The 72,089-nt window shown below is 40.5% G+C and overlaps 2 protein-coding genes and 1 long non-coding RNA gene across 4 annotated transcripts in view; 1 reads left to right on the forward strand and 2 right to left on the reverse strand.

The window, feature by feature from the left end:
- LOC125464868 (uncharacterized) overlaps positions 1 to 5,085 on the forward strand; it is a 33,193-nt gene extending 28,108 nt beyond the window's left edge. Inside the window, exon 4 of the long non-coding RNA XR_009447188.1 lies at positions 4,764 to 5,085. This is a non-coding gene — a long non-coding RNA (uncharacterized LOC125464868). The remainder of the gene's footprint in view (positions 1 to 4,763) is intronic.
- matn1 (matrilin 1) overlaps positions 1 to 13,011 on the reverse strand; it is a 31,584-nt gene extending 18,573 nt beyond the window's left edge. Inside the window, exons 1-2 of the mRNA XM_048557729.2 lie at positions 12,815 to 13,011; positions 9,239 to 9,582 (exon numbers count right to left, since the gene is read on the reverse strand). Coding sequence (XP_048413686.1) covers positions 9,239 to 9,582; positions 12,815 to 12,920 — 450 coding nt within the window. The 5' untranslated portion in view covers positions 12,921 to 13,011. The remainder of the gene's footprint in view (positions 1 to 9,238; positions 9,583 to 12,814) is intronic.
- Positions 13,012 to 18,733: 5,722 nt separating this feature from the next.
- On the reverse strand, positions 18,734 to 59,488 carry LOC125464860 (lysosomal-associated transmembrane protein 4A-like). 2 transcript variants are annotated; one of them, XM_048557716.2, is made up of 7 exons: positions 59,198 to 59,488; positions 45,577 to 45,685; positions 43,060 to 43,136; positions 39,809 to 39,940; positions 38,145 to 38,240; positions 27,464 to 27,562; positions 18,734 to 21,623 (listed from the first exon to the last, which is right to left on the reverse strand). In XM_048557716.2, the coding sequence occupies exons 1-7, from the start codon at positions 59,291 to 59,293 to the stop codon at positions 21,510 to 21,512; spliced, it is 723 nt and encodes a 240-aa protein (XP_048413673.1). In that variant the 5' UTR covers positions 59,294 to 59,488; the 3' UTR covers positions 18,734 to 21,509. The 2 variants fall into 2 exon arrangements, with proteins under 2 accessions (XP_048413673.1, XP_048413674.1); XM_048557717.2 differs by lacking the exon at positions 39,809 to 39,940.
- Positions 59,489 to 72,089: the final 12,601 nt, after the last annotated feature.

Below are 72,089 nucleotides of genomic sequence, written 5' to 3' on the forward strand. Positions count from 1 at the left end.
TGGACACAAAAATGGTCAGTTTCTTGCAATAATTATGAATGAGGGGATTGATTTTATTCTGTTGCTGTGTTTTGCTTATTGATAAAATGAATCCAGAAAGGCACATGTGTCTGTGACTGTAAATTATAATCAATACCCATTGAAAATGTACTGTTACTCAATGCTTCTCAAAATGGTTAACCTTAGAAATGATCCTGGCACCAGTAGTGGGCATCGCCCTTCAGCAGAGGTACACCAAGGACACAGTCCCAAAGTTCTGGGCAGAGTGTATCAGATCGGACTGTTATCCTGGCCATTGGGGAATTTAAGTAGAATTATGTTTTTGATGCACATTCATGAAGCTTGTCCTCCCGGTTAGGGTGGGTACAACACATTAGGAGACAGAGGTGCTGGTTCCAAGAAAGCTGTTAGGAATAAAAGATACATTTAACACACCATTTTGGCGACTAAGCATTTATACATATTGATTTTTATGGTTTGAGGACCTTTACCTGCAAAGCAATCATTAAAAGAGTTACTTTGTCTGATTCCTAATATTATAGTGAGCAGAGTACAGTTTTTGGCCGGTGTTTTATCTTTTGAAGAATATGGAATACTATCAGTTTGTTCTGTTGATGATGAAACTGTCCAATAGGAGGCATCAAAAGCATCACACTAACTCTCCTGGTGTGGAGTTTGGGGAGAGAGAAACTAACATCTTCACAAGCACACAACATGATTAATGAGGCAATATTTTGTAAGATGTGCAAAGTAATTGGGGCTTAATAGCTGAATGTAATGAGGTCCCAGTGTAACACTTCAAAGGCCTGATACTTATAATCCTTCCCAAAGTTTTTTTCTGGCTGCGCCACTGTTAGCCTGTTGTTTTTTCTCCTTAGAAATATTCCTTACATTCATTCTATCCCATTTATTCTTATATTTATTGCTTACATTCATTTTAGTCCTGCCAGTTCCACATTCCATGCATAAAGTTTTAAAAACATCCTTATACTTACTTCTCCTGCTACAGTGCCCTTATGTTACTATTTTCTAAAGTAATGAAAGCTGCTGCTAACTATATCCTCTTGAAAGGTGTGGCAGGTTTGGGGTAGCAATGTGACACCCTTATTCAAGAAAAGGTGCAAGGACATTGCAGCTACAGACTCCGTTAGTTTTGAATCAGTGGTGGATAAGGTTCTGATATCCTTAATCAAAGAAGGCATTTGAGAAGATTTCAGTTAATTAAGTAGAGCCAGCGGCATTTTGTGGAAAATGATCACGGTTCATGAACCTAATTGATTTTGTTTTGTTGAAGTACCAGAGAAGGTATATAAACAAAATGCAGTCACTGTTGCCTATGCGGATTTTAGCAAGGTATTTGATGTAGTACCATGTTATGAGGGCGGCATGGTGGCTCACTGGTTAGCACTGCTACCTCACAGTGCCAGGAGCCTGGGTTTGATTCCCCCTCCAGCAACTGTTTGTGTGCCATATACACATTCTCCCCGTGTCTGCATGGGTTTCCTCCCACAGTCCGAAGATGTGCAGGCTAGGTGGATTGGCCAGTCTAAACTGCCCATAGTGTCCGGGGATGTGTAGGTTAGGTGGGTTTGGGGAATGGGTCCGAGTGGGATGCTTCCATAGTGTAGGGATTCTATGGAAAAGGCTGGTTATTAAAGTCGAGGCCTTTAGAGTAAAAGGGCCAGTGTGCAAATTGGTTCCTTCATTGGGTCAAAATCCTGGAATTCCCCTGCTGACTGCATCGTGGGTCTAGCTACAGGGACTGCAGAAGTTCAGCAAGGCAGCTGAACACCACCTTCGCAAGGGCAACTAGGGAAGGGCAATAAATGCAGGTCCGGCCAGTAACACCATGTCCCACAGTGAATAAAACAAAATTGGATAAAACATTTGCTTAAGGAATAAAAGCAGCAAGTATTGATAATTGGTTGTTTGTCAAACTGGAGGGTGATGATGTTGCCTGTCAAGGGCCAGTGCATTTTTGTTTATGTTTATAAATGACTTGCATCTAGGAATAGAAAGTAAATATCAAAACTTGCCACTGGTATGAAACTTGAAGGAGTAGTAAGAAGAATATGAATTGATTGCAGCAGTTCAAGCAAAATGGGCAGACAAGTGGCAATGGAGTTTAATGCTGAGAAGTGTGAGGTAAGGCATTTTGGCAGAAATGATGGGGAGAAGCAATAAATATTTAATGGCTTAGAGCTGAAGTTTGAAGGGATAGAGAAACCTGGGAGTTAATGTGCATCAATCTTTGAAAGTGGCAGGACATATTGAGAGAGTGATTAGCGAAGGTCATGGGATCTTGGGCTTCATAACTAGAGGTATGAAGCACAAAATCAGGGATGTTGCACTGAAGCTAGATAAAACTCTTGTTATGGTTCCCACTAGAGAATTGCATACAGTTTTAGGCACCACACTGGAGGAGAAATGTGAAAGTCCTTGACAGGGTACAAGTATTATTTTTAACAAAGTTGTTCTAGCAATTGGAGGAGAATGGGGAGACCATTAGTTGCAAGATTATGTTGAACAGGCAGGGGTTGTTGTCTGTGGTGTGATGGATATTCAGAAGAGATTTGTAATGGTCAAGATTGTGATCGGCTTGGATAAGTTGGACAGGTAACATCTTATTCAGTTAGCTAATGGTACAAGGATTAGAGGACATAGATTGAAGACTTTGGGCAAGAAATGCAGAGTGAATGTGAAGAAGACATTTTTGATGCAATGAGTGGTAATAATAACCTGGAATTCACTGTCCATGAAGGTGTTGAAAATGATCAATGATTTCTAAAGGAAATCTGTTGGTCTCTTGAAGGAAATCAACTTACAGGCTGGGGACCAAGTGAGGAATTGGAATGTGTTGTTCAATGGAGGTTGGCATGGACTCACTGAGCTGAATGGTCTCATTCTGTGCAGTCCATGATTATGACCTCTGGACTCTAACTTTCTTTTTGCTACTCCTACGGTCAGAGCTCCTCTGTCCTTCCTCCATATTTCTGCAAGGATATAAAACTTAACATTATTTAACATTCCTTTCCTCAGGTACCAACTATGTGGAGATCAGCATTTATACTATCTTCAGTTCAAATTCATTTTTTTACCAGAATTTTAGCACAGTGTAATTGATATTCAATGGCATTCCCATCACCGAATCCCTGCTATCAGCATTCTGAGGGTTACAATTGACTAGAAATTCAGCTGGACACACCATATGCATATAGTAGCTACAACAGCCAGAATCCTAGTAACAAGTAACTCATTTCTTGATTCCTCAAAGCCTGACCACCATCTACAAGACAGAAGTCTGGAACGTAATGGAATACTCTCCACTTGTCTGGATGAGCACAGCTCCAACAACACTCAAGAAGCTTGACACCATCCAGGATAAAGCATCCTATTCGATTGGCACCACATACAAAAGCATCCACTCCCTCCACCACCAACGCTCAGTAGCAGCAGTGTGTACTATCAACAAGATGTACTACAGAAATTCACCAAAGCTCCTTAGACAGCATCTTGAAACCCATGACCACTTCCATCTACAGGGACAAGGGCAGCAAATACATAGGAACACCACAAATTCCCCTCCAAGTAACAGTCTATCTTCAAATGGAATTATATATTATTGCTTCTTCACTGTCATTGAGTCAGACTCCTGGAACTGCCTTCCTGACAGTATGGTTGCCATTGTGTGCCTACAGCACATGATGTAAAGCAGTTCAAAAAGGCAGCGTACCACCAGCTCCTCAAGGGCAATTATGGATGGGCAATATATGCCGGCCCAGCTAATGATGCTCGCATTGCTTGAATGAATAAAACAATCTTTGACACTCAGTGCCAGTGAGTTCTGAGGAAGTGTCACCGGACCTGAAATGTTGACTCTGTTTTTTCCTTCACAGCTGCTGCCAGACCTGCTGATCTTTTCCAGCAATTTTGTTTTTGTTCTTTGACACCCAGTGTTCCCTTTCTTAATCATTCTGGAGGCTTGGCTTCTCCCAGTGATCCTGAGTTAGCTCTTTTTTATATTCCTATGCAACACCAATTTTAATTGTTCCATCGTTAGTGGGTAAGCCTATCATTTACTATGTCTTAAAGTCTGGATGCCCTCCATCAGCCTCTCTGCCTCTCTTTCCACCTTTCAAACTTTCTTGACTGCCATCTTGTCAACTTGACACTCCTGCTGTTGGTGAGATTTTTTTGACTGTAGCTAGTAATACTTGGAGCTGGAGTTGAATCTGGATTAGATTTCAGACTCGGAGGTTGATATTAGTTCGTACACAGGCATTAGCTTGCAAGGATCCCAGGTTTTCTACACTGAATGGGTCCAGGTTTTATATTTACAATTCCTAAGGTCAGACAGCCACAGACAACAATTCATTTAGATTTTTCAAATTTAGAGTTTCAGGCAAGCCAGCAGATAATATTTTAACACAGAGTGGTTAGTGTGTGGAATGAACTTCCAGAGGAAGTGGTGAATGCTGGTACAGATACAATGTTTAAAAGATATTTAATAAGTACATGAATAAGAAAGGTTTGGAAGGATATGGGCCAAGCACAGGCAGGTAGGACTAGCTTAGTTCGGAATTATGGTTGGCATGGACTGGTTGGACCAAAGGGTCTGTTTCCATGCTGTATGACCCTATGATTTGATACATGTAAGGGAGATTTTGCCATTCAAGAGAGATGGGGAGAAAATAATCCATAGTCCAGAGCTGAACCAAACTACCAATGACATGTGGACCCCTGCTGTTTTTTATCCTCCGCAGGATCCACAGACTGAACATCCAGTTCCACTCAGCTTTACTGGACACCAGAAATCGTAAGTACAACAAACTCACGGGCCCCTGCCACCCACAAGAGGATTCCTGCGCCTCCCAAATCCTGACTCTGTCCCTGCCCCTCCCCCACCATGCACCCGCCGCCATTGACCATGAGGACACGGCCGGAGACCCCACCGATGTCGTCACATCCGCCTCCGCCGGCCACAGAATTTCCGGAACCGCTGCAGCAGTCACCACCTCCACGTCCAGGTTCAACACCCCACACGCTACCCTCACCGCAGCTGCTGCCGCCCACCCCGATCCTCCAACCGCCGATGGAACCTCGCCCACGGTCGACGCCGACGGAACCCCGCCCACGGCCGACGCCGGCGAAACCCCGCCCATGGCCGACGCCGACGGAACCCCGCCCACGGCCGACGACCTCATCGCTCCGCCCACAACCTCCACAGCCAGCAACCCCAGAGGAGACAGCCACACTGAGCCCTGCCGCATCTTCACCATCCCCCCAGACCTCCCACTGACTGAGGACGAACGGTCAGTCCTTAGTAAGGGGCTCACCTTTGTCCCCCTGCAACCACACATCAATGAATACCAGTCACGGTCGGACATAGAGCAGTTTTTCCGCCGTCTTCGCCTCCATGCCTACTTCTTCAACCGGGAACCTAACCCTCCCTCCACTGACCCTTTCACCCGCTTCCAACACAAGTCCTCCTCCTGGACACCACCCCCAGGCCTCCTACCCTCCCTCGACCTCTTCATCTCCAACTGCCGTCGAGACATTAACCGCCTCAACCTCTCCACCCCTCTCACCCACTCCAACCTCTCCCCCGCAGAACGGGCAGCCCTCCGCTCCCTCCGCTCCAACCCCAACCTCACCATCAAACCCGCAGACAAGGGTGGCGCAGTGGTAGTATGGCGCACTGACCTCTACATCGTTGAGGCCAGACGCCAACTCTCCGACACCACCTCCTACCGCCTCCTCGATCATGACCCCACACCCGAGCACCAGACCATCATCTCCAACAACATTCACGACCTCATCACCTCAGGGGACCTCCCACCCACAGCCTCCAACCTCATTGTTCCCCAATCCCGCACGGCCCGTTTCTATCTCCTTCCCAAAATCCACAAACCTGCCTGCCCTGGTCGACCCATCGTCTCAGCCTGCTCCTGCCCCACCGAACTCATCTCCACCTATCTGGACTCCATTTTCTCCCCTTTGGTCCAGGAACTCCCCACCTACGTCCGTGACACCATCCACGCCCTCCACCTCCTCCAGGACTTCCAATTCCCTGGCCCCCAACACCTCATATTCACCATGGACGTCCAGTCCCTGTACACCTGCATTCCGCATGGAGATGGCCTCAAGGCCGTCCGCTTCTTCCTGTCCCGCAGGCCCGACCAGTCCCCCTCCACCGACACTCTCATCCGCCTAGCTGAACTCGTCCTCACACTCAACAACTTCTCTTTTGACTCCTCCCACTTCCTACAGACTAAGGGGGTGGCCATGGGCACCCGCATGGGCCCCAGCTATGCCTGCCTCTTTGTAGGTTACGTGGAACAGTCCCTCTTCCGCACCTACACAGGCCCCAAACCCCACCTCTTCCTCCGGTATATTGATGACTGTATCGGCGCCGCCTCTTGCTCCCCAGAGGAGCTTGAACAGTTCATCCACTTCACCAACACCTTCCACCCCAACCTTCAGTTCACCTGGGCCATCTCCAGCACATCCCTCACCTTCCTGGACCTCTCAGTCTCCATCTCAGGCAACCAGCTTGTAACTGATGTCCATTTCAAGCCCACCGACTCCCACAGCTACCTAGAATACACCTCCTCCCACCCACCCTCCTGCAAAAATTCCATCCCCTATTCCCAATTCCTCCGCCTCCGCCGCATCTGCTCCCACGATAAGACATTCCACTCCCGCACATCCCAGATGTCCAAGTTCTTTAAGGACCGCAACTTTCCCCCCACAGTGATCGAGAACGCCCTTGACCGCGTCTCCCGTATTTCCCGCAACACATCCCTCACACCCCGCCCCCGCCACAACCGCCCAAAGAGGATCCCCCTCGTTCTCACACACCACCCTACCAACCTCCGGATACAACGCATCATCCTCCGATACTTCCGCCATTTACAATCCGACCCCACCACCCAAGACATTTTTCCATCCCCTCCCCTGTCAGCTTTCCGGAGAGACCACTCTCTCCGTGACTCCCTTGTTCGCTCCACACTGCCCTCCAACCCCACCACACCCGGCATCTTCCCCTGCAACCGCAGGAAATGCTACACTTGTCCCCACACCTCCTCCCTCACCCCTATCCCAGGCCCCAAGATGACATTCCACATTAAGCAGAGGTTCACCTGCACATCTGCCAATGTGGTATACTGCATCCACTGTACCCGGTGCGGCTTCCTCTACATTGGGGAAACCAAGCGGAGGCTTAGGGACCGCTTTGCAGAACACCTCCGCTCAGTTCGCAACAAACAACTGCACCTCCCAGTCGCAAACCATTTCCACTCCCCCTCCCATTCTCTAGATGACATGTCCATCATGGGCCTCCTGCACTGCCACAATGATGCCACCCGAAGGTTGCAGGAACAGCAACTCATATTCCGCCTGGGAACCCTGCAGCCATATGGTATCAATGTGGACTTCACCAGTTTCAAAATCTCCCCTTCCCCTACTGCATCCCTAAACCAGCCTAGTTCGTCCCCTCCCCCCACTGCACCACACAACCAGCCCAGCTCTTCCCCCCCACCCACTGCATCCCAAAACCAATCCAACCTGTCTCTGCCTCCCTAACCGGTTCTTCCTCTCACCCATCCCTTCCTCCCACCCCAAGCCGCACCCCCAGCTACCTACTAACCTCATCCCACCTCCTTGACCTGTCCGTCTTCCCTGGACTGACCTATCCCCTCCCTCCCTCCCCACCTATACTCTCTCCACCTATCTTCTTTACTCTCCATCTTCGGTCCGCCTCCCCCTCTCTCCCTATTTATTCCAGTTCCCTCTCCCCATCCCCCTCTCTGATGAAGGGTCTAGGCCCGAAACGTCAGCTTTTGTACTCCTGAGATGCTGCTTGGCCTGCTGTGTTCATCCAGCCTCACATTTTATTATCTACCAATGACATGTGATTGTAATGAAGAACCTTTTAAACTGGGGAAGATCCATACAGCAGGGACTGATTAAGATTCACTGTGTGAGACCTAACTTTGAGAAACCAAACCTGACCCTATTTGAAAGCACTTCTAGTGTCAATGACAAATGGCTTCTTGAATATTGAATTATCATTCGAAGTGTCCATCGATCCATATTAGTATTTGAAGCTGTGGAATTAACCTGAGCCTTGAACAGCCACAAATAAAACAATATTGACAGTGCTATCTGTTTAAAAGACATCTACTTTTTTCTTGAATCAAAATTCCTGAATGCACGCACTGTTCTCAAATTACAGACCTTTGTTGCAGCGCTGGGTTCTGCTGATCCTAAAGGTAATGATTCCTTTATAGCAAGAAGTTTAGAATATTAGGTATCTCTAAATTGTTGGAGGAGTGGACATGGGCCACAATGGACTTTTTACTGTCATTCCTACTAATCATCTACAATGCCACATTTTTGGGGAAGTTGGTGGCATTGTGGTAATGCCATTGGTCAATTAATCTAGAACCCCAGGCTAATGTACTGAGAATAAGAGTTTGAATCCCACCACGGTTGATGGTGAAATTTGAACCTTATACTAATTTGAAAGAATTAAAACATTAAAAGATTAAAATTAAAAGAACAGTTAGTCGAATAATGACTATGAGACCATCATTGATTGCCCATCTGGTTCATGAATGTTCTTAAGAGAAGGAAATCTGCCATCCTTATCTGGTCTGGCCTACATGTGACTCCAGATTCTCAGTGACGTGGTCGGCTCTTAATAGCGCTCTGGGAAGTACGGGATGGGCAATAACTGATAACATAGCCAGTAATGCCATATCCCATGTATGAATATATATTTTTTAAAAAATGCTTTTACTATTGATCTGTCAAACAATTCAAACACTTACACTTCGATTTATTGAGCAAAATGATCTTCAAACCTTCTTGCTAAGATAGCCATCTACATTGAGTCAATAGCAAATACAAAAAATCGAAATCTTTGCACTTTGCATTGTGACTGCCAAAACACCAGGAACAGTGGGCAAGATATCAGCTTTGTCACAGGCAATTTAATGAGAATAGATAATTGTCCTCAGAAGGGAGTTAAGAAATTATTGTAGTGATACAACACAACACTTTGAAAGCCCGTGAAACCTGGCCATTACTGAAACCATGAGGATAATTATGTTTACATATATATATAATCATACTGACTGAATTTAAATTAGTACTTTTTTTTAAACAGGAAAATTATAAAGATTTTTAAAAGCATTGTTCATTTCCAGTTTAAGAAAGAGGTTTCTATAGTTACCTTGCTGGCTGCGCCAGGCTTGACTCGTGCCCCATTAGACTCACTGAAAGCAATGTTGGTTGCAAATTGGATGGCGAGGCCAGTCATGGTACCAGAGGAGAGTGGCTGGATCTGGGAGACAGCTCGCAGGACGCTTGCCTTGTTACGATGTGCATTGAGAGGGAACTCATTTTTGACGGTACTGGCGTAGTTAACCACCCCGACGCGAGTGGCATTTGGACCAATGTCAAGAGATTCAATTACCTGAGATACAAACACTTTCACCTGTTCAAATTCAGATGGGCGTACACTCCTAGAACTGTCAATAATAAAGATTAAGTCAGTTGGTTTACTCCTGCACAGACCTGCAATAGAAAGAAGGAAAGAACGGAGTGAGGATTAGCAAAACAGAAATAGTTTAAAGAGGTTCAGTCTTAAAGTTTAATATAGCATGTTAAAGTTCATCTATAAAAGGAAAACAGTTGCTAGTATCATGGAAGTTACTGTTTTTTGAACAGAAAGTGCTGGAGAAACTCAACAGGTCAGGCAACATCTGTGGAGAGAGAAACAGAGTGAATGTACATGACTGTTCCTCACTTCTTAAGAAGTCACATTGGACCAGAAACATTAACTTTCTCCACAGATGCTCTGTGATCTGCTGAGTTTCACCAATGTTTCCTGATTTGAGATTTCCAGCATTTTGCTTTTATTTAATTGTTCCACTGAAAACGTTTATCTCCCTGATGACAAAGTGTGAAGCTGGATGAACACAGCAGGCCAAGCAGCATCTCAGGAGCACAAAAGCTGATGTTTCGGGCCTAGACCCTTCATCTGATGAAGGGTCTAGGCCCGAAACGTCAGCTTTTGTGCTCCTGAGATGCTGCTTGGCCTGCTGTGTTCATCCAGCTTCACACTTTGTTATCTTGGATTCTCCAGCATCTGCAGTTCCCATTATTTCTGACACACTTTTATCTCCCTGTTCTTTTTCTGAAATCGTTGCTTTATGTTACAAAATGGTGAGATCTCCTCTTCTAGCGTGTCACCTGATTGTCTGTCCTTGAATGTATTAAATTAGAGAATACATTTTAATAGTTCATTTGATTGTTAGAGGACCTGTGCCAGAGCCTATCCCCTCTCCCTAATAACTGTCTGTAGTTCACCCTTCCAGCAGGTGTCACTGGAATCACTGTAGCTTGGGCACTGAGGGCAAGTGAAGTTTCTCTGTTAAAGCATTGATGGAAAAGTCCACCACCTGCATACCAGGAATGAACCAGAATGAATCATTTTAAGTTTCTCACTGAACAGCACCTTTAATAAAGAACCACTATGGAGATAACGATACAGCATGTTTCTTTTTAAACAAAGGTGGGTTTATAAATTGGTAGCACACTCTCTGCACTCCATTGCAGAATGCTAGGGTCTTACAAAAGCATCTCCTCAGAGTTAATTGAAAGAAGTATTATAACCAATTCCTGCAAAAGCTGGGGATTTTCATTGGGCAAAATGACAAGATACATTACTTCCTGACTGTCTGTTCTGGTTATCAAACTCAGTCAATTTGAAATTGATTGAAAAATAGAAAATTCCTGGTGTAGAAGGAGGCTATTTAATCCATTGTGACTCATGCTGGCTGAAAGAGCTATCCCACGTTCCAGTTCTTAGTTCATAGCCCTTCCAGATTATGGCACTGCAAGTAGATGTAGGGATATTGTTAAATGCAATGAGGATTTCTTCCCCCTACTACCGTTTTAAGCAGTGTGATCCTAATTCTAACCACACTATGAGTGAAAAGCTCAGTTCCCCTCAAAACCTTTTGCTAAGTACATTACCCAATGCCCCCTGTTTATTGACCATTCTGTTGAGGGAAATTGGTTCTTCCTATGCATTATATCACAGCTCCTTCTAATTTAAGCATTTTATTTGATGTGACTTGACAGTGTGCTGCTTGCAAAGTAACTTGTCAGGAGAGTTTCATTGTGCTGTTTACTGTTTCTAATAGAAACAATGTATTGGAAAGCAACAACAAATCATAGTTGATCATTTGGAAACTTAATTAGGAACCAACATTATCATAAAAGTGAGAAATAGAATTAGGAGTGGGTCAACCAATTTCACAAATTTCTTCCACTATTCAGTAAGATTAAGGTAGTAATTGTCACCTCAGCTACACCTTTTGATTTGCACTTCTGCTCCCCACCGTAACCCTTGACTCCCTCATAGATCACATATCTGCATAACTCATCTCTGAATATCCTCAAAGACCTAGCCTCCACTATGCATTAGAGTAAGGATTCCAAAGATGAGTGGTTTACTGCCTACTGAGAAAAGAAAGCCCTCCTCATTTCCACATTGTTGAAACTGTGCACCCCATGTTCTACATTCCCTCATGAGGGAATTCCCTCTCAGTATCCCATCAGCCAAGCACCCCTCTTCCGCCACCGCCGTGTCATATGTTATAGTAAGAACATCTCTCATTCTTCTAAACTCCAATAAGAATAGGCTCAACCTTGTTATCCTTTCCTCACATGTCAATCTATGACAAAACAAATAGCTGATTATGTTGGCCAAGCCCCAACTCAACATTACATTGGAGTGCTAAAGATGTCAGCAGCAGGTACTTTATAGATAACACTATTATTCTTTTTCATTGACAATATTAACAGGGACTAGTGAAATGTCAGGAATATTTGCAACACCAGTTTTAGTCTAATTACCAACTGTGGTAATGTGTGTGCAAGAAATCCTTTGCATTGACTTCTTCCCTCCAACAATTACACAATTCATCACTATTCTAGCTCTGTTGAGAGGTTTTCTAATGATTGAGTGGATAAATGCTCCTGGATTGTGGGACAATACTATACAGACATGGAAGATGCAAGGTCTCTGGCTTCATTTGGTCTCTGCTGAGATAATCCAGCTCAACTTTGATATTGTTTGTATTGAATTGGTGCCCCAATTGACATAAATATCTTTGGGATATTTTGAACTGTCCTTTGTGTTGAAGAGACGCCTTGGCACAATGATTCGACATTTCCATAAAGTTGCAGGGAATTAACCAAAAACTTCAATTCCTCAGCATTTTGAGCAAGAGATTGCTACAATATTAGGATTAATTAATTCTAGGTGAGTGTGAATATTAGTCTGCACATTGAGCTTAAATGTCAATTGCAGTGCACCTTGAGAATTTTACTCAAGTCTTCAGTAAAATTCTACTCTTCAACCCACCAAAAGGAGTTTAGCCTTAATTACGACAAGGACAGACCATGTGATGCACAGAAAAAACAGCTTGGAAATTTTGAAGAGTCAAAATGCTGCCTTTACGTTAATTTCTGAATTTAAATTGCACTAGCCTCCCCAGTGCCACAATTTCCCTGACATTATATTCTTCCAAAGATATATCAAGTCAGTGAAAAGTCGTGACCTCGTTTAAGAAAACGAATCTTCCAAAATTGGGAAATAGATTTTTGAAAAAGACTGGCGATTTTCCTTTTACATTGTGGACGAGAAGGGAGCATCAGATGTAAAAATATCAGGTGAAGTTAATATTTAGAACTATTTGTCTCTTTTTAAAAACGATACACGAGTGTAGCCTCTTACCAGCTGAAACCTGTGGACCAGATCTGAGAGGTTTGACTTTGGGTACGCCATTCACCTGAACCAGGATTAGGGCTGAGAGGAGCAATCCACTGAGAAGTCCCGTCATCTTGACCAGAACCAGTTGCAGGAGTTCAGGCTGCAGACGGAGTGTGGCAGAGAGCGGGGCTTGCTCTAGGTATTAACAAGAGGCTGGAACACAGCCTGACACGTGTGGAATACCTGAAAGGGCTCCAGGAAAAACGTTGACATTTAACTCTTTGACAAAATTATCCTTCAGCCTTCGGCAGTTTATAAATAGGAAGCCAAAAAAAGTCATCAGACTGAGACTAGAATAAGCTAAGCAGGGGGAAAGGGAATGAAGTGTTGAAAAAACATTAGAGTGACTGAGTGGATGAAGATATTCAAACTGAAGCTTTAATGGTTTTGGTTAGTAGATAAATGTTCTTTTCGAGTTTTTAAAGTAGGGCTAGTTTAGATAGTGCGGAGTGCTGGGTTTGTGTTTTTTATTATAACAATATTTACATTTTAATAATGTCTCTTTTTAACACCCTCGCCCAGTACGTTTCAAACCCTACCACCTGGTGGGTGTCTGCATTTTGTAAAAACTATGAGTACAGTCGGGAGGAATAGGATCAAAACCTCACAAATAAAGTCGAATTCCTCAACTTTTCCCTGGTTTTTAATTGAAGCGAAAAGGATTGCCAGCAGCAGAGGCGAACGAAGGGCAGGTTACATTGGATCATGAATGTACTATCGGAACATGAGTGTACTGTTATGCATTAATTAGTGTAGTCTGAAGCATCCTTAACCATGTTACTGCACACAGACCCGAAGTTTACTCTCAAGTTCACTCCCATCCCTGTTTGACTTTCGCTAACATCGCGCGTTTGTAATTGTGCGTAACTTCCTCCGTCCCTTTTCCAGTATTTAGAATGACCTCGCCTCCCCACTGCCAGCCGCACACCAGTACTGGGCACAATGTGGGTCTAGGCCCGAAACGTCAGCTTTTGTGCTCCTGAGATGCTGCTTGGCCTGCTGTGTTCATCCAGCCTCACATTATCTGGGCACAATGTGGCTTATTCTCAAACTGATCATTAAAAAAAACATACTTTGTAAAGCCCTTCACATTCAGTACAACATCGATATAAACAGCGAGAAACACTCGGCAAGTCAAGCAGTGCTTTGTGAAGTCAGAGATGCCTCAATGCCAATGTGATTCTTCCCAATTCTATGCCATCACTTCAGGCTTGTTCCAAACTTCGCCCGACTTCAGAATCCATGAATGGAGCAGTCCTCAATGCGGTTCCATTCCAGATTACACATTCAGAGTATAACATCAGGTTTGCTGGAGTATAAGGAATAAAATAATTGTGTAGAATTATATTGAGATCTGAACACACTTAAATGGGTAATGAGGGCTGATAATGTTCATTTGGAGAAATGATTTTAAATTCTAACATTGTCCCATTCCCTGGCTTCATTGATTCAAGTTTTGCAGCGTTTTGGTTTTATTTCTTTTATTAGGAGGCAAACAGGAAGCAATTCAATTTCTCTCACTTATAACAAATCTGTTTTAAATAAGGTTTCAATGGCTTCAGTTGTATTTAACTCCCGCTATTGGCAACACGGAAACATTCTTCCACGCTCAACGCATTTTATGTTGGTGTTTATGTTCATCCAACGCCTTAAGTTTTTTTTAAAAGTCACTGGACTCGAAACGGTGACTGTTTCTCTCTCCACAGTTGCTGCTTGACCTGCTGAGTTTCTCCTGCAATTTGTGTTTTTGTTTCAGATTTCCAACGTGTAGTTCTTTGTTACATTCCGATAAATATATCCCCCCCACCTCCCCTAGATTCACGCTGAAGGAATTGTGCTACGCGCCTCAACTATTACACGTGCTATCCAGTTTACTGATGGCTTTTTATGAACTGAAGTGTGAAGAAACTCCACATGGAGAAACTTCAAACCGCTCTTTCTGGAGGAAACCCTCGGCCCCAGTTGTCTTTCCCGGTAGCAATAACATTTTAGCTCCTGGCCTCGTGTTTCTTTCTGTGCACCTTGCCCGGTGCCTCCAAATCCTTTTGCCAGCACGAAAACCAGAATTGCAAACAGTGCTCCAAGTGTCAGGCCGTTTAAATATTTGCCCTCCCCTTAGATTTGGAACACTTGCAAGAGCTATTTCAGCAAACATTCTGTGAAATCTTTCGTTGCTCCGAAGCAAACAAAAAGTTGCTTCTATTCAGCAATGGGGGGAAACCACTGCACCATTACTGATTAAATCAGGAACAAACTCCGGCTCAGTAAATATTGACTTATTCCGACGCTTTTCCAGGAATTCATTTTACAACAGATCTTCGTGTATGTGAAATGGACTGATGTACAATCGGCTTTTAAAAAGGTCTGGGAGTACGCGGCCTTTTACATTGCTGCTTTTTGGAGGTGGCGGTTTCCCAGTGTTGGCCCTTTATTTTGTCAGCGAGAGTTTGATGTGGTCGATGGGTATCATTTCAAGAAGTGGTGTATTCGCTCGGTCTGGTTCCCGAGGCCGCTTTGAGTTCTACAAGGGCCAGGGAGAAGTCGATCCCTCAGTTTATATGGAAAATCCGACAGAACAAGGTGTGGAGCTGGATGAAGGGTCGGTCTAGGCCCGAAACGTCGCTTCCTGCTCCTAAGATGCTGCTTGGCCTGCTGCATTCATCCAACTCTACACCTTGTTATCTCAGATTATATCTCTCGGCTACCTAATGCCATGTTTGAAAATGTCAATATGCTCCCTGGCTCCAATGTAGGCGCTCACCAACTGTAACAGGCCCTCTGTTTTTCTCAGGCTCTACGCCTCTCCAACAAAACAGGCAGAATAAAGGCAAGCCGGATGGCTGGACAATTAAGAATTTGAAAACTGAAAAACCCAATTTCCCAACCCCAGAAACCCTGATAAGTCACAGCAGTCTAGTGAGAGGAGAGTAAAAGCTGACATTGAAGAGGTACTTAACACCAGCCTAACCTGGCATTCCTAATAACTGAGTCACCTGTCTTGTTCCAAAAAAAGTTCACATTACTCCCCTTCATATACTTTAAGATCATGTTACAAAAACAGATATACCATAAGTCAGTATTGTTCCAGTTCACTAATTATAGCTGAGGACATTTGTCTTCTACATCTCATTGCTAGTGCATAACCCTGGGCTGGATTTTGTGGTCAGCAATAAATGGAAAGCTCTGTATGGTGGATTTCATTTTGGCATAAACTACAGGGAATCTCAGGAATGCAAAGGAGTGTTATTTAGCTTAGTTCAGGTAGTAGCACATTTTAATTTTTGCTTTTACATTTCATTTTAAACAGCTGAAACATAATTTTAAGAACACAGTTTCATGGAATGTTTTTTAGCATGAATTGGAAAGATTGTTTTTCAGGCCCACAGGGGTTGTTCAGCTCTTATGATTTATAACTTTTTAAAAACAATATGCTATTATAATGTAATGATTGAATTGATTCAGTATCTATAGCAAACTTCCAGTTAATACCCAAATAGATTACATCGCAAGATTTTTCATTTAAAACTGTTTATTACAACGATTGTCTTAAAGCACTATTAACTAATCACTATTTTGTAGGCAACTTATACTTCAAACTACAGAACAGAACTTTAACAATATATAAACACACCAACAAGTATGTGTTACACACCCATTACATTCTCCCAGAATCAGTCTAATGATACTTCACTCCCACATTTTACTTCTATTATCTTCCTTTCTCAGCCTGGCAACTCCAGAATGTCTTTTCAAGTGCCCACTTTTCTCCCTCCAGCTAAAGCTAGATAAATCTTCCAACCACCTTTTAACTCTTTTCCAATTTGTTCCTTGTAATCGGAGTACAAGCTCCCACCCTCATTTCCAGAGGCTTTTGCTGTATCTGCCAGACTGTGGGAAATTGTCACAAGACAACATCTTAAATAATTTTGGTGTATTGTCTTAAACATTTTCAAACTGCTGAAACTCCTGCAAATGGAATTGAAACTGGGTAAAGTGCTTAGAAACTACAAAGCCATCTCAAGACGGAGATAAGAGAACAAAACTATCACCCAGGGGAAGGGGCTTGGTTAAAACAAGACTCCCTCCAATCCAGAAAACGACTGAAACCAATTACATTTTTAGGAAAATGTTAACAAATGCGAAGTACTGGACATTGAGCTATTGTTGTCAGACAGACCCATCCAAAAAAAAAACTTTTGGAAATGTGCACTGAAATCAGAAATTGAAGACCACTTTTGAGAGCTTCAAGGTTGCAGAAAAGGAAGATGATGGCTTTACTTGTCTCTCTCTCTCTCTCACCCTCAAAGAAACTGAACCAGTTTCCAAGAAATGATGAGAAAGAAATAGCAGAGTGGACAACTGCTGCTGACTGCACCAGGAAAACCAGCAAATTCACAGCCTTCAGTTGAAACATTAGACCCAAAGACAAATAAAGGACCCTGAACTATATATTCTTTTGTGTTCCTTGTACTGGACTATCCCCTTTCAGCTTTGTACTTCTGTGTTGATGTGTCGGGGTTCTTGTGACTGTATGAAAGCCTGCAACCATATAGTTACTGTTTTTCTCAGGGTTAGCAGATAATAAAATGCTTCCACTTAAACTCGTGAATTGGCTTGACATTGCTTAAGGTAAGAACAATTAACATTTTAGTTTGAAAGAAGATTAAATAAACCTTAACCTTTTGTGGTGACTAACCAACCAACCAGGCTGAAAAGAGGGAGTCAGTTCATACTTTATGCCTGGTAACAACACAAATTAAACTTGTCTGTGATATCAGCGATATTTCATGAAACCCTGCAACCTGATATCACAAATCACTTCCTCTATAGCCTTCCCATGTCAAAATCCATCACCATACCTTGTATGCAGGTAGAAATGCTGATTTTGTTTTAGATCCCAACTCTATTTTAACATGGAATTAAATGGACAGTTCAATGCATAACTGTTTACCATTGGACTTTTTGAACAGCTTCTTTAGACTTGAGCTCAGGAGTCCAACTACTGTTAGAAAACAGGTTGCTGACATTGCGTCCAGGCATAAAATCCTTAAATCTTTTCACAGGAAAACAATCCAAGTCTAATAATCTAAAACTACCTAGGTTTGCTGTCAGGCATACATCCACAGCATAGTCACACAAACATTCAATTTTACTTTCAATTGAAAATCATCACAAAACATGCTTATAAGATTCAATTTTAAACTCTAATTTATTCAAGGTGATTCTACAGTAAAATTAATTTCTCAAAATATGCAAGTTCACATCGAATTGGTGACTTTTTAAATTGAGTTCCAACGGGTGTGGACTTCAAAATGATATCATTTGGAGGAACAGGAAAAAAAAACACTGACAGCAATGCTTGAATTTCCACATTTGTGTATATAATTGTAGACATCAGAAGTTGCAGTCACTTTCACAGCTTTACAATGGTGAATACTGACAGTCTCACCAATACAATTGCAAATCTGGGCCATTATTTACACACTAAAATTTTCTGCCTATGAAGACTGGAATCTTATAAGTTAAAACTCTGAACTGGGGAGGGTTTTCTGCTAGGTTGCACTATTTTGTTCACCGTTATTTACTCCAATTCAGCCAGCACAGTGCAAAAGGTCCCAATTTTAAAATTATTGCAAAGAGGAGTTTTTGTTCAAGTTTTGAGCCAGAAGACAGCTCTGGCCACAAAACTGAGCATGCCCATGATCAGATTAATTACTGATTCAAGTTTACACTTATTGTACTAACTTGCAGGCCTTCAAAAGAAGGCTCTTTAGTATTAATGTTTTAGCACAAAGACACACAAGGCAAGTTTTAAAAGCTTTTGTTCATAGTATTTTAATTTAGTAAGAGAAAATACTCCTGCAAAAATTACATATGGTTCTATATATTTTACAAAAGTCACTTTCAATTATTTAAAATCAGGTCAAAATGGTGAACTAGACACTAGTTTAAATGTGCATACTTTGCTTAATAGATCACAAGTGATATTTACCATTCAAGTATATTCAGCTATGTTTTCACACAAGTTTTAAAAAAATGTTGAAGTTGACGGTTGGTTCGCCTGATTCTGGGAGGTATCACAACTCCAGCTGCAACCCGAGCTACAGATCTTTGTTAAAACATGAAAACAAGTATAAAGTTTTGATTCTTGGCATGTTTAATGTTCATCAATATGCAAATAATTAAGCAGAAATTTAGGGGAAGTAAACAGTTGTCAAAACTGGAAGAGTTTTGAACTGAATTTACACCCAGATTGATGACACTTATAGCAGAAACTCCAGGATACTGTGCCTGAAAAGTAATGATTTAAACAGATATCGGTGGAAGTGCTGTCAGGATGCTAAGAATACTTTATGCATTTTCTTCGGTTTACAGACTTGCTCCAGAGACCAAAATGTTTGTTCAGATAAAAGGTAAGATGGTATTGATAACAGCTCCATACCCTATAAATTAACATGCATCATTGTACAGGGGTCTCACACTGCATATGAGCTTAAAGTTTCCAACAATTTAGATTTTTGAAAAACTCAACAAAATGCTATTGTTTGTGCAATTTATTTTTGAAAAATCTCCATTTACAGAAGCAGAACCATTTTTAAAAATGTTATTGATTGCAAAGAAATTTGATGGTTGTTGCATTTGCCACAGTTTAGCCAAAATATACCACAGATTTCAAAATGTTATGTGAATTTTCAAAAATACAAAGATTACATTATAATTGTTGCACTTTTACTTTGCAAATTTGAAAAGTACACTTAAATAATCCTCTGAGGTCTCAACAATTTTAATGCTTTTTATCTTGTTCTCACAAGCTGTAGATTTTAAGTAACACAAGCAGCTAGTATTGAAATCACCTTTTAAATGGTTTATAGATCACAGATAAATGGAAAATTTTATAATGGACTCAGCTGCAAGTACTGTAGAATGCAGTATTATGGAAAAATAAAATGCTGCATCAGCATTAAATAGCAAACAGGAAAGACAATACCAAAACCTCATAGCTATCACGTCTCAAAATGCAACAGTAAACACACAATGGTCAAAAACTGACACTCATTAAACATGTTTGTAAAGTCTTCATATATTGTCTTTTCAAATGGACAAGAACAAAGCCAACTGGTTATTTTTTGAAAGAAAACACTTAATATGGATTTGACTAACTCGACCTTGGGAGCAGTATTTCTTACTTTTTTAAAAGAACATTTTAAGAACTCGTTTATGATTCCACTGAAAATTCTGTAAAGAAAGTATTTTTGTCCTTGTCCACACTCCATCCATCTGACCTGCACCAACATTTAGATTAAAATAAATCACTCTGGAGCAACATTTATACCAGTCATTAGAAGATAGTACAATTTTAATTAGTTGATCTTTAGCTTACAGAGTAAATGTTTTTCATCCAATCTTAGTTTCAGTCTCATTCAAACATACGAGCTTTTCCACTGCCAGTAGGATATTACAATACTTTTAAGAGTGGTTTACCTTCAGTTAAGTAATTAGAATATGTTTAAATAGGAACTATTCATCATAAGGTACTCATTTAGCAACCTGATAAATAGGTTTTATCCTGACATATCTCAGTTGGAATACTAATAGCTCATTTCGTGCTTGACACAAATCCACTGAAGCTTGAATCTTCTACAGTCAAACCCCACTGAATCACCTTCTGTTGATATACGCAAGCATTCTGCAAAGTAGTTTAATCAATCTATACATTCGTTGGCTGAAGGGTGACTGTACTAGAGACATAGGAATGCAGTGTGCCATAATATTAGAGAGGTTATGACTTGTGTGTTTATCCAGTATTTATAGCTTCCATAAAATGATGGTTAATTGTGGAAAAAAAAAGTTAAAACCTTAAGGATTCCTAAACCAGCCTGGAATGACAATGTTTATGTGCAGCATCCAAACCATTAGGAAGTAGTTTCAGAGTTGAACCTCATCTGATGACTGTTTAAAGTATACTTTAATGTCAGTAAAGCTCTTAAAATACATCTATCAGGTAAATAAAACATGATGGGAAATTTTTTTTAAGCTGGTAAAGAGACTTTTGAGGCACTGTAACTTTGTGAAGCAAAATGTTTACTATTTTCTATTTTTAAAAAAAATCTAACTGAAAGTGTGTAGCTATCATCTATCTAAAATTCACTCCAAATGACCTATTGATGGATTTTGAAAGGAGATACATTTATCAATTTAGAAATGTTGGGATGGATTCCACAGGCGAGTACAAAATCTAGCCGTGCTCTGAGCATTTCCAGTATTTTGTTTCTTTTACAGAAAATCTAGTCTATTACCTAATAGTTCAATGCAATCTGTATCAACACTACTGGAACATACTTTCAACGTGTCAATTCCAACAAGTATCGTCACCAATAGCTATCAGAGCCAGTATTAGAAATTTAACATCTACTACAGACGATACTCATCTGAACCCGAAATCCTCTCTTTAGCAGGTTTTGATTTTATGATTTCCATTTTACTCAAGCAAAACAAATAAGCTCCTCAAAAATCACAAGCATAACAATTATAAAATTCACTGAACTGCCAACAAATGCAAATAGGACAGTTATAAAGCTCAGCATTTTCTTAATACTATATTGTATGCTAACATCTAAATAGGTACTGAACGGACACGTTCATATTTAGTCACTGTATATTACTTTGGTGTATATGACGGTGGAGACTTCTTGTGTGGCAATTCTTCTGGTGCCTTTACAACCTCCTCATATAATGGCAACTTCATAATGTCTTCATATGCTGGTGGCTGAGTCTAGTTGCAAAATTAAGTTCAAATCAGAAAATATTTTAATTCACCGAAATACATAAGAGAATTGAATTTGAAAATGGTTTTTAAAATATATCTCTAGTTCAAAGATGAATCAGAAGGAGTAACAATTTCATTACACTAGCAGTAGGTTCTAGTCTTAAAAGAAGCATGACACATACAGATCGCGAGTAGCACAAAAGGTAAGGGATGTACAAAAAGTAGTATTTCATCAACAATTACATATCTGCCTACGGTTCATTCTTATCAGCTTTTTCTTCTCTATAGTTGATTAAGATAATTTATAACTCTCTATACTGAACTATACTCACTATTGAGTTTTCGGTTTATCTTCCTGCGGAGATTTTTCCTATTTAGAAAACCCAAAGACAAGAAAAACAACTTAAATATTCAAGGCAGAAGTCAATGCCTTAGGGAATTCTACTCTCGTGCCTAACATGCGTAAGTTAAACCTAGCCCAAGTACATATTTTGATATTGAACAAATTGAAACCAAAATTTCTTAGGCATCACCTCAGATCTCCCTTCAGTTAACTAAACCAACGTTACAGAGCAGACATGTCAGTACTTCAATATTATTACGATTTTACAGGCTGGAATGGGTGGTGGTGGAAGGGTGGGGGGGGTGGGGGAGAATTGGGAGGTGAAGAGAACAATGATTTTTCCTACAGCAAGAATGAGACCTAGGATTCAGGCACACAGTTCTTTGAAATTTGCCTCAGATTGACAGGGTAGTTAAGGCAGTGTTTAGCATGCTTGCCTTCATTGCTCAGAATACCCAGTATAGGAATTGGGATATCACGTTGAGGTTGTGCAGGATATTGGAGAGGTCACTTTTGGAGTAGTGTACAGTTATGGTTGCCCTGCTATAGGAACGATATTATTAAATTGAAAACCTTGAAAAATTAGTTGACTTTCCCTCCAATTTCCACCCAACTATAGTTTTCCCATAGCTCATCTCCAATCCCTCCCTTCCTTTACTTTGCTTAACCTCTCCGTCTCCATTTCAGGGACGATGCTGTCCACTGCTATCCACTACAAAGCCACCTACTCAGAGAGCTACCTTCACTACAGCTCTTCACAACTCGTGTCCTAGTTCTTTCGCCCATGTTGTATCTGTTCAGATGATGCACCTTCCAAAACAGCACTGCTGACATGGCTTCCTTCTTCCATAACTGTGGTATCCTGTCACTGTAGTTAACAGGGCCCTCAACCACATCCGAATTATCATCCGTGCTTCCGCCCTTGCTCCTTCCCATCACTCACAACAGGTGATTGGGTCTCCCTTGTCCTCACTTTTATCCCATCAATCTTAACATTCAAGGGACCATCCTCCACCATTTCAGTCAACTGTAGCAGAATGCCACCACCAAACGTCTCACTCCCCCATCTGCATTTAATAGGGACCTTTCCCGTGGGACACTAGTCTATTCCTTGATGACCACCAACAAAACCTCTTCACATGGTATCTTCCCATGTAACTGCAGAAGGTGCAACACCTGCCTACTTCACCTCTTCCCTGCTCACCATCCAAGGCCATAAACAGTCTTTCCAGATGAAACATTATTTCATCTGTATCTTCTCCAATCTGGTCTGTTGCATTCGCAGCACTCAACGTGGCCTATCTACACAGGAGAAACCAAATGCACACTGCACTGGATAACCACTTTGCAGAACACTTCCAGTCTGTGCGCAAGCATGACCCCAATCTTCACGTTGCCAGTCATTTTAACACAGCATCCTGCTTGCATGGCCACTCGTCTATCCTTGGCATGCCGCCAAGCTCCAACAAATCATAGCGCAAACTGGAAGAACAACATCTCATCTTAAGTCAACGCATTTTACAACCTTCTGGATTTAATAGAGTTCAACACCTTCTGTGAATTCATTTCAGTTTCTTCCCCTTTATTTGTTGAATTGTCTGTCACCACGTCCTCTTCCCCCTCCCTCCCCTACCCCCCCCCCCCCCCCACTCCAGTGGGATCATCTGTTCTTTCCAGTTTGACAGTTAGACACACCACTGTCCTGCCATTCTTACATTTCAATCACTTAATCTACACAATCAGCACTCCTTCTCCCCCAGCATTCCCACCCTCCACTATAGCAGAAATGTGGTCCCCTCCACACTTCACGTCAGCTCTGATGAAGAGTCATCTAGACTCAAAACGTTAGCTTGCTCTCTCTCCATAGATGCTGCCTGACCCGCCGTTATTTTTAGCATTACTGTTTTCAGTACAGCAGTAATTTGCTCTTATGTATTATTAAATTGGAGAGGGTTCAGAAAAGATTTATCAGGATGTTGCTGGGACTGTAGGTTTTTGAGTAAAAAGGAGAAGCTGGATAGACTGGGAGCTTGGGAAGTTGAGGGTGACCTTATATAGCCTATATGTACCCTTTAAAGTCATGAAGGGCACAGATAAAAGCAAAGGTCATTTCCCAAGCGTTGGGGCATTCAAAACTAGAGAGCATATTTTTAACATGAGAGGGGGAAGACTTAGAAGGGACCAGAGGGATGACTTTTCACATAGAGGATGGTTCGTATATGGAATGAAGTGCCAGAGGACATGATAGATGCAGATACAGTTACAACATTTAAAATACATTTAGTCAAGTAAATGAATAGGAAAGGTTTAAAAGGGATATGGATAAATGTAGGTAAACGGGACTAGTTTTTGTTTGGGAAACTTGGTCAGCATGGACAAGTTGGGCCAAAGGGTCTGTTCCTGCACGGTATGACTCTAGAAAGGAGGTTGATTAAGAGGGGAGAAACAGAATACAGGAGAAAACTTGCAAGGAACACAAAAGCTGACTGTAAAAGTTTCATAGTACAAAAAAGGTTCTAGCAGACAACTGTAGACTCCTTGTGGAGAACTGATAAATGGAGAACAAGGAAATGGCTGAGTAATTAAATAACTTCTCCAGTGTTATAATTTCATAGATGACTTAACTCAATTCCTCAGAAATTTTAGGAAAGCAAGGGTCTACTAGGAAACAGAAATTAAAGAAGATCACTATTATTTTTAAAACAAAATGCTGGATTTATCAAAGGAACTGAAAAATGATAAATCCTCTGGGCCTAATAATCTACAGCTCTGGGTACTAAAGGAGATGGTCTAGTACAGCCAATGGAGGGTGGCAAATGCAACCTCAAATTAAAAAGGGATAAAACTGGGAATTACAGACTGGTTAGCCTAACATCAATAATAGGGAAATGCTGGAGTTTATTACAAAAAGGTGAGAAAATAGGATACAGAAAACACCAATGGGACTACACAAACTCAAATGTGGCTTACAAAAGGAAAATTATGTTTTTTTTTGAGGTTGGAAACAGTAGAATAGGTGAGGGAGAACCAGTGAATATGGTAATTTGGATTTGCAGAAAGCTTTTGATAAAGCCCCACATAAGAAGTTAATGTACAACATAAAAGCATGTGGGAATTGTGGAATAAACTGGCATGGATTGAAAATTGGTTAGCAGACAGGCAGAGAGAGGAATAAGTCATTTTCACAGTGGAAGGCGGTGACAAGTGAGGAACTGCAGGGATCAGTGTTTGGCCCCAGTTATACAAAATAGACACCAATTTGGGTGAGGAAATCCAAAGTGAAGTAATGTTTTCAAGCTTGTGGATGAAATAAAACTAAATAGGATTGAGGGTGACGAGAATAAGGCTTCAAAGTAATTTAGACAAGTTTAATGGTCTAAAATGTATTGCAATTTCAATATAATATGGATAAGTATGACGTCGTTCACTTTAGTAGAATAAACAAAATAGCAGAGTATTATTTAAATTTCAACAGTTTGGAAATATTGATGTATAAAGGGTCTGGGAGCATCTGGGGAGAGAAAGCAGAATTAACATTTCAGGTCCAGTGACCCTTCTTCAGAACTGGGGTTGCAAGCATGAACGCAAAAGGTTCTGAAGAAGGATCAAGAGAGCCAAAATGTCAACTCTCCTTTCTCTCCAAAGATGCAGCCACACCTACTGAGTTTCTCCAGCTATTTCTGTTTTTGTTTCACATTTCCAGCATATGCAGTTCTTTGTACGTTTTTTTCGTATTAAGGGACCTGGGTATCCTTGTACACCAATCATTGAAAGCAAGGGTGCAAGAACAGGAAACAGTTCGGAAAGCACTTGGTATGTTGGTCTTCATTGCAAGAAGGTTTGAACACAGGAACAAGGACGTCTTATTGTCGCTTTACAGGGCCTTGGTGAGACTATACCCAGGAGTATTGTGTGTATTATATTGCTCTCCTTACAGAGGAAAAGATATACTTGCCATAAAAGGAATGCAGTAAAGCCTCCTCAGACCGATTGGTGGGATGGCAGGTTGGTCATACAAGTAGAGATTGAGTTGACTGGGCCTGTATTCACTGGAGTTGAGAAGAATGAAAGGGGAATTTCACTGAAACATACAACACTTTGACAGGGCTTGATAGATAGATCTATGGACGATGCCTTTCTTGACTGGGGTGCGGAACAAGGAGTCATGGCCTCCGGATACATTGTAAGTCATTTTGGACTGAAGGTCAACCATAATCATTCTGAATGGCAGAGCAGGCTCATAGGCCAATTTTCTTTGTTTCTACATACCAAATAAAGTGAAGGATGCAGTTTTGATTAGACAAGCTTCACTAGTTTCATTACATTTAACAGCTCACCCTTCTCTGCTTATAGTTGGCCTTCTGCACATGAAATCCTGACATTTTTAATATATAAGCCATACTGCTGAGACAGAGGAAGATTTCAAGCAGAATCAGCATTGTTGAAGAGATTGGGGGCACCATAAATATATATTAATTACTAATGTTTCTTAACAAGCACAAGCATACAATGAGTTTTAATTTTAAAATATTTACAGACGATCATGAAGTTGGAAAGCTGTAGGAAATATGTGAAACTTGAAAGGGTTCAGAAAAACTTTACAAGGATGTTGCCAGGGTTGGAGGGTTTGAGCTATAGGGAGAGGCTCAACAGGCTGGGGCTATTTTCCCTGGAGCATCAGAAGCTGAGGGTTGACCATATAGAAGTTTATAACATCATGAGAGGCATGAATAGGATGAATAGTCAGGGTCTTTTCCCCACGGTAGATGAGTCCAAAACTAGACAGCATAGGGTTAAGACGAGAGGTGAAAGATTTAAAAGGGACCTAAGGGTTTCATGAAGTGGGTAGTGCATGTATGGAATAAGCTGCCAGAGGTGGTGACGGAGCCTGGTACAACTGCAACATTTAAAAGGCACCTGGATGAGTGTGTGAATAGTGAGGGTTTAAGAGGCATATGGGCCAAATGCTGGTAAATGGGACTAGATTAGTGTAGAATATCTGGTCAGCATGGATGAGTTGGACTGAAAGGTCTGTTTCTGTGCTGTAAATCTGAGTCTAAATATCAATGTTATCATGGTTAGTGTATTGCAATGTCCTAAAATAAATTAGTAATACAAGTAATTTAATAACAAGAGATATTTGGAACAGCAGATGCTGGAGAATTCGAGATAACGAAGTATGGGGCTAGATGAACACAGCAGGCCAAGCAGCATCTTAGGAGCACAGAAAAAAATTAATAACAATACTAGATGCAAACTGATTCATGTGTTTGTAAAGCTATCAGAGAAATTCAAAATAATTTAATTAAATTGCTGTGCCATTGACATGGCTTCACACCCAATCCCATACCTTGAGTTGCAGGAACTCCAGTGGGCATTTTAGGATACACATCTACTGATCGTACACAAAAGATGGAGGACAACATATCTGATATATTCATCTCTTTACTCCCCCCCCCCCCCGAGAAAATCATTCAGCCATGATAACCTTAACGATTCTTACCCGAGAACGAAGATTAAGAAGAGTGTCAACTAAGCTGCTCTCCTGTTCCAATTCCTTAATAAACTTGAAACAATTCCAAGTAGAGTAGATGAAGAAAGACTACAGACAAAAATAAAAGAAAAAATTGTGTCAAGGTGCAACTATCATTTAAATATTTTTCATGTTAGTTCCTAGGTATCAGATTAGGAGTCTGACTAAAAACTTAAATGATTTTAAGTAGCACAAATGCCAAGTTGCAAATTAAATGATGTACTTAATTGTTAAAGGTAATATATTACTAACAACTTTAATGAGCTGTAGTCAGTTGACCCTGATTTGTTCAGATTGAAATGCCAAGAGTAAAACCTGTTGTGGTCTATGGCTGTTGTATTTATTTCCAATTTTAAACTCCCTTTCACTTGTTCTATTCCTTCACAGACATACTGCAGATAAATTGCATTGAACAGTTTGAAGGAGGTGATAAAATTGGAAAAAATATAAAGGGAAAAACAAATCCTGTCATTTCAAAAAACCATTCAAAGTGTGCTCAATTGTTTCTCGTAATTCTTTTGATTTTCTTTTAACTGATGGTAATACAATCTTGTTTACACAATAATGGATGATTTTTTGACTCAACAACTGATAGTGTTCCTGAGTTTTTCCTTGTATTAGAACCAATTATTTTCAATCTCTTTCACTCAAAAAGCGTGAGGCATACTAATTATTTGCAAGCTTCTGGACATCTGACTGCACTGCACTTGTGGTTTTGCAGTAAATTACACCTGGACCAATCCCAAGGCTGTTGTTAGGCAGTTTTAACTAAAAACAACTCCTGGTGCTACTCTATCTCATATAGGTTAACACCTCACTGCTCCAATAAGTAACAGTCTTGTGCAGGTATAAGTAAAACCACAAATTTCACTTAATCTTCAAGTTACAAAACTCTCCTGCAACTTTTAGCTATATCACAGACCAACTTCCATATTTCAGCTTATAGTGCGAAAGGAAAAAAAAATTCCCATACATGCCACCACCCTTGGAAAAAATAAATGAAAAGCCACTTGTTAACTCATTTCACGACAAGGTGAATATGGTATGTACATATTAAGACACAAGAGAATTACATTCAATTATCGTCCCATGTTGTTTATGCAACACTTTTACAATTTATCTTTCCTCATATATTCAAACTGTCCCAGCAAAATTTCACTGGATAGTGTATATGTCAACCACACCATCTTTGTCTATTTTCACAAGAAATCTATTACAGAACATACGAACATAAGAAATAAGAGCAAGAAGATGCCACTCAGTCCCTCAGACCTGCCCCACCAATCATGGTTGAACTCTCCCAGGCTTCAACTCCTCTTTTGTGTCAGCCTGTCATAAGCCTCAACTCTTAATTTAAAAAAAATCTACCACCTCTTTAAATACTTGCAATGATCTTGTCTCCACAAATCTCTGGGATAGAGAATTTCAGACATTCACCATCTTCTGAGAGAAAAAAAATCCTTTGCATCTCAATTTTTAGGGACACTTATTCTGAAACTACATTCCCTAATTCGAGACTCCCCCATGAACGGACACACCTTCTCAGCATTTACCCTTTCAAGCCCCCTCAGAATCTTGTTATGATTCAATAAGACCAGCACTCATTCTTTTAAACAAATGAATAAAGCACTAACTTGTTTAGCCATTCTTGACAAGTCAATTCCTTTATCCGAGCAATCAGCCTACAGAATCTCTTTTGAAGTGCCACCAATGCCAATATATCATTTTTTAAATACGGGATCAAAACGAGATGGAGTATTCCAAGTGCAGCTTCACTAACACCTTGTACAATTGTAACAGAGCTTACCTGTTTTTAAAAACTTGAACCCCTTGCAACAAAAACAAAAAGAATGCTAATTTTGAGATTCATGCACAAGAACATACAGATCCCTCTGCGCTGCACATTTTTGGAGTCTTTCTCCACATAAATAATTGATTCTTCCATCCAAATGACCACGGATGTTCCTAACATAAACTTCACCTGCCAAAATTTAGTTATTCACTCAACCTATCGCCATCCCCTTGCAGATTCCTAATGTCCTCATCACAACATATACTCTCATCCATTTTTACAAATAGTCAGCAAATTTAGATACATTACACTCTGCCCCATCCTCAAAGTCAAAATCACACAGCACAGAAACATGCCCTTCAGCCTGCCATGTCCAGGCTGGCCACTGAACACCAACCTACACTAATTCCACCTCCTGCACTTGGTCCATGGCCTACGACACACTGGCATTTTATGTGCTCATCCAGATACCTATTAAATGTTGCAAAAGTACCTGCCTCCACCAATCTCTCAGGCAATATGTTCCATATTTCTAACATCCTCTGGGTGAAAATCTTTTTCTCAGATCTCCTCTAAACCGTTTACTCCACACGTTAAACTTATGCCCTCTGGTCTTAAGACACATCTGATTGTGGAAAAGATTTAAAATAATCTAGTCTGTCTGTACTTCTCAATTTTGTGCATCTCAATCAGATCCACACTCAGCCTCCAATGCTCCAAGGAAAACAAAACCAATCTATCCAGTTTCTCCTCAGAATTGAGACATTTCATCCCAGGTAACAACCTGATGAATCTCTCTGCACACTCTCCAGTGCAACCATGTCCCTCAGATAGTTTGGCAACAAGAACTGCACCCAATATTCTGTCGGTGACCTAACTAATGTTTTGTCAAACTGTAACAAAACTTCCTCGCTGCCAAATTCTACGCCCCTGCTAACAACGGCAAACAGCCCATATACCTTCTTCACTACCTGTCACCTGTGGTAACACTTTCAGAGATCTATGGACTTGTACACCAAAGGTCCCTTTGTTCCTCAGTACTTCCTAGGGACCTACCGTTCATCGTGTATGTTCTTTACAGTTTAGACTTCCATGAATGCGTCACCTCGCACTTATCAGGATTAAATTCCATCTGCCTTCACTCTGCCCAACTTGCCTTCTGTTCAATGTCAGACTGTAGCCCGAGTCCATCCTCCTATGAACAATATCTCTAATTTTTGTGTCATCTGAAAATTTACTAATTACACACTCTACATTCATATCAAGTCAATAACGTACATTAAAAAAAAAGCAAGGGTCCCAGCACCAATTTCAATGGTACACTGCTGATCAGACTTACTATCACAAAGACATTCCTCCTCCAAATGATGCCTCCTATTTGCAAGTCAATTTTGCATCCAGTCTGCCAACTTGTCTTGGCTCCCATGGGCTCTTACCTTTTGGACCAGCCTTCCATGTGGGACCTTGAATGAATGAATGAGCTTTATTGTCACATGTACTCAAATGAGTATAGTGAAAAGTTGATAAGTCGCCATTTATAGCACCATCTCAGGTACAAAGGTACCAAGGTGCAACTTCTTCAGTTACCAATTAGTTACACTGTAACAATGTCACCAACACACGGCGCCACCTTAGGTACCTATGTACAATCCTTTGTCACAGAAATGAAAAATGAAGTTAAAAAAAGTTACATAACAGCAATACTCAGTATAACCATAGGTCAGAAAAATAAACAAGTTAAAAAGAAAAATATCACGGTCTCTCTCCAACGGCTCTCCACAGCAGACCAGTGAAGGGGGCCCCCAAGTATTCTGGCTGCAGGCTGCCACCATGTTCTGCACCTGGCCACTACCACCGCACTTTGCTCTGGGCCGTTGCCATTTAGCACCAGGTCGCTGGTCACAACGTGCCTGCTTCGAGCCACTGTCTCTGCTTCAGAGGCCAGGTGTCCAAGGCCAAGTGTCCAAGAAGACAAAAGAGAAGAAATCCATGGAAGGGAGGACAAGATGAAGAAATCAAAGAAAATGAATAGGCGGAACAAGTGGGTTCCAGCTGGAGCATCCTCTGCCTTGACATACACCTTACTGAAGTACAAGTCAACATCACCTGCACCATCGCCATTTATACATTTGGTTAACTTTTCAAAAACACAAATTTGTCACACAGGATATCCCTCCATTAAATCTGTGTTGACTATTCCTGACCAGCCCTTGCATTTCCAAGTGTTGTTTAATCCTGTCCCTCCAAGGATTTTTCCAATAATTTCCCTACCACTGACATCAGACGAACTGGTCTGTAATTACCTCACCAATCCCTGCTGCCCTTCTTGAACAAAGAAACCACATTAACAGGCGTCCAGTCATCTGGCACTTCAGTGGTGGCTAGCAAGTCATTAAATATCTCTGTCAGGGCACCAGCAATCCCCTTCCTTGCATCCCATAGCAGCTTGGAATATACCTTATTGGGCCCTGGGGATTTATGCACTTTTACACCTGCTAAATATTAATACCTCCTCCTTATTAATCTTAACATATTCTAGAACCTCATCATTCCAAGTGAGATTCCCTGGCTGCAATGTGAATACAGATGAGAAATACTCATTTAACACCTCATGCACATCTTCTGACTCCATATACGGATTGCCCTTTTGCCTCTAATAGGCCCCACTCTTTCCTTGATAATCCTTTTACTCTTAATATACTTATAAAACACCTTTGGATTTTCCTTGATCATAGCTACCAAAAGCTATTTTGTGGCCCCTCTTTGCCCTCCCAATTTCTTTTTTAAGCAACATTCTACACACTTTACTTTTGAAGGGCCTCCCCTATTTTTAATGTGCTGTACTTTTCTTTTTCTTTATCAAACTCTTAACATTCCTGGACATCCTGGATTCCCTAGATTGGCTATCCTTGCTCTTCACTCTTAGAGGAAGATACTGAACATAAATTCTCATTAAACTACTTTTAAAAAGACTGCCGATTTCCAAATGTAGACTTCCCTTCAAGTAGCTGCTTCCAGTCTCTGCTTGCCAGATCTTATCTAATGATATTGAAATTGCGATTCCCCCAATTTAGACACTTAACTTCTGCACTATTCTTTCCATAATGACTTTGAATCTGAGAAGGGTTATGGTTACTGTATCCAAAAGGCTTGCCTATTGAAACTTCAATTACTTGACAGACTTCATTCACAAGAGTCAGGTCTGGCTCTGCCCCATTTCTAGTAAGCCTGTTTACTGGCACAAAAACTCTCCTGGATGCACTTACACTCCACCCCATCTAATCGTTTCATATTAAGGTGATCCCAGTTAATGTTAGAAAAGTTAATATCCTCTATAAGTATAACCCTGTTTCTCTCACAACCCGACGATTTTCCTATATATCTGCTCCTGAACACGGAGTCATTAATATGGTTAGTAAATTATTCAGACCCTGAGACTGATTCTTGTGGTCTCCAATAGTTATTTCTTTCCAACCCGAAGCAGACCGGTCGATCCAGACTCCATATTATGCGTGGCATTTCGGGCCTAGACCCTTCTTCAGAAATGGAATTTCTGAAGAGGGGTCTTGGCCCAAAAATGTCAGCCTTCCTCCTCCTCTGATGCTGCTTGGCCTGTGTTCTAGCTCTGCACCTTGTTATCTCGGATTCTCCAGCATCTGCAGTTCCTACTATCTCTTTATTATGCATGATTACCATCGTCAATATATGCTAATATTACCCTCATACTGTGAGCACCTATCTTTTGCAATAACCTTTCATGTGGCACCTTATCAAATGCCTCTAGAAATCTAAATACCCTATACCAGGTCTCCTTTACCAACTCTGCTTGTTATATCCTCAAAGAATACCAAATTTATCAAACAAGGTTTCCCTTTCATGGCATTAAGCATTTCTTAAATGTTCTGCTATTTCTTCCTTAATAATGGACACTAGCATGCTCCCCACCAACAGATACTAAGCTAACTTGTCTATAGTTTCCCAATTTCTGTCTCCGTACCTTCTTGAACAGGGGTATCATGTTAACAGTATTTCAATCTCTTGGGAACCTCCTGGAATCCAGTGAGTTCTGTAATATTTTGCCTAATGCCTCCATTATCTCTCTAGCCACTTTCTTTAAAACTCTTGAATGCAGCTCCAGGTAACTTGTTTGCCTGTAGTCCCATATGATTGTCATACATTTTTCCTTTCACGATACAGATTGTTACAAGATCTGAGATAACAAGGTGTAGAGCTGGATGAACATATTAGGCCAAACAGCATCAGAGGTGCAGGAAGGCTGACGTTTCGGGCCTAGACTCTTATTCAGACGTCTAGGCCCGAAACATCAGCCTTCCTGCACCTCTGATGCTGCTTGGCCTGCTGTGTTCATCCAGCCCTACACCTTGTTATCTCTCCTCCTGGTCAGTTGTGCAATATACTGCTTAAAATCAAACAAACAAAGAAACAATCTCGGATCATAAATTCCCTAGTGTGGAAACAGGCCCTTCAGCCCAACAAGTCCACATCGACCCTGGGCGCATCCCACCCAAAGCCATCTCCCTGTAACCCACCTAATCTACACATTTCTGAACATTATGGGAAATTTAGCATGGCCAGTCCACTTAGGCTGCACATCTTTGAACTGTGGAAGAAAACCAGAACACCCGGAGGAAACCCACACAGACAGAGGGAGAACATACAAACTCCACACACATACAGTTGCCCGAGGGTGGAATTGAACCCAGGTCCCTGGCGCTGTGAGGCTGCAGTGCTAACCACTGAGCCGCCCCTGCACTCTACAAACGTATACTCTATGTTACCCTTGCTCATCTGATTTTTCCAGTCAATATGCAGATTAAGATTATCCATTATGACTGCAGTGCCTTTCTTACACACTTTCATTATTACTTGATTTATACATTTCTCTTATAGGTATCAAGTCAGATTCATTTATTTCTAGTTGTGCCAATAATTCATCTATCTTGTTACAAATCTTGCATGTAATCAGATAAAGAGCCCAAGCGTTGGCTTTTTATTATTGTTACTTACTCTAGTTCTAACTTATGCTGCACTTTTTCTATCCCTATCCATCATACTTTAATGATCATTTGCCTTCTCATTTCCCCGCATCTTTGCTTGTTTCTTCTTAAACATTTTTTAAAAACTTCTCTTCAATTGAATCATCCTCCCACCATTTGTGGTTTAAAACCCTAACTACAGCCGAAGTTACATGATTTACCAGGACTCTAGCCCTGGTATGGACCAAATGAAGCCTTTTCCAATTGAACAGGTCTCTTTCTCCCCAAAATACTGTTGCCAGTGCCCCACAATTCAGAATCCATTTCTCTTTATACCCATCTTTGAGCCAAACATTTACCTCTTTACAGTGATTTAACTTACACAAATTTGCACGTGGCTCAAGTAGCATTGCACAGATCATCATCTTTGAGGTTCTGCTTTTAATGCAGCCTGATGCTGCTCATGATCTCTTGGCAGAACCTCTTTCCTTTGCCTACCCATACTGTTAATATCTGTAGGCTACAACAAGATCCTTTCTCATCCACCCAAGATCCTCTCCTACCAGAAGAAACACCCTGAAACCTGACACCAGTTAGGCAACACAGAATTTGGAACAAAGTGTAGAGCTGGATGAACACAGCAGGCCAAGCAGCATCTTAGGAGCACTGCTTAGGAGGCTGCTTGGCTTGTTGTGTTCATCCAGCTCTGCACTTTGTTATCTCGGATTCTCCAGCGTCTGCAGTTCCCATTATCTCTGATACAGCATTTGGAACTCTGTCTTTGTTGCAGACAACAGTATCCATTCCCCTAACAATACTATTCATTTTATTTATTCACTTGTGGGATTGGGGCATTGCTGGCTGACTAATATTAATTGCCCCTCCCTAGTTGCCCTTGAGAAGATGCTGGTGAGTTGCCGTAGACCACTGCAGTCCATGTGCTGTAAATGGATCCACAATTCCCTTAGGGAGGGAATTCCAGGAATTTGACCCAGTGACAGTGAAGGAACAGCATATTATTTCCAAGTCATGATGGTGAGTGACTTGGAGGGGCTTTGGTGGTCGAGGGTTTGAAAGATGCTATCTTAGTACTTTTGGCAAAACTTTTCAGTGCATCTTGTAGATAGCACTGCTGTAATTGACTGTTGATGGTGGATGTTTGTGGATGTGGTGCCAATAAAGTAGGCTACTTTACTCTGGATGGTGTCAAGCTTCTGGAGTGTTGTTGGAACTGCACTCATCAAGGCAAGTCAGGAGTATTCCATCTTGTGGACAGTGGACAAACTCTGGGGAGTCAGGTGGTGAGATACTCGCCACAGAATAGTTATCCTCTGACCTGCTCTTCTACACGCGATGTTCATATGCTGAGTCTAGTTGAGTTTCTGTTCAGTGATAACCCCCAGAATGCTGATTTGAGTGGGGGTTGGGGAGGGGCGTTCAATGATAGTGTCACACTAATAAATATTAAACGGTCGTGTTTAGATTGTCTTTTACTTTCCCTGTTTTACTTTACCTTCCCTATTACGTCCACATTACTGTTATACCCCGACCTCTTGTGTCGGGGTCTGGATCATGGTACTGGTGATCAGTTTGTTCATACTCTCTGCATCACACACTCTCATTCCTGACTCCAGACCATATTTGATGCAAGCGGTATGACTACCTCCTGAATACTGTGTCCAGATATTTGTCTCCACTCCTTGATGGGTCACATTGTCTGCAGTCCAGACTCCAGATCATAAACTGAGCCGAAATCCTTTGCACAGCCAACACTTGGTGTAGATGTGGTCAACATGAATTGTACTGTAATCCACCAGCCCCCAGATACTACAGCAGCAAGAGACTGCCTTCTAAGCCATCTCCATTCTCTCAAATGAATACTAAATATTTTAAAATAAATTTCTTAACTGTACTCCTTAGCCGCAGCAATTTCTCATAAATTAAAGCGCTTAACCTGTCAAGACAGACACAGAAGTTAACAGTCACTAATCATCAACCTGTTTTCCTGTGACATTGCACTTCAGCTTTGACAGGTAGAAACAGATCTGCTCTTCTCTTTCTGAAGCCACCATCTCAGCATTTTTTTTCCAAGCTGCTGCCCCTGCTCTCCACCACACTGTTTCAGAAGTGCAGCATTCTGCTATCTCACTCTAAGGTGTTGGTGACTATTTCTGGATCCTCCTCTCTCCTGTTCTCTTCATTAATAGCATAGGTACACCTTTTGTGCCTAAGTCAGACACGAACTTCCAATAAAACCCACACATGCCCATAAATACCATAATTTCCTGCTTAGTTTTAGGAATGGAGAATTCAATCAAACTCTTTACTGTTGCCATTCTTGGCAACACTTGTCCTAGTCCTATAATGTGTATTGGCAAGTTACATTTGCTTCTGTGAATTCATTTACAGCAAGGTTTATTGTTAGTCATTTAACTGTAATTGCTTACGCTGGTCTGCTAATTGTTTTACATGCTCTTCCTGAGTGTTACTATAAAATATCACATTGCTTAAATAAAATTACACAATTAGGTACTTCAGCTACATCATGATTTATAAATCCTTGGAAATGTAGCAGGGGCCACTTTAAACTGGAATGGCATGATTTGACATGAATGGAACCCATTTAACATAACAAAAGCTGATATCTCTTTTGCTCAACACTGAAGGGATAGTGGCAAGTATCCCTTCAACTGATCAAGCCTTGAAGGGAATGAGGTACCACAAATCCCAGTAAAACAATCTTCTTACTAAATAAAGTGGATAGGAATCTGTTTTTGTTACTGTATTTATTTTGCTGTAATCATGCAGAATCTAGTCGAACACTCCAGTTCAGGTACTGACACCAGTGATGAACACAGCCAACTGAATCTCTATTTCCATGTGAATATGTTGTTCTAGTCCTACCCTATAAAAATGTTCTTTTGTCACTACAGATCCCTCTATGTTCTCATTCCTGATTAACATAGGATTTCCTAAGGTTTCCAAAGTTAACATTTATAGATTCGCCCATTGTTCTAACTCTAAATACAAGTGTACATTGTTGAATTGCCTCTGGATTTCTGTATTAGCTGATGAGATTGTAGGAGCTTTGCATTGTGCACTACCTAACTCTCACTCTTATCTTTCACTGCTCTTACCACCTGACATACTTGCTCTTCTATCTCTACCTTCCTCTTTATTACTATATCACTTTGATATTTTTTGTGAAAGATATTCTTTTTCCTGCAATTTGGAATATTTACTAGACAAAGCAGGTTACTAACCCTCCTAAATTGTAAGATGTTGTCTACCATTCTATGAAATTTTCATAGGCAAACTTTCCTGGAGTACTTTGCATGCTCCTGTAAATCTGTCTAGAAAAATGGATACATAATTCAACATTAAAGATTCATTAAAAACCAAAAGAACTGTGGGTGCTGTAAATCAGAAACAAAAACAAAGTTGCTGGAAAAACTCAGCAGGTCTGGCAGCATCTGTGAAGGAGAAAACAGAGCTAACATTTCAGGTCCAGGTTCTGAGGAAGGGTCACCGGACTTGAAACGTTAACTGTGTTTTCTCCTTCACAGATGCTACCAGACCTGCTAAGCTTTTCTAGCAACTTTGTTTTTGTTGCTGATTAAGAACTCAATTTTATTTTACTTAAATACTTCACTAATCAATTTTAATGGATCTCTTATTTCATGACCATAGATCAATTTGAAATGGACAAAACACTGTAGATTTATTTGGGGAGTCTCAAGTAGGAAGTATACCAGCTCTGATGCTCAAATCATATCAGTTTCAGCCAAACAGGTTATACTTCATGCCAGTTATTTTAATTAGCAAACTAAATTTGTCATTCAACAACATCTGTTTTTCTTACCTTCAAACCCATAACACATAGAAACAGAAACGTGAATGCAATCATGGCTTTAGTGGAGCCTGGTTCAATCAGACTGTCTCGTTCTGGGAAATAAAACTTGGCAGGAAAATTATAACTTATTTAGAAACACAAACCAAGCAACATCAATCATTTTAAAAAAAGCATTGCAAAACTACTGATTTCACATCACTAAAACCATATAAGACACTTGTCAGGCTACAACAGAAATACTGTGAATAATTTTAGTCTCCATACCTAACTGAAGATATATTGGCATTGGAGGCAGTCCAGAGATAGTTTACCAGGTTAAGTCCAAGCATGGGATTTTCTTATGAGGGCAGGTTGAGTAATTTGGGCTTGTACTCATTGGAGTTTAGAAGAATGAAAGTTGATCTTATTGAAACATACAAAATTCTTAGGGAGCTAGATTGGGTAGGTGCAGAATGGTTATTTCCCCATATGGGAGAGTTTTAAGAACAGAGGGGAAGTCACTCATTTAAAGATAGAGATGAAGAGGATATCCTACTGTCAGAGGGTAGTGAACCTATGGCATTGTTTGCCACAGACTGGTGGCAAGACTAAGTCATTATGTAGTTTCAAGCCTGAGACAGTAGGATTTTTCAACCTGTAGACGAACCAGGAGTTGGGAAAAGGTAAGAAAGTGGAGTTGAAGGTTATCAGATCAGCCATCATGAATGGTAGAGCAGACCTAATGCAAATAGCCTGTTTCTACTCTTACATCTTATAGTCTTATGGGTTTCAACAGGGTAGTTGCTGTAGGGATGGAGATGTAATTAGCTAGTCTTTGTGATGGACAGGTTATGGGGTGAGAGGCTCAGCTCAGGGTCAAACAGGATATTGAGGTTTCAAACACTCTGGTTAACCCACAACAGTGACCAGGGAGGGGGAGACCAGAATCAGTAGTAAGGAATTGGTATTTGCAGCACATCCAGTCAATAGCTTCAGTCTTTCAGCGTTTAGTTGGTGGAAACTGCTGCTCATATAATCTTGAATATTAGGCAAGAATGCTGCCAATATAGAGGTAGATCAAAAGCTGTATAGGGAAGCAGGTGAAACTGTTCTTGCATGATGTTGCAAAGCCGGTAGCAAGTAAATGAGAAGTAGAATGTGGCCAAGGAGACCACCTCAGGCACTCTAATATTAATGGCATTGTGTGGGAATAGGAGTTATTTCAAGATATTCCAATTAGATATTTAAAAGAGGAAACCGACAAAGGCATTCCCATTGAGCATAAAGGTGTTATTAGGGGTTTACATGGTCAACCACACCAAATATTACACTGACAGGTGGCGTAACCTGAGTCCTTTACCAGGGTCAGTTCATTACTATAGTGACAGCATAAATAGAATTGGAAACGTTCAAACAAATTGTAGGAAAGATGGACGTGTAATTAGCAGGCAATAACACATAGGGATGGGATAATAGTTTGAGAGGATAATGAGATGCTGGTAGATTTTCTTTTGAGGAAGGGTTAATAAAAACAGACTTCCAAAGAAATTAAGGACAATACCCAAGGTAAGAGAATCACAATTGTCAATCTCATCTTCAGCCAACACACATACAAAAAAAAATCAAGAGGCAAAAAGACAAAAACTGTTCCCTTTAAAACGGAAAATCTAAGAACCTTAGAAATGGGTACTTACCACATTTTGAATATAATGCTTTGCATGCATGTAATCTGGAAGATCAACATAGATGCCAACTACTTCTATGCAATAGATGAGGAAGTCAACTACCAGGTAGCATATAAATGGAATCAGAAAATCTGGAAAGTACTACATCAGAGAGAGAGAGAGAGAAAAAGGAAACAAAATGGATCAATAGGAGTGCTGATTCCTCATGTATATTTGTTGGATGATTGAGAAATTCAAAAAGTGAAATAACTAATTGAAAATCTCTTTATTTCATGGAGTACATTTCTCCTAGGTTGTACTGGTACATCTCTCCTCCCCACCCTGCAACTGCAGGCGAAGTTTCATTTCCTTACTGACTACCATTGATTATATTCCCAGGTGGTTTAGTGCAGCCACCTGTCACCAGATTCCCAACCTCACCTATTAGGCAGTTAGTCAATCTTTTCAGGGGTCAGGCAGGACTCTGTAAACGTTTAATCAATTGGGATCCTGTCAATCTCATCCTTGGATGCCCTGCATCTTTATGCCCCTTCCTGTAAAAATCAAAGCGAGAGCAATGCACTGTAAATATATTAATACTTCCTCCAAAATTTTGCAAAGTTAGTTTGTGGGCAACATGCCTGAGATATCGCATGTGAATTTAACAGCTGTTTGTTAGAAGATAGAAGTATTAATCAGTTCAAAACATTTAAATCCCTAGGGACAGGCTGTATTTATTCAAAATTGCTGAAAGAGGCCCCAGTAGAGAACTGTGATTCACTTGACTATCACTGAGAGATTTGTGGACACAGGGATAACAAAAGACTGGAAGCAGACAAATATGGTGTTCACGCTTTTAAATAAAATGTTATAACAAACATAAGCTTACTACTCAGAGTAGTAAGGGAATGGAACGCTTTGCCTGCAACGGTTGTAGATTTGCCAACTTTAGGTACATTTGAGTCGTCATTGGATGAGCATATAGATGTACATGGAATAGTGTAGGTTAGATGGGCTTCAGATCGGTATGACAGGTTGGCACAACATCGAGGGCCGAAGGGCCTGTACTGTGCTGTAATGTTCTATAAGCAACAAACAGAGACTGAGTTAAACTACCACATACATTTTTTTCGTTCTTTGTTTTCTGACTATTCTGTCACTGGAAACAGGTTTTCCTAACCAACTATAATAATTCATTCATTCATGATCAATTCTATGAAATTTCTTTACTCTGTGGGTCACCTTGCAGCAATCTCTTCCCGTCTCAAGAACTGATCTAGTAAATCTTTTCAGCCTCCTTTCTAGGAACTTGACATCCTTCTGAAAATGTGGCATCCAGAAATGAAGTCAATATTCCATTAAGCCCTAACCGATTTCCTATTTTTTCCCCCATAATTAGCTTACTTCTGTAATCTATTTGATTATTAATAAAGCCACAGAGCTCATACATCTAGCAGCCCTCTCAACTTGCACTACCACCGTGAAAGATTTGTGTACATATTTCGACATGCCTATGTTCCTCCATTCTTTTTGAAATGTGGAACTTGATTCAAATTACTTTTCTTCACTCATCCTTCCAAAACATATTTCACATTTTGTGTTAAAATTTAATATGCCATGTTTGCCCATTTCACAAGTCTATGTCCACCTCATTGTTCACTACATTAGAGATTTTGTTTTAAAATCAGCAATAAACATTGAAATTACTACTTGGATGCTCGAGTGTATTCCATAAATATATATCAAAACAATAGATCTAATGTCAACTTTTGGATAACATCGGTATGTACTTTCTTTTAATCTGAAAAATAACATTCACAATTGTTTTCTGATTTCTGTCCCTTAGTCAATTTTGTAATCATTATGCCTTTGTCTTTGTAATCCCACAAGTTTTTATTCTGTTCAGTTGAAGACCGTTCATATAATAAAAACCTAATAGCCGGCTTTCATTTTAATTCAGAAGGGAAACAGATCAACAGCTATTTGTATTTATTTCGTATTCTTTGTCAGAGTAAAGCAATCCAGACACTTCATAGCAATGTTATCAAACAAAATATGAACTGAGGAAATACACAGTAAATAGTCAATGTTTGATCAAAGAATTAGGTTTTGAGGAGTGTTGTAAAGAAGGAAAGAGAAGGAGAAAAGGTGAAAACAACTTAGGGCTTTAGCACTATGGCCAATGGTGCAGAACTTAAATAATTTCAATTAAAGTACAATTAGAAGGCAGTGCCAATGTCAGGGGTTCAAATCCCACCACAGCAGCTGGTGAGGTTTAAATATAATAATTTAGAAACTCTGGATGTGAGTTTGCTCGCTGAGCTGGAAGGTTCGTTTTCAGACATTTCATCACCATTCTAGGTAACATCAGTGAGCCTCCGACAAAGCGCTGGTGTTATGTCCCGCTTTCTATTTATCTGGTTAGGTTTCCTTGGGTTGGTGATGTCATTTCCTGCGTTGGTGATGTTTAGGAACCGCAATTGAGAGCTAGCATCGGCAAACGATGACAACAAAATTCTCATCAAGAATTGTAAAAAAGCCATCTGGTTCATTAATAGGACTCTTGCTCTTTTCCTATAAATCTAATTCTTTTTAGTTACGTAAATTTATTCCATTAAACATTATAATAACACTGGCTTTTCACAGGCTACACAGAGGAAATACTGAGATAGGTGACATTTGGCATGGTGCTGTGCTCACAGGCAAGAAGATAGAATTTCACAGGGCACTTTTGTGGACCAATTCTGAATGAAAATTGCAGTTAAGTGTAATGCAGGACTTCTGCAGCTGTATTAATAATAATTTAATGCAGCCTTCACACAGAGGTAGTGCTCCAAACTTGGTCTGTACTTAGTAAAATGAAGGTCTGTGCACACATAGGTAAACAAACTTCTAAAAGGTCAACTTCATGCAGTTGGAACAACAGTGGCATTTTTTTCCACGTGTTCAAAGAAGCCTACAAATCCCACCTTAAAAAAAGACCCTGCTGTGAGCTTTCTTTGAAAACGAAAGTCTGGACGAGAATGCTAGAAAATAGACATTTAGAAAATTGATCTTGTTCCAGATTCCATTACATGACAAATTCTGTGAAGTTCAGTCTCTTCAACGTGGTGTCAAGTTGGATGACAAAACAGAGCATGAACTCAGATTGGCAATCTCACAAAAGATGCACAAATTTGAACCAAGGTAACGTAAAAAGTTTGATAACCTAATATAATTTAGATGAATGTTTTTATGCAGATAGATGCTTGCTAACTTTAGTATAAAATGAGAGACCTTACCTTAATAATTCCATAAACTCCTAAGCCACTTAAAACAGTCATGAAAACGTCAAAGATAAATGGTGTAAAAGTGTCCGCTGAAAGACATAGTATATTTTCATACATTAATGGAATGGAAAATAGGTGCAAATAGCAGAATTAAGATGTGACAATTAATCAAATGAATTAGGAGACTGGTCAGGAATGACAAGTGACAGACATACTATATTTCTGCTCAAAAATCAAACCTCTTTCCGGTAAGATACAGTTAACCTGTACGTTGATAATAATTGGGTTGAGAACTAATGTTTTATTTGAATAAATTTTCAAACATTTTTCCTACTTAGTTAACAACCAGAATATTTTTGACTTTCTGCTTCTTAGAGGTCAACGGAATAGTTTATAGCTACGATGCTGAACAAAATTTAATCTAGATATGAGCATCAAAACTAATATTCCGGATCAAAAGAGATACCAATTTTCATTTAACTGAAAAGCCACTACCAAAAACAAGTAAGTTATTTTGCAAGAGTTGCCTTTTCCCTTTTGCAAAACATACATTTTACCTCTTCACCTCCAAAACAACCAAACCTAGACTTAGAGATAATGGGAACTGCAGATGCTGGAGATTCCAAGATAATAAAATGTGAGGCTGGATGAACACAGCAGGCCAAGCAGCATCTCAGGAGCACAAAAGCTGACGTTTCGGGCCTAGACCCTTCATCAGAGAGGGGGATGGGGGGAGGGAACTGGAATAAATAGGGAGAGAGGGGGAGGCGGACCGAAGATGGAGAGTAAAGAAGATAGGTGGAGAGGGTGTAGGTGGGGAGGTAGGGAGGGGATAGGTCAGTCCAGGGAAGACGGACAGGTCAAGGAGGTGGGATGAGGTTAGTAGGTAGCTGGGGGTGCGGCTTGGGGTGGGAGGAAGGGATGGGTGAGAGGAAGAACCGGTTAGGGAGGCAGAGACAGGTTGGACTGGTTTTGGGATGCAGTGGGTGGGGGGGAAGAACTGGGCTGGTTGTGTGGTGCAGTGGGGGGAGGGGATGAACTGGGCTGGTTTAGGGATGCAGTGGGGGAAGGGGAGATTTTGAAACTGGTGAAGTCCACATTGATACCATATGGCTGCAGGGTTCCCAGGCGGAATATGAGTTGCTGTTCCTGCAACCTTCGGGTGGCATCATTGTGGCAGTGCAGGAGGCCCATGATGGACATGTCATCAAGAGAATGGGAGGGGGAGTGGAAATGGTTTGCGACTGGGAGGTGCAGTTTTTTTTGTTACGAACTGAGCGGAGGTGTTCTGCAAAGCGGTCCCCAAGCCTCCGCTTGGTTTCCCCAATGTAGAGGAAGCCGCACCGGGTACAGTGGATGCAGTATACCACATTGGCAGATGTGCAGGTGAACCTCTGCTTAATGTGGAATGTCATCTTGGGGCCTGGGATGGGGGTGAGGGAGGAGGTGTGGGGACAAGTGTAGCATTTCCTGCAACCGCAGGAAATGCTACACTTGTCCCCACACCTCCTCCCTCACCCCCATCCCAGGCCCCAAGATGACATTCCACATTAAGCAGAGGTTCACCTGCACATCTGCCAATGTGGTATACTGCATCCACTGTACCCGGTGCGGCTTCCTCTACATTGGGGAAACCAAGCGGAGGCTTGGGGACCGCTTTGCAGAACACCTCCGCTCAGTTCGTAACAAAAAACTGCACCTCCCAGTCGCAAACCATTTCCACTCCCCCTCCCATTCTCTAGATGACATGTCCATCATGGGCCTCCTGCACTGCCACAATGATGCCACCCGAAGGTTGCAGGAACAGCAACTCATATTCCGCCTGGGAACCCTGCAGCCATATGGTATCAATGTGGACTTCACCAGTTTCAAAATCTCCCCTTCCCCCACTGCATCCCTAAACCAGCCCAGTTCATCCCCTCCCCCCACTGCACCACACAACCAGCCCAGCTCTTCCCCCCCACCCACTGCATCCCAAAACCAGTCCAACCTGTCTCTGCCTCCCTAACCGGTTCTTCCTCTCACCCATCCCTTCCTCCCACCCCAAGCCGCACCCCCAGCTACCTACTAACCTCATCCCACCTCCTTGACCTGTCCGTCTTCCCTGGACTGACCTATCCCCTCCCTACCTACACCCTCTCCACCTATCTTCTTTACTCTCCATCTTCGGTCCGCCTCCCCCTCTCTCCCTATTTATTCCAGTTCCCTCCCCCCATCCCCCTCTCTGATGAAGGGTCTAGGCCCGAAACGTCAGCTTTTATAAACCTAGACTTAATTTTGTTTTATCAAAACCAAAATAAGTCATGTATTGCCAGACCACATTAAATTTATATTTTTAAAAAGTAATATTGTAAAATCAGAAGGTGATATACTAAAGCCTTTGAATCTATGACTTTAAAATGCAAGGTTGCTCACCATGTTCTACAGCACTAAAATACATTGACTGTGTCCGCACCATTTTGGTGTGCTGCAGATTTTCTGATCTAAAATCATTAAAATGTTAAAAGAACATCTAAAATATTTACTTACCTCCATGAAAGATGCCTTCAAGACGAATACCAACCATAGAGACATCTACCCTCGAGTCCGGCCTGAACAACCGTACCAGTTCAAATCCAGCCATTACAGTCCAAACAACCTACCAAACAAAAATAAAATCTTGCTATTAAATACATTAGCAACAGTGTGAAGGAGTTTGATAATACTAATTTTCCCATATTGTTTTCAAAAATTGTTTCAGGTTTACACTTGAATAGTCCAGTTTAAATTATGTCTGCTAGGTAAGATTAAAATTTTAAAAGCAAACTGTTGTTAACTGTCACAGTGGCTGTCTTGGTGTTATTTTGTCTGGTTGGAAAACAGCTATCACATTTGTTTGAATTACACTATAAAACCCGAGGCTTCTTTATCAGATTAAAGTAAAACTTTGAAATAATTAGCATGATGTTATTTTTAAACAAGAATTGTCATGTCAATGAATTAGAATTTGGTTCTGCTACATGCTAACTGTATCTGTAGTTCAGAACAAATTTTCATGAAAATATCTTGGTAGGAATTACTACTCATGTTTTTTCTTCATTGCCTTAGTCCAGAGGAATAGAAACATGCTAACCTATGTGCTTTTCATTCACTTGTGGGATGTTGGCATCACTAGTTGGCTAGCATTTTTTATTACCCTTGAGAAAATGGTGGTGAGCTGCCTTCTTGAATTTTTTGCATCTGTGTGCTGTGGGTTGGCCCACAATATCCTTAGGAACAGAATTTTAGGATCCTGACCCAGTGGCAATAAAGGAGTGGTAGATTATTTCCAAGTCAGGATGGTGAGTGGCTTTGAAGTGAACTTACAGGTAGTAGTGTTCCTATGTATCTGCTGCCCTTGCCCTTCAAGATGGAAGCATTTGTGGGTTTGGAAGGTGCTGTCTAAGGATCTTTGGTGAATTTCTGCTGTGCACCTTGTAGATAGTAAGCACTGCTGCTACTGAGCATCAGTGGAGGAAGGATTGGATGTTTGTGAACGAGGTGCCAATTAAGTAGGCTACTTTATCCTGGATAGTGTAAACCTTATGCGCTGTTGGAGCTGCAACTATCCAGACAAGTGGGAGTATTCCTTCACTGTTCAGACTTGTGCCTTGTAGACAGTGGGCAGGTTTTGGGGAGTTGCTCACCGCAATATTCCTGGCCTTTTACCTGCTCTTGTGGCCCTTGTTTTTTTTTGTGGTGAGTCCAGCTGACTTTCTCGTCAGTGGTAACCCAAGGTCTTGTTAGTTGGAGATTCAGTGTTGGTAACACAACTGAATATCAAGGGCTGGTGGTTAAGATTGCCTCTTTTGGAGATGGTCATTGCCTGGCATTTGTGTGGTGCGAATGTTACTTGCTACTTCAATCATCAGAAAATATCCCCAGTTCTGATATTATGTTGGAGAAGGGTTATAGATGAAGCATCTGAAGATGGTTGGGCCAAGGACACTACTCTGAGAAATTCCTGCAGAGATGTGCTGGAGTGGAGATGACTGACCTCCAGAAACCACAATGGTCTCCCTGTGTGTCAGATATGACTCCACCACTGAAGAATTTTCCCCCAATAGTCATCGAGTCCAGTTTTGCTTGGGATCCTTGATACCACATTTGGTTGAATATAGTTTTAATGTCAAAGTTCGTCACTCTCACCTCTAGAATTCAGCTCTTTAGTCCATATTTAAAGCAAGGCTGAACTTAGGTCAGGAGTTGAGTGGCTCTGGTGAAACCCAAACTGAGCACCACTGAACAGGTTACTGCTGAGCAGATGATACTTGATAGCACTGCTGATGATACCTTCCATCACCTTACTAATGACAGAGAGGAAGTAATTAGTCAGATGGGATTGGTCTTGCTTTGCATGTTCAGGAAACTCCTGGGAATTTTTCACAGTTTTGGGCGAAAGCCACTGTTGTAACTATACAGGAAGAGCTTGAGTAGGGGAGCAGCAAGGTCTCGAGCACAGTCTTCAGTGTTGTTGCTGAAATGTTGTCATGGCCCATAGCCTTTGCTGTATCCAGTGCCACCAACTGTTTCTTGATATCACATAGAATGAATCAAATTGGCTGAAAACTGGTTTCTATAATGCTGGCGACCAGCAGAGGAAGCAGAGATGAATCATCCACTTGGCACTTCTGACTGAAATTGATGTATACTCTTCAGTCTTATCTTCTGCATACATATGTTGCACTCTCCTCCTCCACAAGCGAGTAAATTGTCCACTGCTATTCACAACTAGATATGGCAGGACTGCAGGGTTTAGATCTGACCTGTTCATTGTGGGAATCGCTTAGTTCTGTCTATCGCTCGCTACCGATGCTATTTGACATGCAAGTAGCCTCTTTGGCAGTTTTAATAGGTTGACACCTCATTTTTGGTATGCCTAGTGCTGTTCCTGGCATACCCTCCTGCACTCTCCATCGAAACTGGGTTGATATCCTGGCTTGGTAGTAGTGGTAGAGTGGATTATGCCAGACCATGAATTTGCAGATTGTGCTGGAGTACAATTCTGTTGCTGTTGATGGATTATAGCACCTCATGTGTATCTAGTTTTGAGTTGCTAGATCTGTTTGACGTCTGTCTCATTTAACTTGGTGATAGTACCAAACAAAACGCTGAAGGGTATTCTTAGTCAGAAGGCAGGACTTGGTCTTCACAAGGATTGTACGATGGTGCTCTTACCAATATTGTCATGGACAGATACATCTCTAGCCAGTAGATTGTTAAGGATGAGGTCAAGTATGTTTTTTCCCCTCTTGTTGGTTCCCTCACCACCTGCTGCAGACCCTGTCTAGCACCAAAAATTGTTCAAAATAATTTGTATTCTTAATACAAGGATGGAACGTTGCTTGTTTAGATGCAATTTGTATCTAAAAAGGATGTGCAATTTGTTCACAATGTAATGTAATGCTAGGAGCTAACGAAATAAGAGATGTCAGTTTATGAAACTCTGTTTAGACATAACACCAAATGATCCTCACCCTTATCCAAAGGGGCTAATTTAGAACTTAGACTACTTCCTAATAAAGGAACAGGTAAATCAGCAATCGGGAAAATTGAAAAGGCAGCCTCTTTGTTAGCACCATTTCATCATTACCCTGTTGTGTAATCTTTCTGTGACAGAGTTCAACATTACTTCAAAGATTAAAAAAAATACAGAAGGCGTAGCCTGTTCTGGCAGAACTTGAGGAAGACTGAGCTTTGAGGTAGAAGAAACTTCCAACTTGTTTTTGTTGATATGTATATTCTTGTAATTTTGCTATTTACTTGCAATTTTCTCTGCAACCTCTTCACTAACTCCTGATTCCTTATCTGATATGAAGGAACTACACAAATGCCCTAAGTGTAACGTAATTAAAGTACAGTAGAAATTAAGCATAACTTCTCAACTTTTTAATTCCCAGTATTTTTTTAAAAAGTATATGGCTTACTAGCCTGTGATGCAATTTATAGCAAGTGTTTCATCCGTATTACACGATTCCTTTGTTCTTCTACCCAATCGTACCAGTCTTTACAACATAATCTACCTTTCCAAGTTTACTGACGTAATTTGTTAGTCCTCCTTGGTACTGACTATTCACTTAAATTTGACGTCACCTAAGAATTTCATAATTGTGTTTTTTTGTTCCAAATTGTTAATTTGAGGGGAGGTGGCAGAGTAGTGGCAAAAACACTGGATTAGTAATCCGGAGCCCTTGCCTAATATTCTGAGAAGTGAGTTAAAATTCCACCATGGCACATGGTGAAATTTGAATGCAATTTTTAAAAAATGTGCAATTCTAAAGATTGCATAATGCCGACCAAGTAACAAGACATTAACTCTTCTTTCTCTCCAAAGATGCTCCCAGACCCACTGAGTTTCTCCAGCAATAACTTTTTATTTCAGATTTCCAGCAATGGCAGTCCTATGTTATATAATATTCATTTATGCAATTGCATATGGAACATTCTCCCATGTTACATAAATTGGTCAGAAACCTATTGGCTTGGAAATGAGATCAAACACTACTCATCCCTTTTCACTGCGAAAGCATCTTCATCACATGTACTTTCTAAGCAGGCAGCTCTCCACCACAATCTCAAGGGCAATTAGGGATGGGGAATAAATGCTGAGATTGCAAAAGATGCCTACAGTCCAGAAGTGAATAAAAATATCCCAATGGCTCACGTGATTTTAAAAAAAGCTTTTTCCCATGATGTCCTTAGTTCTGCCAAATAACAAATCTGTGTCCCCTCATTACATGAATGTAATTTTTTAATCACTGGAAACATTCTAGTAAATATCTTCTGTACTATCTTCAGCTAGGATGTTATTCTTAAAATGTACTGCTCAGAATCGGATACAATACTTCTGCTGGGGCCTTTTCCTGTCTTATATGGGTTTAGCATAAATTCTTGCCTTTTATACTGTATGCTTTTATTTACAATGTTCAAGAATCCATGTGATTAATTAATTAGTTTATTAGCCGGTCCTATTGCCAGAGATTTGACAGCAAACACCAAGTTTGGTCTCTCATTTACTCCCTCATTAAACTAAATGATTTATCATACATTGGCCCTTTTCATTCCTCCTACAAGAGATATCAATACATTAAAAACGCTCATCTTTCCCTTGCAGGCTGGCAAAATGGACTGAAGCACATGTCCTCAAAGTTTCCATCTTCTTCACATATGTAAAACAAAGGTTTGCAAACTTTGAAACAGAGTTCAAAGCTGAAGTCTTCAATGTATAATGAGAAAAGCAGTGGCCTGAGAACTGAACCATGGAAAATTCTATTACACATCTCCTTCAAGTCTAAGAGCAGCCAATTATAAACCTGTATTTTACCATCCACTTAGTTTTATACCCATGCTAGTGTGGAACGTTTCATGTGTAAGCTTCATAATATTCCATGTGTAAGCCTCATTCATAAAGTCAGGAGGTATGGGCTACAGGGTGATTTGGCTGTCTGGATTCAAAATTGGTTGTCTGACAGGAGGCAGAGAGTGGTTGTAGATGGTAAGTATTCAGCCTGGAGGTCAGTGCTGAGTGGTGTCCCGCAGGGCTGTGTTCTTGGGCCCCTGCTCTTTGTAGTTTTTATAAATGACTTGGATGAGGAGGTTGAGGGGTGGGTTAGTATGTTTGCTGATGACACAAAGGTTGGAGGTGCAGTTGATAGTATCGAGGACTATTGCAGGCTTCAACGAGACATTGACAGAATGCAGAACTGGGCTGTGAAATGGCAGATGGAGTTCAACCTGGATAAATGCGAAGTGATGCATTTTGGAAGGTCGAACTTAAATGCTGAATATAGGATTAAAGGCAGGATTCTCGGCAGTGTGGAGGAACAGCGGGATCTTGGTATTCAAGTGCATAGCTCCCTCAAAGTTGCCACCCAGGTGGATAAGGTTGTTAAGAAAGCATATGGTGTTTTGGCTTTCATTAACAGGGGGATCCAGTTTAAGAGCTGCGAGGTTATGCTGCAGCTCTACAAAACCCTGGTGAGACCACACTTGGAATATTGTGTCCAGTTCTGGTCGCCCTATTGTAGGAAAGATGTGGAGGCTCTGGAGAGGGTGCAAAGGAGGTTTACCAGGATGCTGCCTGGACTGGAGGGCTTGTCTTACGAGGAGAGGTTGACTGAGCTCGGACTTTTCTCTCTGGAGAGAGGGGGAAGAGAGGTGACCTGATCGAGGTGTACAAGGTAATGAGAGGCAATGGATAGAGTCGATAGCCAGAGACTTTTCCCCAGGGCAGGATTGACTGCCATGAGGGGTCATAGTTTTAAGGTGTTAGGAGGAAGGTATAGAGGAGACGTCAGAGGGAGGTTCTTCACCCAGAGAGTTGTGAGCGCATGGAATAGTTTGCCAGTGGTATTCGTGGAAGTGGAGTCATTAGTGACATTTAAGTGACTGCTAGACATGCACATGGACAGCAGTGAATTGAGGGGAATGTAGGTTAGGTTATTTTATTTTTAGATTAGGATTATTCCACGGCACAACATCGTGGGCCGTAGGGCCTGTACTGTGCTGTACTTTTCTATGTTCTATGTTCTACTATGAAGCCTATCACATGGTACTTAATCAAATGTCTTTTGAACATAAGAGCAGGAAATAAAAGGAAGACTAGTTGGCATCTTGAGTCCTTCAGTAGGATTTTGGCTGATATTCACTCTCAACTGCATCTTCCTGCGATATCGCCATATACTTTAAACTCTTAATATCCAAAAATCTGATCTTGGACATGACTCAACAACTGAGAACCCATAGCATTCTACCACAGAAAAAACCAAAGGTTCTACAATCTTGAGTCAAACAATTTTTTATGATAGTCCTAAATAGCTGATCCCTCATTTTCAGATTAAAAATGTCTAGTTTTAAACTCCCTGGTTGAAGAAAACATCCTTCCAACAGCTCTCTGTCATAGTGACCCTAAGAATTTTATACACATTTCAATGAGATCACCTGACATTCTTCAAGGCCTCGCCTACTTACGACTCTTCATGACACAATTCCCTGATCCTACGAATCAGTCCAGTGAACCTTCTCTGCCCTTCTTCTAAGGCAAGACAACCTAAATACACAATAACAACTACATTTCCCCCAGCACCTACTCATTGTTAACTCAGCAAAATCACAAATATCATTTGTGCTAACAAGATGTGAAGCTGGATGAACACAGCAGGCCAGGCAGCATCAGAGCAGCAGGAAAGCTGATGTTTTGGGCCTAGACCCTTGTACAGAAAATGAATTTTCTGAAGGAGGGTATAGGCCCGAAATGTAGGCCTTCCTGCTCTTCTAATGCTGGCTTGCTGTGTTCATCCAGCTCCACAACTTGTTATCTCAGATTCTCCAGCATCTGCAGTTCGTACTATCTCTGAAGCAAATGATATTTCATGGTTTGCCCTCAATATCAAAAAAAAATTAGACTCACGACTCTGGAAATTTAGTTGAGGGACTCAGATTTCAGGTGTTATCTGATGTTCCAAGCTCCCACGCTAAAAGGCAGAAAGCAGACATACATTTCAGGCTGGAAACAGACTCGCTTGGTGAAGAAGTAAGAGAAGTCTTCTAACTAAACCTGGAACAATTGTTAGGGCCTACATATTTGCAAATAAGGAGCTTATTATCTGCTCGAGATCTGCACAGCATTACAGGTTTGCTCGGAGATACAGTGCCACAATTGCCTGAGCTTCAAAGAAAATACAGAAAATCGACATCTATACTAGGTTACACTGCTGCCATGAATGCATATATCCTGGTCCTGTACAACTTCTCCCAACTTCTCTCTCCTACACGCCGATATATCTGTGAAGGTGAACATTGGGCAAGCAGTGCCCCAAAATTTGTTAGCCATACACTTAATTGTTGCAACTCAATGGCCCAGTGATATTATCCCCAGACTATTATTCCAGAAACTCAGCTAATATTCTGGGGCCCTGGATTCAAATTTTACCACAGTAGATTATTGAATTTAAATTCCAGAGAGTCTGGATTTAAGGGTCTAACGATGACCATGACATGACTGCCAATTGTCAGAAAAAACTCAGCTGATCTACTAATGTCCTTCAGGGAAGGAAATCTGTCATCCTTACCTGGCCTGGCCTACATGTGACTCCAGACTCTCAGCAATGCGCTTAACTCTTAACTTCCATCTGGGCAATAAAATGCTGGCTTAGCCAGAGACACCCACATTCCATGAATGAATAAAAACAACTCAGTGCACTTCAAGGTTATTCTAGTGATACAGTGCATAATCAGCTATAATCAAATTCCAAAATTAGCAGCTCCATCACTGTTTATAATGACATTGATATCAATTAAGTCGAAAGTCACAAAGATAATTAGATTGTATCCAGAAATTGTGTTGATTCACTTTTAGGGTATGGAAAGATTACCATCTGAATACAAAATAAGGTCACCTCCTTAAGGGCAACCTGGGATGATCAAGTTTAAAATATCCTGAATTATCTTGATAAGGTGGACAAGGAAAGTTTACTTACTCTTGTGTGGGTTGGGGGGGGGGGGGGGGGGGAGAGAGAGAGGGTGGAGTGTCCAAAACTAGGGGATACTCATAAAATTTGGGCTGCCCTTTTAGGACAGCAACATGGCAGCATTTTTCTCTCAGGTTTTGTGAAATTTTGGAACTCTCCGCCTCAGAAGGCAGTGAAGGCTTGGTCAAATATTCAAGGCAGAAAAAGGAACAGTCTTCCTACGTAAGGGAATTTAAAGGTTATCAGGAATAAATGGGATTGTGAAATTCGAATCACAAACAGATCAGCCATGATCTGACTGAATAATACAGCAGGCTTGAAGAATCAAATAGCCAACTTCTGTTGCTTTAGTGACATGTATTTTTTACATGCGTGTTCCAGTATTGAACAATGAAAAATGATGGTAAAGATCCAACTTTCTTTCCATTACATGGCTGATCACGAATCACTCCCATTCTTACCAAATAGCATTGACATATGTTGGAAAGATTGCTCATCCTGTTTGGCCATGTTATGAATGTACTTTCCTTGACCATTAAGTCCTTGAGTGGGACATGAACTTCAATCTTCTTGTTCAAAGGTAAAGATGCTACCTACTGTACCACAAAACTTCCTCTTCACTGCTCAACCCACAGTTAAACTTGTAATTGGGGCCAATTAAATCATCTAGCTCCTTTCTTATTGTTACTGTACATGTAGTTTAAAAGAAAGTACCCAAAATGAAATACCGTATGGACAATAAAATGAAATTGAATGCAACTGAATTGAAATAAGAGCAAAGTACTGCAGTCACTGTAGATCTGAAATAAAAACAAAGTGCCAGTGAAAAAGAAGCATGCCTGGCCACTTCTGTAGAAAGCGAGAGACAGAATTAATGTTTCAAGATGTAATAAGACTCTTCTTTAAAACTGAATTGAATGCTCTTTTGTATTTTTCAATCTCCTTATTTTCACTTCGTTAAACACCAGGGTGCATGCTTATCTTGCACAAATTCTATAAACCTAGTTACCATATTCGGTCAAGACACCTCTGGGTTAATTTCCAGGTCATCTTAAAAGTACAGGTCTCCTTTCTAATCAATGGCATATATAAGCTAGTTAGCCAACACAATCAAGATGTGAGCACTACAAGTCTTTAAGATCAAAAAGACTTCTATCAAAAGCTGCGCATTTTCTCCAGTACATGAATCACAGTTTATCCGTGTGATTTTCTTTCAATAATTCAACTAGATTACCTCCAAATATCACAGCTATTTCCCAATTTCCATCATGCATTTTGGTTTCATTTATTGACTGACAAACTCCAGATAAGCAATTCATTGACTTATTTTTAAATCCAAGAATCCCAAGGTGCACTTTTTCCTCTCATATCAAGTTTCAACAACTGACATTTTATTTCTGTAACAGAATTTCTGACAAAACTTGAATGATACAGAACGTGTTAGAGAAACTCAGGTCAGTCAGTATCTACAGAAAGTTACTGTTTCGAGTACAATGACCTTTCGTCAGAAACCATTAAAAAGCATATTTTCTTAAAGCAAGGCAAATTATGCAAACAATATTATTTTCTGTTGAAAAACACAAGTACAAGTACATTATTTATTCAAAAAAGTTAAACTTCAAAGTGCATCACACATCAGAAATTTCAAATGCACATCAAGACTGCTCATTTCAACTTCTGTAACTTCATCTCTGCTTCATTTGATGTGCTGCTGAAACATTTATCAGTGCCAATTTCTTTAGATTTAATTGTCTGAACACATTCTTGGATGTTCTACTACATTCTACACATGTAAAATTGAGCTCACCCACTATTGCTTGTGGTCTTACATCACCCCTGTCCTCACTGGGCAACGGTGCTACCAGTTCAGCAATGTCTCATTTTTAAAAAAATTGTCAGGAGATAGTAAGGACTGAAGATGCTGGAAGCCAGAGTTGATAAAACGTGGAGCTGGACAGCACAATAGGTCAGACAGCGTTGGAGGAGCAGGAAAGTGGACATTTCAGGTCTGGACGTAGCAACTTCTAAAACTGTCATCCTAGTTTTCAAACACCTCCATGATCTCACTTCTCTAGCTCAGCTCTACCTTAAGTTGCTTGGACACTAAGCTCTGGAATTTTTTCACTAAACCTTTTCTTTTTGAAAAGAAAACCTCTCTTTCTTTCTTTTACAAGCTAATTTAGACCCTAGGGTCATTCACCTTATCTATGCCCCTCATGATTTTATACGTCCCATAACCACCCTGTCTACCTGTGATGCAAGTTACAAAGAACTATAAACCTGAACACCTAGGACTCTCTGTTCAACAACACTACCCAGGGCTCTACCATAAATTGTACAAGTCCTGTCCCTGCTTATATTACCCAAATATAATACCCCTCACATTTATCCAAACTAAACTCCATCTGCCACATCTCAGCCCATTGACCCAATTGATCAAGATCTCTTTTTCATCTTAGATAACCTTCTTCACTGTCTACTATGCCACCAATTTTGGTGTCATCTACAACCTTACTAACCATGTCTCTTATGTAAATGATTTGGCTGAGAATATAGATGACAAACAGAAGTGGACCCAATACCGATCCACGTGGAACACAGCTGATCACAAGGTTCCAGACCACAAAACAATCTTCCACTCTTTTATACGAAAGGTGTAAACAGAAAAAAAAACAAGAACCACCACCCCCCTGACACTGCCCCCAAAACAAAAATAAAGACCCTATTACTCTGGAGAAAAAGGAAACAAAAACAAATAAACAGGAAAAAAAAGCTCTCCCTTGACTGTGTCCCCACCAACCTCTTTTGGACAGGGGCCACAGGGGGCTAAAATAAAAATAAACTCAAGCAAAATCAAAGAAAACAAATAAACAAGCAAATAGACAACTTAATAAATAAATTCCCTCTGCTCGATCCCCATTAAATAATCCTGGGACAGGGACAATAATGGTTAAATTCCAGAGGAAGGTCCTCTGCTCATTTCAGTTAAAATAAAACCCCCTCTCACCGATCTGTATCAAGTGCAAGAGGGACAGCAACAGTACAGGGCTAAAATAAAAGTTCCCTTGGCTCTTCCAAGGGATCCAAAATCAGAACAAAGTGAAAATAAAACAGCCGTCCCTGTCCCACCATAAAGTCAATTTTGTATCCAATTTGCAAGATCACCCTAACTCCCATGTGATCTAACTTTACTAATTACTAGACTAATTAGTCTACCATGTGGAACCTTGTCAAAGGCTTTACCAAAGTTGAAGTAAATAACGGTTACTGCTCTGCCCTCATTCAATCTTTTTGGTTACTTAATTAACACAAATAAACTCAATTAACTTTATGACATGCACTTTTTCTCATACAAAACCCCACTGCTGACCCCTAATCAATTCTTGCCTCTATGATTGCACATAAATCCTATCTTTCAGAATCACCTCCAATAATTTATCCACCACCGTTAGCAGACTCACAGGTCCAGTTTCCAGGCTTCTTCTAACAGCTTTTATTAAACAATGGCACAACATTAGCCACCCTCCAGTTCTCCAGTACTTCATCTGTGTTTGTAGATAATACAAATATTTCTGCTAGGGGCCCTGCAATTTCCTCCCTAACTTCGCACTGTCCTTGGATACACTTGATTGAGTCAGAGAGTCATACAGCATGAAAACATACTCTTCGGTCCAACTCATTCACATCGACCAAATTTCCCAAGTTAAACTAGTCCTACCTGCCTGTATTTGGCTCAAACCCCTCTAACCTTATCTACCTTTATGTTTTCTAAGACCTCCAGCACTTCCTCTTCTTTAATGTGAACTGTTTCTTTAAAAAAAATCAATATTTATTTCCCCAAGTTTTCTAGCCTCCATTTCTTTCTGAATGTAAAAACGGCCAAAGTATGCATTTAATATTTTTCCCCTCTCCCATGGTTCAAACAAAGATGACCACATTGATTTTTAAGCAGTCCTACTCTCACTGTAGTTGCGGTCTTGATGTTAACATATTTGTAGAATTGTTTCAGATTATCTTTAATCTTATCTGCCAAAGCTTCACATATCCCCTCTTTGCCTTCCTGATTTCCTTCTTAAGAATGCACCTACACTCTTAGTAGTCTTCAAGAAATTCAGTTGATCTCAGTTGTCCGTATCTAACATACAGTTCTATTTTATTCTTGAGTAGAACTTCAATGTCTTTATTCATCCATTGTTCCCTAATCCGACTAGATTTGCCTTTCACTCCAACAGGAACATAATGCCTCTGAAATTTCATTATCACACTTCTTGGAGGTCTTCTATTTGTCAGTTGCCTCTCTTTCTGTGAAGAGTCTAAAGGAAGTTCTTGGTTCGTACCCTTAAAATTTGTCTTTCTCCAATTAAGAGCTTTAACGTTGCAGACTTTCTCGCTGAGTCGGTGTGTTTGATTGCAGACGTTTTGTCGACTTGCGCCTCCGGTGAAGCAGGGTGACAAAACGTCTGCAATCAAATACACTGGCTCAGCAAACAAGTCTGTAACCTCATCCACAACCTGAGCTACAAATCTTCTCAAAAACTTTTATGGACGACTAATCCTTTTCCATAATTATGTTAAAAGTAGTAGCATTATGATCATTGGTTTCAAAGTTTTCCCCTACAAACACTTTAGTCACTTTCCCTGTCTTATTTCCCTTGCCCTATTTCACTCATGGGACATGGGCATCAGTGACTAGTCCAGCATTTATTGCCTGCCCCAGTTGCCCTTGAGAAGGTCGTGGTGAGCTGCTTTCCTTGAACTATTACAGTCTATGTGCTGTAGGTATACTCCACAATATCCTTTGGGAAGGAGATACAGGATTTTGAGCCAGCAACAGAAAAGGAATGGGGGTATATTTCCAAGTCAGAATGGTGAGTGACTTGGAGCAGGACTTTCAGTGTTTCCACGTATCTGCTTCCCTTGTCACTCCAGATGCAAGTGGTCGTCGGGGTTGGAAGGTGGTATATTAGAATCTTTGGTGTTTTTTTTCTGCAGTACATCTTGTAGATAGTAAACATTGCTGCTACTTCGTGTCAGTAGCGGTGGGAGTGGATGTTGGTGGAGGAGGAGGAGGTGTACAAGGAGAGAGCAGGGGAATGGGAATGATTGGACAGAGAGCTAGTGACTTCCAAATCCAAACTCTGGGTAACCTGGCCAACATTTGCATCTGGTTTATTTGGGACCAAATCCTGTTGTATAACACTATGAGATGCTTTAATGGGATGTTTCAAAGCATTAGTTACTGCATGCCAATTATTTTCCTCAGTGTGCGTCGACAACAGTAAGTGTTGTTTTCTTTGCAAAATTAAAACCAAAACTGGTTCAAATTTTAAACGGGACATCCGTTAGTAACGGCTGCGCCGCGCGCTCAGAGACGGTTGGGACAAAAATGGAATGAGGAGGGAAGAAATTGTAAAACTAGGCGGGCAAGAAAATCCCCCGTCAGTCCCCAAAACCCTCATCTCACCGCTAACGTCGCCTTTCATTTAAAATTATTATTTTGAGTTAAAAAAAATCCGGCGAACTGACAAAATAGACTCATCATGGCGTCCCAAACGCCATTTCATCTTCATCGCCTCTGCCGCGTGGCCCAAGATGAGGAGGTAATCTCTTTTAAATAAACTTATTTATATAATATTATTATTGGATTTATTTATCGCACTCACGGTGTAAGAAGCGGTAAGGATGATGCTTCCAGTTCGGACATGGCAGAAGAGACATCTGTGGCTTCCGTGGTACATGTTGGATACAAATTTAACCATGTTTTCCCAATTGTTACCTTATAACATTAATGGGTATTTTTTAAAAGTACGATCATAGGAGGGGGTATAAATTAGAGAGAGGTGATGGGGGTGCAGGTTGTTTGGTTTTAATATCACCGCACTCTTTCGGTCTCTTCTCGGGGACCCGTTAAACGGCCCAGAATAGAATTTACAACTTCGCCACTTCCTGCTTCTATTTCCCACATCACATGACAACAACAACTTTGCACATTTGAAAAAAAAGTTAGATTTTTGCTTGGGGTGGGTATCTATGTCTTTCCTCCCCATTTTACAATGTCTTTTAATTCCAGTAATGTTCAAGAATTTAACACCAAGTAGTGTACTGGCCAATTTGCTCTCTAATGTGTACAGAGCGCATAATCTGTCAGGGAGACTTGTCCACTGTTTTTACTGGTCTACCAGCCAATTTATTTGCCTTTTTTTAAATTAAGGCAAACTGGTGATTCAGGCTTCATTTCTGTATGATAATCTGGAATGGCTAATCTCCTTTGGTGGGAGGGTGGGGTCATGCAAACCGCTGTTGGCTTGAAACAAACACAGAAAGAGCAATTTGTGTTTGATAAGGTATTTGCCAACACTGGTTTCCGCAGAACACATCTCATTCCTCATTGACTGCCTCCTGATCAAACTCACTTCACGTGGACTCCAAGTGAAGTTTCATCCTTTGTGCATCAAATCCTCCCAGAATCACAGAATCAGAGACTATTCATGCTGCATCCTAAACATTACACTCAGTGCTATGTGGCACCATATCCATACTCTCAACCTCTCGCTCCGTCAACACCATTTCATGCCATCTCAGAACTGTCCGTCCTTTGGCTTGTTTAGCATTCTAACAAGAAATTTCTTCTCCTCCTTTCAGGCATTGAGGAATTCAAGTTCAACAATTTCCAAAAAAGGGCCACTGGACACAAAATGTTAACTGTGCTTTCTCTCCACAGTTGATGTCAGACCTGCTGATCTTCTCTAGCAGTTTCTAGTTTTGTTTAATATGCTATGTGAAAAACATTTTTTTTGTTTTCCGCACATGTTGGCTGGTCCTTACTTGTCATAAAATCCACTTTAACACCAAAGCTTCACCAAATCAGCATGAGGGGAACCTTGTCATTTGGTAAACAGATCGACCATCTAAAGCAATTTATCCAAAAACTGTCGACAAAGATTTGTGCATTGGAGCCTTACAAGCCAGGTTCCCACTGTTAAGACTCACAAATGTATGGAGAAGGTAGCACATCTTTTACTTAAACTGTTGTACTATAGATTAGAATTGTTCTAATTTAAATCTTTTTGCTTCGCCACCAAATTAGTTATCTTGTCTTGCAGACAGATAAAGTAAGTGTTGTAGTCATAGTTTCAATACAGTTTTCAGAGTACTCTATTCTTTACAGCTTAGAAAGGATATGGCCGTGGACTTCAATTTGCAAAGTCTCAGAAACTGTAAATTAAATGAACAACTACTTTATACTTTTCGTCTGCCGGTGTTGGTTGAAGGAGAACTGTTCATCTATTCTCTTATCTTTAGTAACTTTTATGTCTACCTGTTTAACATTTCAATTGATTCACTGTGGCTTTTATTTAATTAATTGACAGTTCTCACTTCTCACTGAAGGAAGCGCAGATACTGGAAATCAGAAACAAAAACAGAAATTACTGGGGAAACTCAGCATGTCTGGTTGCATCTGTGCAGAGAAATCAGAGTTAACTTTTCAGGTCCAGTGACCCTTCTTCAAAACTTCTATTTTTATTGGGTTCTTTAATGCTGGACAGATTGATCAGCAAGAAAGGAGGGAAAGTATGATGATGTCCCAAGAGAGTAATTCACTATTAAAAGTGTATCTGTTGTTTCAAATTAACCAGCCATTGTTTTCCATTCTGATATTTCAACTTGGATACAGCAAGTATGCTATTGCCACAACTTTATGTACACAATTTCAACTGCAGCTCTTTCAAAATGGTACGTGGCTGCTATTATTAGGAGATTATGCAGACATGTTTCCTCCAACTCAAATTCACTGCTGGGTGATCCTTAATAATTGCAGATAGTTACCACAATATCGAAATGCAAGGCAAAGTACATCATTGCCACTCTATCCAATAGTGCTAAGGTCCATTCTTCAACCGTGGTAGTTTCTTGTGGGCTTGAGGTTACCCACAGTAGTTCCTATGACCCTTTTCTTTGCGGTTAGCTTTTTTTTGGCTGGTGTGCAGGCATCCCTAAATTTACTTTTACATTCATTCTTGTCTGACCTTTACTGTCATCTTTGCTTTGCTTTGACACATTCTGAATTTTGTGGTTCTTTTGGGCAACTATTTTGTCGCATCTTTTTTTCCAGCCCACAAAGCCGGGGTTTGTGTTTGGATTTGGTTTGAACGCTTTCTCAATCGTGATTCATAGATAGTTTTTCACATAGCATATTAAAACAAGGTTGCTGTGCAGTGCTTTGCACGCAGATATAAACACTTTGTTGAGAATTACACCTGAAGGTTTCAGGAATATATAAATTTGTTTATTTGCTAATAGGAATAGGAATAAAATATAAAACTAGCATTAAATGAAGCGTGAGTAACATTTGTAGCAAAAATAGAAATTAAACTAGAAATATCATTCGGTAAACAATTGTTTAGCACACTCTTATGGTGCTGCTTGCTATTTAAACACATATGTTAATCCTTAATTAATTGATTTAATGGGTCAACATGTCCATTGAGTTATTGTACAGAGGAATATTCTGCAATGTGTTAAATGTTCATTTACCAATTTTTTTAATAGTGGCTTGATACATTTGCTTGCTTTGTTTTCTGTTGATCCTGTGCTGTGAAGGTCCTCCTTTTAATCAGAAGAATGTCTGCTTTTTCAAAATTAATAACTATAATAATTATTAATAATAGAAACACTGGAAAAAAGTTTAAGACCGTGTGACTTCTAAGAATACAATTTTGCATGCAGACTGTTACTTTTGGAGAAAAGTGGAAATTCTCCCATTATTGTTGATCAGAGAATGTTTTTTCCATTGTGATCTGTAATATGTTTTTGTGAATGTTTCTTTTTCACTTGATGCTGTCAACTGTTGGAAGAAAATATACTTAATTTGTTTTATTTGAAAGATTATTCTGGAGATTAACATGACATTGTGCTTTCATCAACAAGTAATATTGCAAATAGATTTACTGTTTGACTGGATGTTCAGGTTCTGCAATGACATAAAAATAGCCCGGATATATTAAACACCACAGTGAAGATAACAGAATGGTGCATTTAACCTCACTCAAACTTTTAGTGATAAAAATGCACTATGGCAAGTTCGTTGAGATCTTTCTAAATGTCTGAAGCTGAAGTCTAGGAGGAGGGAATACTTTATAAGTCCCATTTTTTTTTAAAAAAAGCATAGTGTTTCCTGTGGCCTGGGCTGCTTCCTACCACACTGAGGCTTCTGTAACAGTACTTCTATTTGCTTATTAGGTTTTTGCAGACCAATGGAATGTGAGGTAATCAAAAGGCACTCAGTAACATTCTGTCCCCAAGAACTGCTTGAATCTAGCAATGAAAATAGTGAATACCTTTCAGTGATTTGCCATTTATAAAGAACATGGCTATTTCTATTTGTTTTTGCACATTTCAAACCATTTCAGCCTTATTACATTCAAGTAGCCCTCTACACAGAAGACTTTTGTCTGTGCAGTACACTGAGAATATCAACAAGTGGCATTGAACAGAAAACCAGGTTAAAACCATGAAGCACCTTTTATGTCATCAGGAAATGCCGTATCTTCCTGTGACTCCATTTATATATATTCTGTCTCTTAAAAATCCAGAAACTGAATCTCAAATACAAGACTAAGAAAAGTTTTTACATATGAACCCATTTGCTTTTGCACCTGAAATGACAAACCATAAAAATAGTTTACTGCTGACAACGACTCCTTTACATATTAGACCACTGTAGGTATAAGCAAAGAGAAGTACATTAACTCTCTAATATTTCATGTTTCTGCTTAGACCTTATAAGATTACTTTGTTATCTTTTGCTATCTCTAGACTTGACTATTTCAATACTCTGCTGGCTGGCCTCCCACCTTGAACTCTTCATAAGTATGAACTCATGCAAAACTTTGCTGCCCATATGTTAACTCGCACCAGATCCTGTTCACCCATCACTGATCTGTTCACTGACCTGCAAGGTCCCAAACCAAAAATGCATTGAATTTTCAAAATCTCATCCTTGTTTTTAAATCCCATCATTGTTACTTTTCTATTTCTGTTACCTCCTGCAATGCTACAACCTTCTGAGATCTCTTTCTTCATCTTGTATACCTCAATTTTCATTGCTGCATTACTGGAATCCTGATATTCACTTTCAGGCATCTTCCTCATCAAATTAGGTTCTGAAAGAGTACTGGGCAGACAGTCAATTAGGCAATGGATTTTACTTTGAGTTTACCTGGTTTGAACTTAACCCTGACAAATCAGATGTGTGTTTCTTTTGCCCTAACAGTAATTGTTATATCTATCATGAGTTAGCATTTGTGTGGCCTTGACCCAATTCTTGATGGCCTTCACCCCTTAATACCAGGTGTCCTCTTATTTGGAATTGCTTAACATAAAACTGGTAACACATTTAGAAAGGTCATCAGATAGCTGCTCTTGGAAGTTAAAAGATCATATTAGTTCAATAGGCAATTTCTACTGAAGCTGGTGCAGAGTTGGTGAAGTCCGACATTTCTGTATTTGACTGGGCAGTCATTGCTTTTGCTCGGCATCATGTGGGGACACATATTCTTCATTTTCTGAGCAGAAGATTCAGTCCTAAAGGCTGCTAATTAAGAATTAATTTAAAGGCCAATTAAAAGTTGATATATCTTGGTGATAAAAGTAGATATGTGGGTGGCACAGTGGCTAGCACTGCTGCGTCACAGTCCCAGGGACCTTGGTTCAATTCCAATCTCAGGTGACACCCTGTGATGAGTTTGCACATTCTCGCTGTGTCTGTGTGGGTTTCCTTCCACAGTTGAAAGATGTACGGGTTACGTGGGTTAGCTGTGCTAAATTGCCCCACTGTGTCCTGGGATGTCCAGAAAAGGTAGAATTGCCATGGGAAATGTTGGATTACAGGGAAAGGGTGGGGTCAGGTGGGATGCTCTTTGAAGGGGCTGTGTGGACTTGACAGGCCGAATGGCCTATTTCAACAATGTAGGGATTTTATGATATTGATGGTATTGATTTGCAGCACTGACATCAAGGGAAATAATTACAGAGCCAGAAACCAGGGTCCTTATTTATTTCTGTTTTGATTTCACTTGTAAAAATAAGAAATTTTAGCCGGTATTACTAATGGGTGAGAATTAGGGACATGCTGTCCACGATTAATGTTTCTAAATTTCATGTCGATTGGACTAAGGTAAATATTCATAATTTTCAACATTCTTAATTCCTCAGTAATAAAGGGTTAATTTGTATCACTGCTTAAAGGGATTGATTAATTTTTATTCTGTTTTCAAATAATGACTTAACAATATTCAATATCAACTCTCTGCCACATTATAGAAAATAATCTAAAATTTGCTATGTCAGCTGAAATGAAATGCAATCAAATGAAATGAGAAGAAAGAAAAACATATGAAGCCTGGTGATGACCTAATGATTAGAAAGGTCATTGGTTTCAGTGTGCTTCTGTGGATGAAGGAATGTATGCATTTAAATTAAGCACTCTAAACCCAGCAGTAATGAACTGAACTGTTGCAGCAACCCTGGAAAAGCTGAAGTTCTATTTACAACTGACGCAGTGAACCAGATGTGGTAATGTGGAATATTCATCAGCCAAAGTTTTAATTTCATTGAATTGTAAGGTTGCTTGGATGATAATGATGGCAACAGGCTGAACAAGCTAACCTGATGTCAAATTTCTCTCAGATCAAGAGATAAGCCTCTTTCCAGGGAAACAGGAGCAAGTCTTCATGAGTTAATCAAACTAGCCATGGTACATGGTGTTTTTGTAATGTTTGACAACAGTTGTACTAATTATTTGCTGAGAAGAAGGGTTGACATATCTTGTTACGGATATTTAATTTGAGTTGTACTAAATGCAGTGAATAGATAAATAAAGAAGCAGGACACTTTCTCCCCAGTCAGTCCATTAAAGGAAAGTATAGCCAGGAATTAATGCTTGGATCAGATGAGCCTCAGTAGTTTCATTTATATGTTCAACAGCACTGTAACATGCAGCAGAAAATATATTCTTTCCGATTTATTCCCTGCAGAGCTTTGAACAACATTTACTATGTTTAACTGCAATCCTTGGCACCAGATGTGTGATGTCAAGCTTAGGCAGAACTTTTATAGACACAAGATTGCAAACAAATAACTGGAAAAGTCTTTTTAGACATTTTGTGAGGATCCTTTTATCTATCATTTCACGGTTTATTCTATTTACTTTCCATCAATATTTTTAGAAACTTCTCACATTGGCTGTAGTGTTCATTTGTTTCTGTTAATAAACAGAACTATTTTTAGGAGAAAATAATGTGAAATCTTGAAGTCTTTATAACGTGTGAGTATATATTCAATGCAACACCAATTTCATCATGACACATTTTTCACAAAGGATTTGTATTTCACTTGCAATCAATACTCTGTTTGGTCATAAACTTCTATAAGATTGATGGTCTGATCACTATGCTCTATTTTGAAAGCCAGTTTTCTCGTTAATACTGGCAGCATTGATTGACCTTTGGCTGATGTGAATAATTTTGTACAAATTCATATGCGGGCTTATAAGGAATATACCACCACGGGGGATGGCGGTGTATAGCAAAGTAGTGGTAAAAGTGACTGATTTAGTAATCCAGAACTCGAGACTAATGTTTTGGGTAGATGGTGAAACTTGAGTTCAATAAAATTTCGGAATAAAAGGTTAACCAAATGTGACTATTGTAAATTGATAAGAAAACCCATCTGTTCACTTCTGTCCTTTAGGAAAGCAAATCTGACATCCTTACCTGGTCTGGCCTCCATATGACTCCAAATCCATAGCAATATGGTTGACTGTTAACTGCCTCCTGAATAATTAGGGACTGACAGTAAATGCTAACTAAGCCAGCAACATCCACATCCCATGGTGTTAAAAATAAATATACAAATATATACAAATATACTGTTTTAAGATTGGTACCTTCGAACAACTTGTATTTCTATGGTATTCTATTTCCTCACATGTAGGAATATTTCTAATCATTGAGGGACAAAACATTGAAGTAAAGCACAAGGAAATCAAAGATAAATGGGGTGGTGTTTGATAATAAACCATCCTTGTTGTCATGTCGCTAAGTAGGTTCTAGAAAGGCGTAGGACATTTCAATAAAAGCAAAACCCTGCAGATGCTGGAAATCTGAAATATAACTCAAGAAATACTGGCATCTGTGACCAGAGAAACTGAGATAACTGAGTTGAAAATGATTTCTTCCGTACAGTTCATTTTTAAAAAAAATTCATTCATGGGCTGTGGGCATACTGACTGGGCTAGCATTTACTGACCGTCCCTTATTACCCCTTGAACAGAATGCCTTGCTAGGGCAGTTTAGAGTCTCCCACATTCTGTGCATCTGGATTGACATGTCAGCCAGACCTGATAATGTCAGCAGATTTCCCTATTTCAATTTAATTGTTATCACCTGCCATGAAGGGATTTGAGCCCATGTTCCCAGAAGATTAGCTTGGAACTGTAATTATTAGTTCAGTGACAATACTACTATGTCGTAGCCTCTCTAACAATTAAGAAACATGACTTGCTAACTTAAAACTCTAAAATTTAAACTCCATCCCTTAAATTTATCCCCTTCACAAAGACAGACGCACAAAGTCAGACACGACATGGACAGTAAGAGTGGAAATGATACAGATAAATCAGGGAACAGTTTGATCTCGCCAGTCTAGATCACACGGTTCAATGGGTTGCTTTATTTCTCTTGCTTTGAATCCCTTTTAGCATTTTGCTGTTGACACCATGTTGTTTATATACTGATTTTTTCATTCACTACTTGAGAATTCATCCTTTCATTGCCTTTAAAGGTGTTTGATTCTTCCTTCAGCAAGGGGCTGCAGAAAAAAAGTGAGTGGAAAACAGCAATAATGGGAACTGCAGATGTTGGAGAATCCGAGATAACAAAGTGTGGAGCTGTATGAACTCAGCAGGCCAAGCAGCATCTTAGGAGCACGAAACTAAGTTTCGGGCCTGGACCCCTCATCAGCAAGGTGGCTGTTACTGAAAGCTTTCCAGTACCTCAACAAAAGTGAGAAAGCGAGGGGGAGACAGGGAAATTTTTTGAAGCTTTCTTTTGTGAGCTAGGTAGTTCTCTCCTAATCCAGCTCCACAAACAAGCTGTGGTCACCTGGTTAAGAGCCAATCATAACATAGTTGTCAAGCTGTATTCCTTTAGTTCAGAACCATTTGACTCCATGGGATCTGCTTCTACTCTCACTGTTCCAGGAAAATGCAACAAAATGGTACTGCAAGAAACAAGACTTCGAAAACAGCAGCCATTTAATTGTACAGTCTTCTTGTTTTAAAGCAGTATCTTCTCTCTTTTCAGTTCACAGTTCAAAAGTAAAAGCAATAAAATCTGTGCTCTTCACAACATGAAACCTGAGAAAGTTCTGAGGGAGAGTCAGCGGACTCGAAACGTTAACTCTGTTTTTTCCCTTCACAGATGCTGCCAGACCTGCTGAGTTTTTCCAGCAACTTTGTTTTTGTTCCTGGTAAAGTATCAGCATTACTGTCTCACAGTGCCAGGGATGTGGGTTTGATTCTAACCTAGGGTGTCTGTGTGGAGTTTGCACATTCTCCCTCAGCCACTGTGGGTTTCTGCCAGGTGCATTGGTTTCCTCCCATAGTCCGCATATGTGGGGATTAGGTGGATTTGTCATGCTAAATTGCTCTGTAGTGTCTAGGGATGTGCCAGCTAAGAGTATTAGCCATGGTAAATGGCAGTAGGATGCTCCTTGGAGGTTCAGTGCAGAATTGATGGGTCAAATGACCTCTATCTGCATTATAGGATTCTGTGATCGTGAGAGAGGTAAGCAGAGGGTGGACATCTTCAAGATGTCTCCATGCTCACATGGACTCGCGCCTTCAGACAAAATTTAGGTATATATCTTGCTCTTCAGACATGTTGAATATTTTGTGTTTGATTTGCTCTGCAACTGTATACCTGACATTGAGGATCAGGTGAAATAACACCATTAAGAACGGTTCATCAACACAGAATGCTTCTGCACTCTCCTTACTTCAACTCTGAATATGATGTCTGCTCTGACTGGGGTCAGTAACTTCTCTGATCCAGTCCTTCAAGCCAAAATTGAATCAATCCCCGAAAGTACATTCGAGAGTTCCTGTTAAAGGGGAAAAGTGGAAGAGGTGCCTGGCAAACGTTTTATAATATGCTCAAACATTACATCACAATGTAAAATGCATCAATCAATTCAAACACACAACTGTGTTAAAAATGACACATATCCTCACCTACCTAGAAATCAGTCCTTCCTTTAAAATAATATTCCAGACCAAGATTTTATAAGTCTCTTAAATAGAAATTAACATGTTAATAACAGGCCATTTAAAAAACACAAAAGCCTCCTTTCTGTGACAACCAAGTGTGAAGCTAGACGAACACAGCAGGCCAGGCAGCATCCCAGGAGCACAAAAGCTGACGCCGTGGGCCCAGACCCTTCATCAGAGTCTGGGCCCGAGGCGTTGGCTTTTGTGCTCCTGGGATGCTGTTTGGCCTGTTGTGTTCATCCAGCTTCACACTTGGTTGTCTTGGATTCTCCAGCATCTGCAGTTCCCATTATCTCTGATCACAATTTTAGCCGCCTTTCTGTGTTTGGTGATTGTTCTGGTCAATTAAATGTCTTAATCACTATGGGCAGAATCTTCCCAGCCACTGAACGTCATGCGTATTGATGAGAAAGTTGGGAAAATTGGGTGAGATCGGCAGAAATGAGATTTTTAATGTTAGGAGCAAAAGGTCCCATTCTCTGACTAAATGTTGAATGGTGAATCAGGAACGCATTAGTGAACAGCAAGTGATCTAGTTGCAGACATTTGTATGTCCTTATTAGTTAATTTCGCCTCACTTTTTCATAGTTGCCCACTCTCCCAGCCACCAAATTGACATTAGACTCTGTCCATTCCCAGCATGAAAGTCAGAGTAGTTACCTGATGATTCCAACTCACTGTTGGTCCTCTGGAACTCCATCTTCGACACCAGACACCAACATCTCAGGGCATCAGAATCAGGGCAGCAACCACTTATGCCCCCCCATTTGTGGATGTTGACATTGGACATCTTAACTCCCCCATGGTACAAGCTAATCCACATACAATACAATTCTACACTTCAGTTCTGCACTTTGGACCCTATCAGCACCTTTTATTGGAATGCTGCTGGCAAGATACTTTGTACAGAGGGTTAGGTACCTAGTCCGTGAATTTGAGCAGGGTGAATTTCAGGAATCCACACTTGATCCCTTATGCTCACTCATCTAGTTTCTACTTGGACGTTAACAGCATCACTGCCTTGCCTTTTTGTGCTTTGCTAAATCAGCCAGAGCTTAATGTTCACAGTACTTTGTCTTGTCCTGCTGTTTAGCACAGGCACTAAATTAGACAGCTTGTCATAGTTGTCATCTGTCATGTGGATGGACATATTGCTGTATATTGCTACATATACTTCTCACCTGGAGGACGGGATATCTTTCAGGGCCATCCTCTTATCCCCTGACTCCCTGCAGGAGACTAAAGAGAAATTGTGTTGCAAAAAATAGCATTTAAAAATTCAGGCATGTTAAGAATACATTCCCAGTGGCTACAATGGTGATTAGCACAGCAATTGACTGTGATTCTTAGATGCTGGATTTTGACATTGCCATATGAAGAGTCACAGTCCTCACTGACCAGGGCCAGGACCTGCTTTAGGGGTGAGGAGATGAATGTTGGGCACCACGCCCAACTTGGCTCCTGCTATTTTATTACGGGATGTTTTCTCTTGGAACTGAAGCAAACGGAGAGAATGAGTGAGTTGAAAATGGCTGGTACAGCTGATGCAGGTAGAGTAAAGGTGCTGAGGTGCCCTGAGTGAGTAGACATCCCAGACACCATACAGGGTGAGTAGTGTAGGAGGTTGATGGGGTAAGTTAGAATGAATGAAAGCAGATGTTGCATGTAATAGTGAAAGTTGCAGAGCCTTGATGAGAGGTAGGTGCAATAGAAGAGATAGGCAGAAGTAGCAGAGAGAAGATGGTGGCATGTAAACAAATGCAGATAATGCTGGAGAAACCCAGCAGATCTGGTTGAGAGAAACAGAGTTAATATTTTGAGTCCGCTTCTTCAGAATGCACTGTCTTCTTCAGGCACTTATCCTAGCAAAGTGGAGAAGCTAATTGGACCTTCCTAAATAGCTGGACATCTCTTTGGACTGCAGAAACAGCATTAACTCAAATGGCAACATCAGACCAGGTTGGCAGTCTTGTGGCACGGTTTCCTCTGCTGGTCCCTGAGGGAAGACAGCAGCCCAACCCTGCTCCACCCACTCACCAGGACTTCTGGGTCCCTGTTGGCAAAGCAGGATGCCATATTCGTCTGTCTGCTGGGCAATTCACTTGAACCATGCAGTGCAGCTCCAGGCTGATAACGCTTGACCCAGGTGGTGCTCAGCTGTGTTTAAATATGGCTAGGAATCTCAGGATACCCCGGCAGTTATGAGCCTTCCTGCCTGTAGTGAAGAGGGTAGATATGACAGGCAGAACACCATAGGTGATGTGGTGCATGGGTAATGAGGCAAGTTTCAGAGAATAGCATGAGAAATCTCACTCATGTTTATGGATAGAAGACAATCCTGAAACTCACCAAAATTGATACTTGGCTGATTCCTGGTAAATCACAAGTCACCTGTTGATCTCATGTATTTTCTGAAGTATTTGAGAGGTTTAAAGGTCACTTTAAAGATGTTGCCTCTTGATTTCCAGATTTTATAAATAGCCAACGAAGATGACAAATTTTTAAATTAAATCTGTCAAATGTCCAGTCACCACTACCTTTATTTAAACTGTTTGTTCATTTGAAGCTATATTAAATAGAGTAACTCCTGATCTTTTAGAAATTAAAGCTTCCAGGTTTTTGAAATTATTTTTATTTGGAATGGGTGTCCAGGGATATAGAGCTCAGGTGGGCAAATAAAGATGAAATACATGACAGCCAAAAATTCTTGGTACTTTCATGAAATATCTCATCTGGTGTGTAGTATACCAAACAATATTTTGAGACCTAATAAATATGATACTGTAACATACAGAACCTTGCACAAGGATAAGGAACAGTCAAACGAAGTAGGAAAGAGATTCCATTCTTAAACATTGACACAGGTGACACTTAGTATTTATTTATTCTTATATTGTGCTAATACTTTTCCACCAGAAGGTTCTTAAAAAGTCAAAGTGCTACATTTTTGAGTGCATAAATTTATTCTGTTTCTAATCTATTACATTACAGCACATTGGATTGAATTTTTGGTGTTAAAAATAGGCCTTTATGTATGAATACAGGCAAAATGCTTCAATATGGAATGTAACTTCCATTAACAATCCTCTATTACATGAATGACAGCCGCTTTGTATGTGTCCTGAAATGCCACTAAAACATATGATATGTTTGCCTTACATATGCAAATTATGACTGCAGTATTTGCTTCAGACCCCTTTGCAAAATGGATTTGGATGAAATTGTCA

This window comes from Stegostoma tigrinum, chromosome 24, assembly GCF_030684315.1.
Source record: "Stegostoma tigrinum isolate sSteTig4 chromosome 24, sSteTig4.hap1, whole genome shotgun sequence".
NCBI classification, from domain to species: domain Eukaryota; kingdom Metazoa; phylum Chordata; class Chondrichthyes; order Orectolobiformes; family Stegostomatidae; genus Stegostoma; species Stegostoma tigrinum.

Bases quoted from the DNA above. Each gene is read 5' to 3' on its own strand.
- LOC125464860 (XM_048557716.2), bottom strand. From the start codon at position 59,293: ATGGTTAAATTTGTATCCAACATGTACCACGGAAGCCACAGATGTCTC. The intron at 38,241-39,808 runs GTAAGTACCCAT...TTTCCTGCCAAG, and splicing joins AGCATTATATTCAAAATGTG to TTTTATTTCCCAGAACGAGA. The intron at 21,624-27,463 runs GTAAGAATCGTT...TTTTGCAACTAG, and splicing joins TTCTTAATCTTCGTTCTCGG to ACTCAGCCACCAGCATATGA.